This window comes from Zalophus californianus, chromosome 3 (genome assembly GCF_009762305.2).
Source record: "Zalophus californianus isolate mZalCal1 chromosome 3, mZalCal1.pri.v2, whole genome shotgun sequence".
In the NCBI taxonomy this organism is placed as follows: domain Eukaryota; kingdom Metazoa; phylum Chordata; class Mammalia; order Carnivora; family Otariidae; genus Zalophus; species Zalophus californianus.
Genome location: NC_045597.1, coordinates 44,038,302 through 44,110,390, shown reverse-complemented (window position 1 = coordinate 44,110,390; position 72,089 = coordinate 44,038,302). Strand labels below are relative to the sequence as shown.

Sequence of the window (72,089 nt, the reverse complement as noted above, 5' to 3'; positions counted from 1 at the left end):
TGACTCTTCTCCCTGTGGATATGTTTAGTGCAACTACAAGGAAAATATTACAAATGGATAAAATATTCTTCAGGAGGTCAACTTCATGTTGGAATAGCTATCACATGGGCACACAGTAATGTTTGTTAAATTGAATAGAATTGACAGTCATAAATATGAAATAAACTGGGTAAATTAGTTTGTAATTCCATCTGTGTCATAAAACCCAACATTAGAAAGGGGGTTATGGCTCCAGTGTTTTCATTGCTCATTTAATGTTTAGTAAATGAGTTCCCTATCCTTTTCAAATTTGTAAAATAGGCTTGAAAGCCAATTATGAAAATTGTGAATTTTCTGGTCTCTCACATGTGGATTTTTAATTTCTATTGGTGTCATAATTTTATAGCTTTAGTGTATAGCTTTATCAGCTATAAATCATTTACCTGCTGTATTCCATACTGTAATATATCTCATTCATATTCCCTGGTTTAAGGCCCAACTTTTCCCTTGAATTATCACTATTACCTTGTTGTGAGTCTCTAGAATCTTCTTCAACAGAAGCTTCATACATGGCCAAAATGATCTTTTTTTTTTTTTTTTTTGAAGATCTTATTTATTTATTTGACAGAGAGAGACATAGCGAGAAAGGGAACACAAGCAGGGGGAGTGGGAGAGGGAGAAGCAGGCTTCCCGCTGAGCAGGGAGCCTGATGTGGGGTTCGATCCCAGGACCCTGGGATCAGGACCTGAGCTGAAGGCAGATGCTAAATGACTGAGCCACCCAGGTGCTCCCAAAATGATCTTTTTAAAACACAAATTCTATGGGATAAAATGCCACCTCCAAGTAAGCCCCTTCATTATTTTCAGTACACCTACAGCTCCAAGCTCGTTATTCATTCTCTTCATTCCTTCAGCCACAAATATTATGAGTCTTCAATCATGACATGCTCACTTTGGCCTGTGTGCTTGTACGTTATTCCCTCTTCCTTGTGCCCTTCTCTCTCCTCTGCCAACTTCCCCTGGCTAAATTTTTCAATTAGACATCACCTCCTTTGAGAGGGCCCAAATTAGAAATTGGCCTCTTTGGGAAGCTTTCTCCAGCACTTTCTCAAATTGGGTTAGGTCCTGTTCACTTGACATCCTGGGAGTAGACATTTATCCCACACAATGTTTTGAAATTGATGGGTTTTCTTATTGGCCTTCCGCACCATAATCTAAAGTCATCGAGGGTCGAAGACTCTGTCTTGTTCTCAGTTAAATCCCTGGTAATTAAGAGTACTAAAATAAATATGAATGGAATGAATGAATGAATGGTTTTGTTTTGTTTTGTTTTTTTAGTCACCCCAGTACTCTTACTTCTTGACATTAGTGGGTTAAGGCTTAAATTTCATCCAATTTTGTTCTATACCCATAAAGGAATGCATTCCCAATTTAGGGGTTTATCAGAGGAAAAAAATGCTACCATTTTAAAAACAATTCTGTACAATGATTGACATTTAGAAAATTATTATAGACTGTATGCATGTATGCATATATTGATCCGAAAAATACGTATGATCTTTTCTTATCAGATGTAGAGACAACTAGAAAAGACATTACAGGAGGTCTTTTCTCTGAGAAATTACCAATTTAAAAAAAATTTTTTTCCTGCTTCAAGTCTATTTGCATGACTGTCATTTCTCTACCTTTTAATAAAGATTTATTTATAATTCACACTGTGAAGGCACATAGCTAGGCAGAGATTGCACAAGTCAGCAAAATGGTATTTTGTAGCAATTGACTGCTTTCTTGAAGTGAGAAAATCTAACTTAGAGGGAAGAAAATGCTCAGATATCTATGCCCTCTGGCGTCTGTGAGTTGAGATTGCCCAATGTTGAGTTGAAAAGCACCCTATGTTCAGTACTGTCTTCCCTTACATCCTCCATGGTCTATCGAAGATCAGGACCCCATAGAATCTTCACTTCACCAGAGACTGGAACCTGAGTCTCCATTGACACAGGAGAGGATTGCATAGTTCCTCCTTTTACAGTTGTTAACTGAGACATTTTCTGGGAGCACAAATTGGAATCCCTATGAGGTAACCTACTGGAATCAAGTCAACTTCATACCATCCCTAATACTGCTTCAGTGGTGTTTTTCATAGTAAGATTATGCCTGTTGTTTTCATAAAACACATGCAGAACACACAAAACACAAAGGATTTGGCTATTATTTTCATTACACTCGTACCACTAAAACTGTTTTAAAAGAAGGATCTATTTTTTTTCCTTTTTAACCACCACTGATCGAAGCGTAACTGCCGAGACAACTTTTTTTTTTTTTTTTAATAGGGTCAGGGAATCTACTCTGAAGACTCAACTAACAAATTGTTTTTTCCCCATAGCTGAAATTGCTATGTTGCTTTTAAATTTCCCAATCCAAATTAATGAACAATTTTCTCTGTAATATAAGAATGGCTCTGGCAGTGCAAAGATCAGAGCAGTCTCTTCTTCATTAAATTGGGCAAAGAGGATTCACTGGTTCTCAAACTGTTAAATGGATATTAGGGTTTTTAATGAATGGAACATTTATTTTTGTGCCAGCTCAACTAACAACATTGACATGATTAGCATACATTTTGGCAACTGTTCTAGCACAAGGTGTTAGTAAAAAGGGGCTTTTATCTTTGAGCTTAATTTACTTTAACTTTCCTTGTTATAAATGCTTTTAATGTGAATGAGATGTTTTTGTAAAGGAAATCCTGGCACAAGAAGTTATTCAGAAATATGTCTTTTTATTAATGTTATAGGCATTTCTTGTGCTAGAGACAAAGCCTATACCCCCAAACACATGAACTTTCTTCAAATTTAGAAATAAATAGAATATTTTGTTACTTATACTCATGGTGAAATCACTGCACTTAGGAGGATTTTTTTTTTTAATTAATGGTGCTACTTATTTCATAGGTAGTTCCTTCCTTTAAAAAAGGGAAAGAAGATATGAAAATGATTGGTAGAGGATGGTTTCCTCCATTGCTATACATCAATTATGAATGAAAGGTTTTGGGGGTTAAATGATCTTAGTTTCTAAGCTCAGGTGCCTCTCATACAGAAGGAATCTCCAATAAAAATATATTTCCTTTTTGTAACAAACAGTACTGCCTCCTACACTTATTTTATTTATTCAAATTGTCAGACCGAAGAAAACAAGAAAAATGAGTTAATACAAATTCAAAAGGTCCTGGGTGTTTGCATTCAATTTTTTTTTTTTGCAATGTATTTTTAAAATGTATTGAAAGCTATTGTAACACAGCTAACAAGGGATTTGTCAGAAGTATGTAGTAAAATGAATGTTTATAGTTGATACTAAGCCGAAAATTAATATGCATGTGCACATGCATGGGCATAAATTTTCATATGAACGCCTGTCAAACATCTAGGCATACTCTCTATCATACGTATGTGTCTCTATTTACACACATATTCAGTGATTTACCCAATGTTTAATTGAGTAATGAATTAGTTTAATATAAACTTTAGCAAACAGAATATTTACACTTTACCCACATTTACCTTTAAAAGCAAACAAATGCCAATAACAGGCACTTCAGTGAAAGAACAAGCCCACGTTCAAATATAAATGGTAAAAATGAGAAAGAAATTATGAAAATATATACCTTTAATTTGCAGACATATAAACACGTTTGGTACAGTAAGACACATGAGGCCAAAAAAGTAGAACGATGCAGCTTAAGCTAACATATTCCTTGTTTACACAGATATTTTGCTATAGCTCTCATATCAAATAAAATTCCCAGCTCAACACAATGAAGTGAAAGAGATCAATCACTAAGGAACCAGCTTGCTTCATGGCAAAGGATTCAGTAAAAGCTAAGTTATCAAAGAAATCTGCTGCTGGGCTTACAAATAAACTCTTGGACCTAATCCAAAGCCAAAGAAAGGAAGCCAGAAATGGTAGCCAACAAACCCAAACAACAACAAAAAGATAAGTATAACTTTTCTATAAAGGGCCCAACTAAAACAACTGGTAGTGTACACTAGCTTCTAGAATAATTCCGTTTTAATATGATTTTTATTTTCTCATGTGATAAATGAGTTCAAGCACATAAAAACCTAATATATAACCCAAGTATGAACTACTACTGACGAGTTGTCAAAGCACCAAACTGTTGTGAACGCCTACGAAGCAACTAAGGATTGAAACAGGTCTTTGCTCCTGGCTGTTTCCCTTGGACACAATTTCCAGTTACAATGTCTATAAGGGAGAATATACACATTTCCCCTGTAATACTGGCAAGTGCAGTGGTAAAGGGAACAAAAAGCAATCTGAGTACACAGAAAGTGAAATACTCTTCAGCAGGTCAACTCTTTAACATGTAGCCATGTTTTCACCCTTTTGCTAAAAACAAATTGCACTTCTTTGTGATGCCTTCTCTTTCCAACTATACCTGATGTACTTGTGAGGTAATAAACATTCTGTTTACAAATGCATTTCTTTTCTTTCTTATCATACATTGAAGTGCGGTGAAATTCAGTTTATTTCAATTTCATATCTCTTAAATGGTAAAAACAATATATTTAAAATATACTCTTTCATTAATTTCATGTACAACAACTGTCCTGTACAATACCTCAAAACAGTTCCCTGCAAAGGAGCAGCTGATGCCCTCTTGTGGTTAAAGGACTTTTTAGACAAAAAAATGCAATGTACCATTTTCTTACCTTATTCCCAGGTTCTTTCATTCTGCTTGGTGAATGAAAGCTGCAAATCATGTCCAAGCTTTTTTTTTTTTTTTTTAATAACAGTTGTATAGCTGTTAGTACTCATTTTCATTAAAAAATGCTGTACACATTTTATAACCTCTGATTTTGAATTTAAAAACCTGTAAACAGCTTACTTACAATATAGTACAACTTATAAATTAGTCGTCCTTCATTGGAACTGTCATCTACACACTCTTGTTTAAGGTGATGAAGACTACCCAAAGTCAGCTAAAACATCTTTGTCTTATTCCATGATGAAATATCAAATATTAGAAATAGCCATTGGTTTCCTCTCTCTCATATGCAAGTCAATTTTTCCTTTGAGTGGAATTTGTACTTCCAAATTTTCGTCTTCCCTGTGATGGTTTTTCCCTCTCCTTAAACAGATGTATATGCCCATCCCTGTTACAAGTGTGATAGAACCCAAGCTTATTACAGACAGAGCCACTAGGGTGGGCACACAGGACACAGCCTCAACTTTCCTATGAGTTGGTTCTATTGAGATCTGTGGTTCTTTCTCCTCTATATTAATCTCTGGTTCCTTTCTTAAAAGACTCTCAATGTAGCTCTCGTTACTGACAGTGTCATTGACAAACAGGTTCACCATGACTGTGGAATGGAGAGGTTCGGGATAACCATGGTCACTCACTTTCACCAGTAAACGATGGAGTCCATAGTCTGTCTGCAGCAATGCCTCTTCCAAAGTAATGTTGCCGGTTTTAGGGTCAATCCTAAAGGACTCAGGCCTAGGACCCCTTCTTCCTATGATGCTATAAGCTATGACAGCATTCATGCCTGTGTCTTTGTCAACGGCGTAGACCTCTGTAACTGGGGAGCCGGGGAGAGTAGAAGGCAGTACCAACAGGTAGGACATGTTGGACTGAGGAAATAGAACCAGAGGAGGGTTGTCATTGATATCTAGAAGGAGAATTGTGATTTTTGCAGTCGAAGAGAGGGCCGGCTCACCCCCATCAACAGCTTCGACCCACAACGTATAGGAGCTTTGCTGCTCTCTGTCCAAAGAGACTTTAGCTCTCAACATGCCCTTCCCTGTGTCTATGACAAAAATATCACTTTGGTTCACCACCGAGAGGGCAACCCATCCATTTCGTCCAGCATCGGCATCTGTGACACTAATTACCCCAATTTCACCATATCCTGGAAAGTTTTCTGGCACAAAAAAGCTGAAGTCCTTGTTGATAAACCTAGGGCTGTTGTCATTTTTATCCAGCACAGTGAGAACCACAGTGGCAACTGATTCTCTGGGTGGCTTTCCAGAGTCAACAGCTCTGACTGTGTACCTGTACTTTTCTTTCTCTTCTCGGTCCAGCTGAGTGGAAACTGTCAGAATTCCTGTGACACTGTCTAAGGAAAAATATGAGGGGGCATCAGGTCCCAGGAAATAGGAAACTTGGCCTCTCTCTTCACTGTCAGCATCCGTCGCGTACAGCTTAGTCAAAAAGGCATGGGGCGCGTTGTTTTCTTCAATAGTTAGTTCCAGCAAGGGCTGCAGGAAAATAGGAGCATTGTCATTGTCATCTAAAAGTTGCACTTTAATAATTTTTTTGACATGAAATCCCTCAGAGTTCCAGGCTACCACAGCTATTTCATAGAACTGCTGTAGCTCATAGTCCATCGGTTTTGTGGTTTCCAGCAAATATTCATTATTGTACGGTTTGTAGGGTGATAACCTAAATGGTCCTTCACCGTCCAGGTAGCAGTTCACCTTGTATTTACCTTCTGGATCTCTTATGGTGAAGAATGCAATCGGAGTGTTAATAGGCTCCAGTTCTTTCAGGTAAACAACACCATCTACCTCATTTGCTATATAACGAGGAACAATTTCAGGTGGCCTGAAGATGACTTTGATAATGGTCACCAGGGCTGTGGTCACAGCAGGGATGCAGCCTGGCCCGTTAGCAAGGATGGTGAGCTTGTGCGTTTGCAGAACACTTCCCCCAATCTTACTGAAAAGTTGAATGACTCCCGTGGTTTCGTCCAGATGGAATAAATCCTTGGATGCTTGTGGAACTTTCTGGCTGTAAGCATAAGTGATCTGAGCATTGGTTCCCAAGTCTTTATCCACGGCCTGGACCGCTGCAACCGGGGTGCCCACTGTAGCATTCCCAAACACAGTGACATTGATTTGTGAGTCCGTGAAGAGAGGGCAATTGTCATTAATGTCAGTTATGCCGATGGTGAGGGTGGCGCTGCCCAACAGGGGTGGAGACCCGCCATCCTCCGCTATGATGATGCTCACGTACTGGTCCTGGGTCTCCCTATCCAACAGACCCATGACAATTAGGTAGGGAGTGCGCTCCCCATTCTCATTCTCCTCCACATCCAAGGTGAACATGCGATGGTAGTCCAGTAAGCGGTAGGTCTGCACCCCGTTCGTGCCTATATCTGGGTCCATGGCAGGATGCTCTATGGCCAGCCGGGTGTTTATAGGTGCATTTTCTGGGACCCAAACCGAGATTTGGGAAACGGGGAACTGCGGGGCATTGTCATTGATGTCCCGGATAGCGATTTTCACCTTCACAAACCTAAAGTATTCCTGAGGCAGGACCAGTACATCCAAAAGCAAAAGACAAGAGTCAGAGGAAGGGGAGGAGGAGATGGAAATGCTGCCGCCCCAGGCTCCTCCACCTCCTTCAAGACACAGGGCCTCCCGGTCGATCTCCTGGGCAGAAGTGTGCAGCTCCCCGGAGCGGTTGTCCAGGGTCACGTACTGGCCACTCAGTCCCCGGGAGGCCAGGCTGAAGGAGAGAGGGGGGTTCCGCTCCGCGACGGGGCGCTCCGGTACCTGCGACAACTGGTCCTGCCTCCCGGCGGCGCGGGGTACGAGCCGCAGGTCCTCGGCCAGGCTGCCGATGAGCACCCCCGCGGGCAGTCCCTCGTTCAGGCTGTACAGAAGCTCCGTGGCCCGGCTGTAACTCGCGAGGCAGTTGAAGGGTCCCACGAAGAGGACAAACAGAAACAGAGGCTGAAAGTGGAGGGGAGGGGAGAAGGCTCATTACACACACGCGGGACCACGGAGATTGGAGTCAGAAACCAGGGCCACATTTAAAGTGGAAAAAAAAAAAAAAGAAACCAGGGCCACAAGGTCATATTTGCCCGCATCCCCATTACCAAAGGCAAACCCTCTAGTCAGAAGAGGGATGAAGTGGAAACTTGCTGCAAAGAGATCTAGGGGGCAACACTGTCGCCAAAACTTATTTTTTTCTGTTCACTTTCTACCCTCCCCCTCCTTTCCCTCGCTCCTCATCAGCACTCTTATTCAGTTAATAATCGGAATCCCAAACCATAAAGCATCCCCGGAAACACACGCCAGAGTGGAGAGCACTCAACTCAGGGACTGCGCGACGCCGCAGGGAAACCACCCGGGTAGGTCATGGAGAGGGAGGAGGTGGGTAGAGGAGAGGACTGAGCGATGATGGGCAATTCATCAATTTATTTCCCATTGAAATGTTTCTACCACTAAGGTCTCTGGAGCGCGAAATGTGTCACATCCCTTATTATGAGAACACTGCCACCACCAACAATATCAATAATAATAATATGGAAAACAGTGACACTTTCCCTTTGGAAGCACCCCCGCCCCATTAAATAAACACTTTAGGTCAGAGAAGTGATTTTCATTTTAGCTCTCATCTAGTGTCAAATCGAAAGAATCTGGATCTCAACCGCCTATGAAGCCCTTCCTAATCCCCCTCCCCTAAGGAAAAAGAAGTAAACGCGGAAAATGCTTACGCAAAAAAGCAATTTGTCAATTACAGTGGACCGTCCTAGCAGGTGCGGACAGCAGGAAACCTCCTCACCCTAGTATGTCAAGCGGATCGAGCCCCCCCACCTCATCTGCCTACATTTCTATTTCAGAAACTTCCTCTCCCGACCCAAGGACTTGCCTATTCCTTGCTAAAATGGAGACACCTTATCCCAAACTCCCTTTCCCTCCCCCCCAACCTTCGCGTAAAGTTTGGATTAAGGGAAAAGGTTTGAAAAACCATCGGAAGTAGGGACTGCTTCACAGCACAGCAACTTGTCGGGGCTGCAGGGCTCCCGGACCCCAACCCTTACCGGCAGGTTTCTGTGGCTGATGCTGCTCCTGGGACGACTTAGACGCCCCATATCCAGGCGCGGGAGCCAGGTCGCCGGGCACCAGCTCACTGCCAGGGCCCGCGAGCTGCGCGCATTCCCTCGGCCGCGCATTCCCAGGGAGGCTGCAGTCAGCTCGCTCCTGGCGGGAGGGCGGCGGAAGACACTCCCTCTCTGTTCATGCAAATCACTGGGGAACTTCAGCCAATAGTCACTGGCTCGTCAATTAAGGATGGGAGCTAAAGGGGGACAGAAAGGCGCGGGGCAGAAGGGCACCGTCATGGTTTCCTTCCCCGGGCGCAGTTAAGTCCCGACCCCGCCGGAGGAGCCGGAACGGGGGACTTGCCTCCGAAGACTGCGACCAGGCGCCCCCCGGTCGGGCGCCGGAGTGCGTGCCCACCAGCCTCCCTCCTCGCCGCACCAGTCAGAACCCAAGTCCACAGGTTGCGAGCGCGAGAGGGAGAGTTAGAATAAATAAATAAGCCCGCATGTATATCTGAACATATAGAGAGAGGAAGTCGGCGCTACAGAGCAGCCACAGGAGCGATCCCCAAAACGCTTGCTTTGCCACCAGTTCTTCGGAGAGACTTGCATCCAGCCCTGTGTGCACAGAGAAAGAAAAGCCGCGCTTCTCTGCGGAGGGAAGGAATTTCAAATTCTTTTTAAGGTGGTTTGAGCCGGAAAAGCAAATAGATGAATTCGGGGAGGGTTTTGACATGCTCTAATTTTGAATCTTCGCTGTTGGTGGTGGCAGAGCTTCTGCTAGTTTCCTAGTTGGAGGCGCAAGGGTCTCTGGGTGTCTGCCTTGTGGTCTTACTTTAGAGGCAGTTGTGGCTTCTGGCCAAGGGAGGAAAAGAGCCCAGAGGGAAAGTGGAAACAATTGTGTGGTAACTAACACAAGTAGTTCGGTCTGCTGGCAATTTTAACATACTTCTCGAAGGGAGGCATTTCCTTTTTTCACTCACTGACGCTTAGGTAAAAAATTGGTTACTTTTCGTTTCAAATTATTGCTTTTTTCTTTCCCTTGGAATGCTTACTGGGAAAGTGGCCCTTTAGAAAGGAATCCTGGAGGGGTGTGGTGCAAAAATGCTTGGATATTTCCTCTGATTCTCACACTAAAGAGCCATATGACCTGTTTCTTCCTTTATAAAATCAGGGCTGGTGAGAGACTCCAGTGAATTAAGTCTGCGAAACACTTTTTGATCTGCAGGGTGCCGTATAAATAATGGAAAAGACCATTGGCATTTCCCTGAGTAGACATTTCTCTTCATCACTGGGTTTCCAGATAGCCTCTGCACTGCCCTGAACATAAAATCCTCCCCACCGAATATTTAGTGACTGAGCCCAGAATAGAAAAATCTTTCTCTTGGGTCAGAGATAGATCTGACATCCTGAGCTTTACATAGGAACCACTTTAATTTTCCTATTCTACCTTATACTAACTAGAATCTAAATTGGTTGGCTGAACTAATTGTTTTCCTCCTTCTTATTTTCTCTCCATCTCTGCTAATTCTAGAGACATGGAGTCCTAAATATTGACAACACACTACATCAAAACATCTGGTGTGTTTAACAGTTGCTTATTGCACAAATGGGACCATACATGGAGTCCACAAACAAAATTCCCTGTAATACATATCTGGCATGGATCATATGGATCTGATTTATAAAATTAGCCCCTTTAAGCTCTTTAGAATGAAACTGGAGTGCTGGTGAAGAGGTGAACACACAGAGGAACATGTACACGTGGGTGTGAAGCCGTTTTACAACTGATAAAGCACAGTCAGGGAAGGAGGATATGTCTCTTCTTCAGCTGCTAATTCTGCCCTCCAGATGAACTTTTACCATAACTGGTAAATATTTACTGAGGGATCTCTAGTTGAAACATGTCCAACTCCAAAAATCAGTACCAAGCTGCTTCAGAAATGTGTTTATGTCTTCGCGGCGCTCAATATCCACATCTTCTGGAAGTTTGGGGCACACGGCCAGAAGCAGGCCATACGTCCCCAGTGAGAGTACACGCAGGCTGGACCCACAGTCTGAATTAATTTTACACCTATACAGACAGCAACTGTGATAGACTGTATATCCCCCTTACAGTTCATGCCCTCTCCTATAGGTTAAAATCACTCACCTTATACTTTGGTGAAAACATAGGAATCTCTTTCCTTAATTTGTCCTTTGTTTACAATGACACTACAAAGGAGCTGTCGTTTATGAAGACAATCCAGTTGAAGTGAAATTGCCTCTTTGTAATTATTTTGTCGACTGTCTTTAATTTTCCGTGGACTCTTAAGCTTTCTCTTTCTCTACTTTGCAGTGGGTAATTTGGCAGAGATGCACCATTTTCAAGTGTCCCCATACCACATCCCAGCAGAGTTTTGGTCTTCTGACCATATCATCCAGCTGATCTCTATGGAAAAGGTTAGTGCTTCTCCTCCCCTTCATAAAGTAGGCAAGAAATTAAATCTATGTATTCTATAATACATAGGTTTAGCAATAACTTTTCTACAGTGTTTCTAAAAAGCATGACCATATGAAATATAATGGAAGTTGAAACACAGAAGTTAAACCTTCTGGAGATAATGTTTAGAATGACAATAATAAGTCCCATTGCTTTGTGATTGCAAAGTCCCTGGATGGAAGTTTGTCATCAAAACTGGAAGACCTTGGCACAATTTGAGGTAAAACCTTCATGTCACAATCCAAACTGTTAACTGAGCTACTTGTTATTATCTTTCCTTTTTGAAGATCTAAGCAGAGGTTTCCTGCAGGGTTATACTGTAATTGGGCCTCAGGAAGAAAAAAAAAATAAAAGGGCCAAATACCCTTCTTTCTTCTCCTGTACCTTCATCCTGGGTACGGTGAAAACATTCCCAAACTCCTGTCCCTTATGATGCCAGCCCTATGACCTACCATCTGGTGTCACATATTTCTTCTAAAGATGATCTGGAGAATTCTGTGCTATTCCTCCCTTGAAAATAATATTTACGAACTTCTCAGATGTCTCAATTGCTCTGGTCTGCTTCCCAGGTGTTTTGTAAAAATTGATCTGGAAGAATAGTTAGATTATATGCCTCCCAAGCCTATTTTTTCTTTAGACAAGGAAAACAATTTTATACAATAGATGGTACACTGAGCAGAGCCAGGAAATTTGGATTCCATTCTCTGAGTTGCTGCTAGGTTACTGTGTGACTTTAGGTAAGTAATCACACCTCTCTGTTTCATATTTCCTATAAATACACTCCTACATACTACATGGACTTATATGCATTAAATGACTTACCTAATATCTGTCATTAACAGACATTGAATAATGATACACAGGTGACTCTGATAACTATTTACTGCATGATCTCACTGAAGGTTAGTAATAATTTTCATTTACTGCAAGGCTTCTCCCCTTGTAGTCTTATCTCTTTATAAAGTGTGAGCATGATTGTAAGTGTCTGTCAGGATACCATCTTCAAACTGTCCATTTATCAAACATACCCTAAAACTTTAAAAATATTTGAAGTACTGTGTTTTCCAGGTAACTTTTATAATTGAGCCATTTGAAGTATTTTAGTAACAGTATGGTATCCACAAGTTTCATGTAATTAATATGTACAGAGATATTTAAACCTATTTTGAATCATAGTTCTATAAATGTTTTAATTGATGATTATAAATATGTATAAATTTAGAATATGACCTTATTTTAAGATTACTCCATTTTTGCTTATTCATATATGAAATTAGCGATCCTTTTAGATGACTTAGATGTATGTGTGTATATTTATGATGTATATATTATATATATGTAAGTGTAAATCCTATAAAATATAGGAATATAATATACAGTATAACAAAATAATTATAAGTATGTAATATGTTTTTATATATAACATTTTTACAAATACATTCTTTTGTAAATATAAATTATATATTTATACACATTACATTATATATATATATGGGATGTATGTGTGTATACACACACACACACACACACACACACACACATTCTTTGATCCAACAATCAAGACTGAGAGATGATCACATTTATAAAACCAGTACAATATTTGAAAAATAATAAAATCGACCATCTATTGCGTGTCAGTTATGTTTTGAACATGCTACTGGGTGCTTTACATGTGTATTTGCTTACTCTTCATAACAGTTTTATAATGTAGGTATTATTATTTCAATTTTACAGCCATAAGTTACATGCTTATCAGTATCTCTGGCCCCTATCCATGGCCTCCAAAGCACATGTTCTTTCTACTCTGGTACACCCTTCTCGCCTGAATGGATGAATCTAGGGCCTATATACATTTAAATGTATTTCAAGCCAACAAACGTTTATCACTCATCTACAGTAGGAAAAACATTGGAGGCATAGATTTGCTATATGATAACTTTTTGAAGTAAAACCTTCTTTAGTCAATTACTGTGTTCTAAACAGATATACATACAGAAACACAAACTCCCCTGTGTTTGGCCAGCTTCACTCTTCTTACGACTTATAGACTTAGAATATATTACGTGTGTAGATGTATTGTGTGTACTTGAAAGTCCTGAAAAGTTCTAAGTAATTTTATGGATCGCCTAGTTAACCCTCATTTTATGTATCAGTTGAGAGCAGGAGAAGTGGTGCATAACTAATTCAAATCTTAAAAATACTCCTATTTCTTGGAATAGCAGATTTTGGCCTCAGGATCGGCTCTGATGTTAGAGGATAACTTGGAAAAAGAGCAGTTATTTTCTTATCACCTATGACTTCCAAAATCCTTGATCTTAAACATTGCCGTAAGTACCAGTTAGTTACTTTATATTATTTTATTTTTCCAATTTACAAATATATTTAAGAAACAGTACTGCAGGGGCTCCCCCTTATTTGCAGGGCAGACATTCCAAGACGTCCAGGGGATGCCTGAAAGCCCACATGGTACCGAATGCTGTTTCTCCTATACATACAGACCTGTGATGAAGCTTAATTTGTAAGTGAGGTTCAGTACGAGATGAACAATCACCAACAGGAAAGTAGAACAATTTTAACAATATACTGTAATAAAAGTTATGTGAATGTGGCCTTTCTCTCTCTCCAAACCTCTTACTGTACTATATACTCACCCTTCTTGTGATGATATGAGATGATAAAATGGCCATATGATGAGATGAGGTGAGAGAATAACGTGGGCACTGTGACTAGTGTTAAGCTATTACTGGCCTTCCGATCACACGTCAGAAGGAGGATCATCTGCTTCTAAACCACAGTTACCAGTGGGTAACTAAAACCCCTGGAAGCAAAACTGAAGGAAAGGTGGGGGGTGGGGTGTGACTGTAATTTAGATAAATTGTTGTTCAAGTATATCAAACTTAAAAAAAAAAAGAGCCTACATTGCATTTTCCCTACACAACTCAGAGATTAATCGCGAGGCCAATAGAAAATTAGCATATTGGTTCTTTTGCTAAAAAAGCTGTATAATCGCTTTAGTAAATAAATATACTATTGAAACTACTTGTACAAAAGGACGCAATTAAGATAATTTACTATAATACAGACTTGTATTCTAAAACAGTTAACAGTGAACTGTGCAATTTATGTGACTTCAGTCGATACTAACTAGTACGTTCTCTTTGTTTTAGAAAACAGTGTGTAAATAAATGGATCTTACATTTCTCTTCCCCTACATATTCCAATAGGAAGGGTAGAGTAAGGTAGAACAGTTCTCTTAGTTTCAGAACTTAATTAGCCTCACTTTAACAGGGATAAGTGTAGCTGGGCAAAGTCATCAGAAAACCCCAGGCCTAATTTTAGCTCACATTTTCAACTTTCTCGCCCCTGATCCTGAAAATAAACTTTAGAAGTCATTTCCAACTCATTTAAATTTCACATTCTTTCTTCTCACTTCTGGTAGAGGTGATAATGAGCAGTGAAATCATCAAAAGAAAGGTAGTAGGATTGAGGAGGAGACAAAATGAAAGGTGTGGAAAATCCATAAAGTGGATCAGCAGTCGCTGAATAATGAACAGTTAACTGAATGCCGTTTATTGATGACATGTGTGCCTTACTTCCTGGAATCAGACCCTGGGAGACTTGAAAGAAGGGAGAGGTATGGGCTGTGAGAGGATAATCACAAGCCCTGTAAATTAGCATAGAAATTAGGTCAGGGGCAAAACAACTCCACTGAAGGAGAGAAATCATTTTACGTTTTATTGTAGGGCACCGATCCCATGCCCTGTGTTCTTCAGATACCAATTCTTCACTCACAAGCTGAAGTGTTACATTTGGAAAAGCTTCATGAAAATTTGTGCACAGGTCATGTTTTTACACAAATCAACAGATCTTTGCCTGGCTTTATAACATCTCTTTTTATCTGATTCTTTGAATCTAAGGATTGTTGAAGCCTGCATGACTGTTCTGATCTCGGTGTGTGAGGTATATAAAAGCCCTGAGCTAGTATTGCAGGGTCAACAAAAGACTCTTTCAGTGACGTAAAAAGTCAACATTTTCACGGGGTGGAACTCTGATCACTAGCTTCTTCTTTCTGGATATCTTTTTAGGAAGAGAGACGAGAGAGAGTGCTGACCTCAATTTCATTTACTGCTAACATCTACCAATTACTGAGCATGTAACTTTTGCCAGGTGCACGGTGAGCATTAGTTCTGATCTTCACAAGGATCCTGCAAGTTAATGACGACCCCATTTTAAAGATAAAGAATCTGAGAATTTCAGAGGGTAAGTAGGTTGCCTGAGGTTACACAGCTGGGAAGTAGCCAAGCTAGAATTGAACAAGAAAAATTTGAGGCAGTTTATAGTAAAGTTGGTGAATCTTTCTCCTATATATTCACTGAAATAAGCACACATATTGAATATTGAATATGTGCGCATTATAAACAATGCACAGAATGTGATAGCAACAGAATCATTAAAAAAAACCAAACTTGTAGAAAAATTGAACAATTACTGACAAAATGTAAATGTCATATTTATGAAATGACATATATTTTCTTCTTTATTTAGATTATCAAGAAAAGGAAGTCAATTTTATAAATGAATTTTCATTAATGGTTTGGAGTTATATGCCAATAAGACATTTATTTGGTGAAGGTAATATGCTTCTTGATAATGAAATCATAAATATCCTAAAGGCTATCTAATTCTTAATTATAGATATTTAAATCTGATCAAGTTGGTATCAACTTCATTTAAAATACAATATTAATAAGTCTATTTTTTTCTCCCCTTTATGGATAAATAAATTCATTAACTAGATTTTAGTGAGACATCACTAATAATAATTAGCTTTTAATGACAAAATTGTATTACTAACTTTATTTTAAATATTTGTATGTGCCTTTTGGATTTAAAATAAGACGAATGTAGATAAGGTGATTATTACTAGATTAATATTTGACCTTACCCAGAATTTAGATTTTGTGCTATTTAACACTCACAAAGGAAAAAAGAAAGCTAGAAAGAAAAAAAAGCATAAAAAGAAAAAAAAAAGATCGATTTGGTGGGAAACAAACGTTTTCCATCGTATTTTTCTCTAAATGAAAAGGATTAAAAATGCCTCGAATGTGCCATAAGCATGACATATATTCTCTATAGAAGCAATTTTTTTATTCTAAATGAGGAAATGTATGACGTGTTTTCTTAAAACAAAAAAAATATTGCCACTTCCATATTCCAATACATTAAAAAAAAACACCCAAATCTATTAGAGTCGGGTCAGAGCTTGTTAAATGATTAAGTAATGACCGTAAGAGGCATTTGACACACAACCTATACTGGTCATAAAGCCAAGAAACCTAAGATAGCCTTGCTAGCTGCAAGTGTGAATATTTTAGCATTTTTGTATTTCTGGATCAAGATTGATTCCAGGTGCCATCTCCACGTATCCGTATATATGTAAGAGAAGCTCTTCTAGGCTAGATATGGACAGATCCTTGGAATCTGGATCACTGCCAGTCTGGCTCTCTGAGGTGACACTGCAGCCTATAGTTAACCTCTTAATAGTAGTCAAAGCAGCAGTGACTTTTTTTTCTTTTTCTTTTCTTTTTTTTTTTTTTTTGGTAAAAGGACAGATTTTCACTTCCACTTACTGTTAATCAAAAAATGTTAGCTATCTTGAGTCACCTTTATATTTTTCCCTCCAATAGATTTTGGCGAGTAGACAATCTATTCCTTAGACGTCATCAGATGCTGAAGGACGGCAGAAACAACACAGAAGATGCTAGACTCTTTTTATTGTCGTTGCTTTTGCTTATTTAGAGCCCACTTTCCTTGACTTTACATGTTCATAGTCCACTTTTCCCAGCTCTGTGACACTACACTTAAGCATGTTTTGTATCTAATACCTCTGACCTGCATTGACTTTGTTGGATTTCCTCTTCTCACCGTTTAACTATATGTTTCTCCAAAGATTCTGTTTCCTTCTAGTCACTCACTGGGGAGCCCTTCCATTATAATTGTGGCCATCTCTTTCTATATTTAGGCTTCCCAATGCCCCTAAATTCTACACATCCAAAACTTTTCCTGTCACCAGAAGTCATCTATAGTTGAAAATGCCTTTCTCCCAGGTGACACGTAAGTTCCTCCCTAACGATACTTCCTCCTTCTTATTCAAAGTGGCCTGTTTCTAGGTCAAATAATGTAACATGTGACAGTGCTTTTAACACAGAACAGAAATATCCATGCTTATAAACCCTAATTACTGAAGGGTAGTTTGTAAATATTATGAAACCAATAACTACTCTTGCCGTTTGTTGAGGGAAGGCAGAACTGAAGTGCCCAGTTTTGCTTTCACCCTATCAATACATACAGAACTGACTGTTGCTGAAACAGCAGATACAGAAGTTTGAAGAAATCACACAGCAGTACAGAGCATTGTTGCCTGAGAAAAGTCAGCAGCCTACCTCACAAGAGGCCCCAGAGAGTCGAATTAGAGTAGGAAGGATATAATAACAGCCACTGCTTTTTGAGCATTCACTGGACTAAGACAGTTGACCCTGGATCAACACAGGGGTTCAGGGGCTGACCCTCCATGCAGTCGAAAATCCACATATAACTTAACTACTAATGACCTTACCAATAAGCATAAAAAATCAATTAACACATATTTTGTATATGTATTATATACTGTATTATTACAATAAAGTAAGCTAGAGAAAATAAAATGTCATTAAGAAAATCATAAGGAAGAGAAAATTATTGAAATTGTTGAAAACATCTGCATATAAGTGGACCTATGCAGTTCAATCCCATGTTGTTCAAGGGTCAACTGTATATATATATATATATATATATATATATGTGTGTGTGTGTGTGTGTGTGTGTGTGTGTGTGTGTATGTATATATATATGCATATTCACATATATAGACACACACATATTTATATGTGTGTGTCTGTGTGTGTTGTACATAAATTCTCACAATAACCCTATCAATAGGAATTATTGTTTCCAATTTAAAAATGGGGACATTACAGCTTAAAGCTTTATGTACATTATCCAAGATCACACAGCCATGTTTAAAGAGTTTTTCTTTTATTTTTAAGTCATCTCTACACCCAACATGGCACTTGAGCTTACAACCCCGAGATCAAGAGTTACGCACTCTACTGACTGAGCCAGCAAGGCACCCCCACACAGCCATATTAAAAACCTTCCAAACATTATCTTAATTCAGGCACTATATATTACTAGGCTGTGTAGTTGCATAGGCTAAAAAATCTAATTTGGGGAAGGAGGAGAGACAGAGTATTTTAAAATCTCAGGCTTAACTCATATTGACCCAGCCTGACTGTATATCCCAATTTCCTAAGTCTGTTTTAGCCTATTGTCTCAGGGCATCAATAATACCCTCTTTCACTCTAAAATACTGTGGTTTAGATAATGAAATAGGCCAACTTAAGTGAGCCATATTTACAAGATTGGTATAGGAACCCGATGTGCGATGAACATGTAACTGTTACAAAGACTTTCATACTTCTGTGGCATGGTCAGTGCACTTTTCTGAAGCCAGATCTAAGTGGGAAGCAAAAAAATAGGAGAATCAAACCATAACGTGAATCAAATGTTTATTCATGGCAGGCTGAGTCTAGGACTAAGCAGCCAGTGGAAATGGGATACCACAGCCATTTGGCTTCAGTTCCGGGTCATGGCTTAGTGGTTTGATGCATACTTCCTCTGGGATGCTTCTTTTATTGTTTCCAAAGCTGGATGGTCTCTCTGCTGATGAACACATGCTTTAAAGAACAAAACAAAACAAAACATAGGTACCTTACTCAGGTTATGATGAGAGGCCTGATGTCTGGGAACCATTCTGCTTTCATTAGTGAGCAGTTTCATGCTTCTGCTCTGATTGTGTGATCGGCGAGAGGGCATTTTACCTTATGGCCAAGGTCTAGAAGGGCATTTCACTGTAGCCTGTAGGTAGGGACAAGGGGACCACCTTGTGCCTGTGAGCCTAGGCTTTGCGGTCAGACGGACCTGGCTTCAATTCCCCATCCTCCCAGTTACCGGTGGAGTACCCTTGAGTTTTACTTAGAATTGCGAAGACTCAGTTTTTCCATTTGATAAAAATGGTTGAAAATTTTCCACACTTGCCATTTGCCAGGCACTGTCACGGGAACATTACCTGTATTAAAGCATCTAATCTTCATGCCAATCCTATAAGCTAGGGACTGTTAAAGGTCACCATTTCAATAGGAGGTATAAAGAGGGTCGGTAACTTGTGCCAGATCACACCGCCGGTAGTGGAGGAGCTGAGATTGGAAATGAGGCAGTGGGCCTCCAGAACCTACATTCCCCGACCCCCCTGTGCTTTGTCCGATAACACAGGATTGAGAGCACTTACTTACTAGTGGTACAAATTTAAATGAGGATGCATTTAGAGCATGTCACGGTCCCTTGGCACAGAGTAAGGTTCAATCAGTGCTAGCTGTAAAAATTGTCGTTCCATTAACTCCTTTCCTTCTCCTTCCCATCCTTCATTTTCCCTCAAATTAGATCATGGTTCTTTTTATTTCCCACACCACACAATTATAACTGTTTTCTATACCTTTTTCTTCAATTAGAAAGTTCTATATTGTCTGCTTCGCTTTTTCAAAGTATGCTTATTCTTCACAGTCCAGTGCATGGGACCTTTTTCATTCCACTTTGTTGGTGCTTTCATCCACGTCAGTTTTGATTCCCATGAGTTTTATTGTAATTAGGTTGTGGAATAAGTTATGACCATTTTGCATGTCTCCACACATTCTTCTATATCATTTTTGGACAGAATAGAATTTACTCATGTAGGTTTGCCATGTGGATATACACATTTTACTTATTTCAATATTTCATATAAATATCTTTTCAATGAAGCATCCTTTATCCACAACTTTGCCAACATTTATGATTATTTAGTACATTACTAAATATTGGATATGTGTTTTATTTTATTTTTTAAAAAGATTTTATTTATTTGTCAGAGAGAGAGAGAACACAAGCAGGGGGAGCTGCGGGCAGAGGGAGAAGCAGGTTCCTGGAGCCTGAAGTGGGACTCAATCCTGGGACCCTGAGCCGAAGGCAGATGCTTAACTGACTGAGCCACTCAGGCATCCCTGGATATGTGTTTTAAATGGGATGCAAAATTTAAGGTTTTCTGGTATGTTTCAGTAAATATGTCTTAAGAATTTTTTGGTAGTTTATGATAGCACTAGTAGGGTATGAGGGTATTCATTTGTCTACAGTGCTATCACTACTAGATAACATATATATTTTTATTTATTTCTAATATGATAGTTCCAAATAGCATTTATTATTGTTTTTATTGGAATGGTAATAATTTGAGAAAAATAGAAAATTTCTTTTTTTTTTTTTAAAGATTTTATTTATTTATTTGAGAGAGAGAGAATGAGAGATAGAGAGCACGAGAGGGAAGAGGGTCAGAGGGAGAAGCAGACTCCCCGCTGAGTAGGGAGCCCGATGTGGGACTCGATCCCGGGACTCCAGGATCATGACCTGAGCCGAAGGCAGTCGCTTAACCAACTGAGCCACCCAGGCGCCCCAAAATAGAAAATTTCTTTTATGTTTTTCATTTTGGGGGGAATTGGTAGATTTTCTTATTGCTTTATAGATTTTATTATACAATAGGGGTCATGGTGCCATTTTTTTCTTTCAAAGGTTTGGTAAATTTCTTAATTATTTGCTCTGTCTTGACTTGTATTTCCCCAATTATATAACAAGCTCCGTGTATATCATGGTTCACACAGACCGGGCAAATAGTTAATGTTCAACTAATAATTTTTAAATGGCTGAAAGCACTAATCTCTTAGATTTTAATTATTTATTTGATATTTTAAAATGTCTTTAAGTTTCACTAGCAGCACAGATAATAAATTTCTAAACACAGGAGACGCTGCCTGTTTATGCAGTACTTGCAAGCACTATTTATTTAATTTTAATGAATATAATAATGTGTATTAACATTAATGTACTTTGGCTATAATATGTATTATGTAGTACTCTAATGTGAGCATACATGGTGTAATTAATATTCCTTTACCAGAGTTAATGTGTAATGTGGCTAACTCTGTTTATTGAAGGAATATGAAATTCTTTCCTTCAAAATTCAATATAGGAAGTGTCATATTCTCACTTTTATCTCTGCTGGATGGGACCTCCTAGCATCCAGAGACGGTTGGTCCCATGAGATCTGCTAATCCATTTGTTCCTTTCCTTGGTCAATAAATTCTTCCCTAGAGTTCAGCAAAATGACAGTAATGTAAAGATACTTTGCTCCTCCAGGGAAAATGGTTCCTTTTTTCTTTGCTTTGATACACTGTTCTTTTCATTTTTGGCTCTAGTTTAAAACATGAGGGAGAGCAGTAAATGACCAACTGAATGAAAATGAAAACTTAAGAGTTGCTGCCCCAGTAGAGTAAATGCCTTTGGGTAAGGAGTGACTCTCTTTTATTCCTCCTGTGGTCTATGGTATATTTTTCTTATCTGCAAAGTACAGAAAATAACACTTTTCTCTGATGTCGTGCAGATTAACTAAAAATGTGTCTATAAAGAGCTTAAATTTCTGAAGCAAAAAAAAAAAAAGTTCTTTTTTCACTCTTAGGGTTCAAGTAGTCTTCAATCCCAAATCTTGATAGATAAAGCTATCGTCAGAGCATTACAGAAGATTCCTGCAGTAGTCTTTTGCCGTGTTGATTAGTCTTCACTTTCGTCTCTTTCTACCCTCCCCTACTTCTCCCTTTTATCTGGCTTATATTTCCACTGCATAAGAGACAAAATATCTTGTTTCTAAAAACCAAACGTATCATTAGTAAGTCAGTAACTGGGCTATTTCAGTCAACATACAGATATTTCACATGACAAAAGTATTATATATTCTAGTAGAGCTATTTTCTATTACAGCAGAATTTGAGACTTTGATTTTTTTTAAGATTTTATTCATTTATTTATTTGAGAGAGAGAGAGAGAGTATATGAGAGGGGGGAGCATATGAGAGGGGGGAGGGTCAGAGGGAGAAGCAGGCTCCCTGCTGAGCAGGGAGCCCGATGTGGGACTTGATCCCAGGACTCCAGGATCTTGACCTGAGCCGAAGGCAGTCACTTAAGCAACTGAGCCACCCAGGCGCCCCGAGACTTTGATTTTTAATTTGAGATGGTAAGCATTGCAGAAATGTGAACACACTGCTGGCTAAATCTGGACTTTATGACAGGTCATATGTTCTATAATTTAAAATCTATTGAGGGTGTATATAAACTACTACTATTGATAGGAATTAAAAACTGTATTGATCGGGTTGCCTGGGTGGCTTAGTTAGTTAAGTGTCTCCCTTTAGCTCAGGTCATGATCTCAGGGTCCTGGGAATGAGCCTCACATTGGGCTCTGTGCTCAATGGGGAGTCTGCTTCTCCTTCTTCCTCTCCCCCTTCTTACCCCCCAACTTGTGCTCTCTTTCAGTCTCTCTCAAATAAATGAATAAATAAAATATTGTAAAAAAAAAAAAAACCTGTATTGATCTTATGCTTCAATAAAGTCTTGTTGACAATCATAGAAATAATTAGATGCTGTTATTATTCCAGTTACAGATAAGGAATGAATATATTAGCCAAATTAGGCAAGGTCATGCTGCAGTAACAAATTAATCCCAAGCTCTCAGCAGCTTCACACAACCAAAGTTTATTTCTTGCTTATATTACATGTCCACTGTTGGTCTCCATGTATTATCACTCAGGACCAAGTTGATGGAATTTCCATTGCTTGTGACCCCTCCATCCCATTTCTTAACTTTGAGGGACACTATACTGGGAAGGAGAATACATGAAGAACTCATTCTGATCTCTGCCCTACTATGCATGTATCTTTTCCACTCATAGGCCGTTGGCCAGAACTCATCACATCTCTTGCTCATTTGTAAGAGATAGAGGAAATATAGCCCTTCCTTGTGCTTAGGAAGGAGAAGAGAATCAGATTTAAAACCTTAGAATGATTTCAACAAAATGTTTAAGTAGCTTGTCCACGGTCCAGTAACTCGTAAATAATGGAACTGGAATTTAAATCCAGACAAACTGGCTCCAGACCCTGTACTCTTAACAGCCTCACTATTGTTAATATCTGATAACACCTGATGTCATTTTATGACCTCCATTCTTGCTCCAAATTATATAGTTATTGACTTATTTTTGAATCATTTATTCCAAACATCCATTGCTTTAAAAAACAATAAAGAAATGGCTTCTTAAAAAATCATAGATTTACTCTTACCTAACACACCTCCATTGGTGACTATAGCTATTGAGTGTATTCTCAATAAATATTATATATATTTAAATTTTGTATATAAGTATCAGATATAATTAACATATAGATATATATGATATTTACCACAAACAGCAATCACTGAGACTGTTCCAATGTCTGTCTGATTTACCTGATATTTTAAAGAGGTGTACCTTAATTGCTCATTCTATTCAGATCCTTAAATGTCAATCTATATCTGTTACTTTGTAAGGTTACTAGTCAAGAAGGAGGACAAAGCATTCAGGACAGTCTACCCATATCCTGGGGCTATTGAAATTCTTTTTTTCTCAGTCCACAAAGAAAACAATATTTTAGTAACTCTAAGCCTGTGCCAACTCTGCCTCGTGTGCTAAGTAAACAGCAGATGAATTTCAGTTTTTCTTTATTATAATTTACATGGACTCTGCAAAAGCTATAAATGCTGAGATTTGATTTTCCTATCCATACCTTTAGTCTAGTCAAGGAAAACAAAAAACTAAACACACATTAGATTTCAGAATATCTTCTTGTTATTGCCTGCTCAACAGCAAATAATATGAGGATCATAAAGTCTTGAAGAAGATGCTGAATTTCTTGTGGTAATGGATAAAAGTACTCCCTGGTGTGTTAAACTCATTCTAAAGTGTGCTTACTGGGGAAAGAAAGACATTTTATTGTCAAAGGAATTTAGGTGTAGATAAGGTTACAAATTTGTATGGGCCTGATAGAAAAAGTATGTGCAACAATGAAATAAAGTATTAGAATATTGAAGGTCCTGATTTTTTGTGCTTAGAGATTGGTGTCTTTCTTTTGATTTGGATTAAATTGTAACTCATTCTAATTAATTATTTTATTACCCTGTCAGAAAAATATTGAAATCATTGACAATGATATAATACCCCCCCCCCCAAAAAAAAGCCCAGCCAGGAAAACAAACAAATAAAAAAAAAACCCAAAAAAACAAACAAAAAAAGAATTTAATAAAACCCTTTAACAATACAAATAGAATAAATGTAGGTAAGCTCAGACATAGTTGTCTTGTGCATTTTGTAAAGTTAGAATTATCTATTGGATTTATACACATTTAGATGCTTTAGGGCCCAATTCATGTTATAAACCTCTCACTTTATATATATAGGGAAAACTAGGCTCAGAAAGGTGAAGGTCATGCCTCTAAATGTCTCACTAATGGCAAGGTAGAAGAAGTGAATTCTATTTACAGTTATTTTACATTGTTACATATTTCTCTTTTATCTTTCATTGAATTACAGTTCTGATAAATTTTCAGTTGTGGATATTATGATGTTATAGACGAAGATGCCTACTACAAATTTCTTAAGTTTCATGGAATAAGCAACAACAGCATTGAGGCAATGCAGAAGTAACCTTGTATCAGCATGTAGTGAATTAGGCCCTGATTAACAACATTATAATGAATTTAGTTGTGACTTTAGAAGGCTCAATTGGCTTTTCAACCTCTTATTCCACATAAGGATATTGCATATTACATATTCCTTTTATTCCACATACTCCTTCAATACCATTTTTGTCAACTCAAAGAAGAAATCCTTTTTTCTTATAGGGTCTATGAGATTATGACATGAACAATTACATAAAATGGCTTTTTATTGCAAAAATATAGTGTAATTACAAGCTTTTACTTTTTTGTATCAAAGCATTTTTAATGGTAGTTCAAAGTTTTGTTTTTGTAATTTTTTATTTCAATATCTCTTAGTACTACATTCCTTCAGAGAAATTATTTGCATTGTTCCAAAACAACACAGGACAAGAGGAAGTCTTTCTATTCTTATCAGTCAGGAATTGATATATAACAATAGCTAAAACAGATCTAAAATATTAATAATATATTGAAATTTATCTCTACCTGCTCCTAGATTTCTAATCTTCTTTCTCTGAGTCTGCTATAAACTAGTCCCACTTTTGGCTGGCGTAGAATCCTGTAGGATGGCATTGAATCCTAAATTAAAAGGAACAAGTTGTAGACTTTAATTCTCTCTAACCATTTCTATGATCTTACCCAGATTATTGACGTTCTTCTGTCTCAATTTTATAATTTATTTAAAAATGTGTTGGATTAGAATCTCTAAATTTCATTACTTAAAAATTCTGACTCAGAGAGTTTCTATAACACCATTTATAACTTAAATATTGGGTAACAGTGAAATATAGAATAGCTTTGTTTTATGAATTGACTACTTTTTCCTTCTATTTCACTAGTTAAAAGACAATTGATCCTTAAATTCACATAGACTTTGGAGTTATTTGGCCAGACTAACCCCATCATACTGTACTAAGTTCATAGTCCTGTATTGAAAACTCACACTGGGTAGCAAGAAGCAACAGGTAGAAAATATAAGTTCCTATATTAATCAAGGGGCCAATAAAGAAATAGAATTAGCTTTATTAGTAATCAGAGAAATTAAAATTAAGACTTCATTGAGATGGTATGTTTATACTTGCTAACTTGGTCAAAATTAAGAAGTCTGACCAAACCAAGTATGGGTGAACATGAGAATCAGTAGGAATATTCATATACTGCTGGTCTGTTGGTGGTAGATCAATTGATCCCTCCCACCTTAGGAAACAATTTAGCACTGTTTAAGGATACTTACATATGTAAAAGAACTGTACTTTTTTTTTAAAGAAGGGAATTATGAATATACAATCCAGACTAGTCGTTATATCTGAGAGCAAGGCAGGGGATGGCCTAGAAAAGGAACAAAGACTGAAAAATCTTGGGGGTTGATCTAGTTAAGTTGGGTGGTGGGCTAATTTATCATTTTTATTCAGAATTAATTTATATGTGACATATTCTTTTGTTTGTATCAAGTATTATGCAGTGTGAACATTATGTAGTAAGTATAACACATGTGCACTTTTATAAACTGAATCTCAACTTTTTGCTAAAATTTTTTCTGGAAACTATAAGAAATTTTATGTAAGAATGAGTTAGTTTTTTCCCAAAGGGAAAAAATTATTACTAGGTGATAAACTAACATTCAATGAATTGGTATCAAAGAGCTTCAAGATCTAGTTGTATATAAAAGTGAATAATATTCAGACTGCTGGAAGCAGAGGGATCAAATGATTATAATATCACATGAAGAGCACTTGTAAAGTTTTAATGGAAGCACATAAAAAAAATCCCCATTAAGTCTTAGGCAATCAATGGCATTTAAAAATTAAAAATAAAACAAAAGGTATTTACTATACAGGAAAAGAAGTAGAGCAAACAGCATGGTCAAAGATGCTCGGGAATACTAAAGCAAAACATTTTGGGGAGAGCAAGTTGCCGAGTGAGTGTGACATTTGGAGGCCATGAAGTAGAGTGGTGGGGGTATGTTAATATAGAGGAAAATCAAGATATGAGAAGTGTGCCTTCCATATTAATACATTTGGATAATAATTGGTAAAGAATTGAGAAAATTTCTGGATGACTATGATTTCTTTCTTTGATAAGTGGGAGAATATTTTATGGGAAAAGGTGACAAATAATCTATTAAACTTGTTAGGTTTCATATTCCTTATTTGGGAAAGAATGACAAGCAAGAGTACTTAGACATGCAGGCCAATTTCTGGGGAGAGGTGAGACTTAGAGATGTAATTATATTTTTAAAAAATTAGCTTAGAAGTGGCAGGTGAACCATGGACTGGATAAAAACATCTTGGGATAATGGTGAGGGAAATGAGAGAGTCAAAAGCAGAAATCTGGATTATAATAATCAAGAGGCTGCCATGAGAGGCTGAGAAAGAGAAATCAGATTGGTAGGGCTAACAAAAGAAGTAATCATTTCAGTAGGGAATAACGGGTACTCTTACTAGAGTCCTTAGGTGTTAGACTGTACTGAGCCCTTTACACACTTTATTTCATGCCACCCCTCCATAGTCTTTGAAATAATATGTTCCTAATTTTAAAAATGAGTTGAATGAAGCAGAAAACAGTTAAATATGCTTAATGCCACACATATCTAGTAAGTGTTAGTGATGAAGTTGAAACTCTGTTCTGACTGCAGCTCACACTCTTAGATGCCCCTGTGTACCAGAATAGATTGAGAGCTGATAATGCCCAAAGCCAGAAATTAATCAAATGGAAATTAATTAGAAAATGAAATCAAGATTGAAAAAGAAGCCATTAGGTTTAGTAGTTAGTAAGAGCAAGTTTGATGTATTAAAATGAGGAATCAATTAAGTCTTGGGGAATTTATGGAAAAATATTTTTTTAAATGTAACTTGGAGGTAAGGTTACAAAGAAATTATAAGACAAAGACGACAGGCAGCAATGATCTGTATAGTTAGACAAACTGAACAAGAATGGACAAGTTACTTAATATTTCAGTATCAGTTTTCTCCTCTCTGAAATGTAAATAATCCTCAATTTGTTTTGGATGGGTAAATTGAGCAACATACATAAAATCTGTCACTATGAGCATTTGGATAATAGAAGTTTAAATAACATTTGCAATCCCCTCATGTGTGATTTTTCTCAGTTCTACTTTTGAAGAATCAGAAGGCTAGAAACCAGACCACAGTATGCCTATGCCGAGGAGCGGTAGAGAATACAGTAGTGGAGATATGAATGTAGAATATTTTGTAGCATTTGACCGTGAAAAGAATTGCACTAGGGATGTAGTTGAGTAGGATCATGGGAATTAAAGGAAGAAAGGTTTATAGAATAGAGGGACAGATAAACTGCAGATGGAAAGTGGATGGCTCAGTGCCTTCAAAGAGGTGGACAGGATGGAGTTGAATCATATGCCTGCAAAAAATGAGATTTGAGTGAATCTCCTGATAACTTGTTTCTTTCCCTTCTTTTTAACCCCTTTGAATAACACGTATTGGGTCATCTTGCAGTGGAAATTATATTAGACCAATTTGCAGAATATCTGAGGCAGGGTCCTCAGGCAAGTGTCAGTGTCTGCTACAGACTAAATGTGTGTGTCTCCCCCAAATTCATATGTTGATATTATTTGGAAGTGTGGGGGGAGAGATTTGGGAGGTAAATAGGGTTGGATTAGGACTTGAGAGTGGGGCCCTCATAATGGAATCAGTGCCCTTATAAAAAGAGGAAGAGACACGGGCTCTCCCTCGGTGTGTGACACGAAGGAAAGTCTGTGTGAAGGGAACTGACCATGCTGGTACCTTAATCTCTGACTTCCAGCCTCCAGAACCATAAGAAATAAGTTTTTGTTGTTTAATCCATCTAGTCTATATGGTATTTCTTTTTTTTAAAGATTTTATTTATTTATTTGAGAGAGCGAGAGCATGCTCACGTGCAGGAGCAGGGGAGGAGGGGCAGAGAGAGAGAGAGGGAAAAGCAGACTCCTGGATGAGCAGGGCTGCTATCCCAGGACCCCAGGACCCTGGGATCATGACCTGAGCCGAAGGCAGACACTTAACTGACTGAGCCACCCAGACACCCCTATATGATATTTCATCATAGCAGCTTCAACTGACTGAAACCGTGTCCCAGGGCTTACTTGGTTTACCCATTTGTATAATGAGGCCATTGGACTGAGAATTCTTGAAATGCTTTCCTGTTATTCTGACTTCAGTTCTGACAGTGTCTAAAACAGGTTCTTCTTGAATTTGGTGCTTGGCATCTTTTTCTTTGTTCTTAACCCAACACTAATCCCTAAACTTTTGGGGAAAAAAAAATCACAGAAGGCAGCCTCAGGTTGTGTGAGAGTGGTCAGGGAGGGGAACTTTCAGTAGTTAGCCTAGGGAAGCCCAGATGTTTATGGGCTAATTTTGTACATATCAGGATCAGAACTTTCACTCTGTTTTCTTTCTTTCTCTTTCTCCCACCTTGTTTCTTTCTTCCCTTTTGTTAAAATAAAAAACAAATGGAGACCAGCCTTGAAAATTCCCTGAGCAGACAAAACCAGTTTAATCATACAAACAAAGCTTAGGTTAGCTTCTTTTCCAAGACTTAACGTGACCTGGGTCATTTCTTGCTTGTGCCTCTGGAAATCATCAGGAAACGAACTCTTTTCCAAAATTGATATGAGGGGACCACTAATCAATTCCCTATCATCTAAGAGAATTCTAATACTATAACCGGTCACTGTTAAGAGTAAACTGCCACTGCTTTCTTACTGTATAAGCTGCTTTGTAACAATAAGCCCCTGAGCTTCATTCCATGTTTTGGTCTGAGGGCTCTGGGTTCACAAACTGTCTTTTTGGTGTATGCACAAGGAACGTTTACCAATTACTACTTCAGTAATTCATTGGTTTTACTTCAGCAATTTCTAACTTTTGACACTTTCTTTTCATTCCTTCCTTTCTTTCTTCCTTTTTCCCACCCCTCCCACTTTTCAAAATGAAATTAGTAAATAGAAAAAAATAGCTCTTTTTATTCTCTATTCAAAGAAGATAGCTGAACCATTTTATGGATGAAACATTTTAGATAATTTTGCTTACAGATATTGAATGTTGATTTACTTATGAATTTTTATATTAAAATTTGTCCATTTTTCTAAAGAACAGAATAGGAATTCTATAGTACATATCTGATGTGTATTTCTTCACAGGTCATTTGGAAAATTTGAAGGTCAACATCTCACATGATTTCATGGACCCTTTCCAGCTCTAATTTTATGGTTACTGCCTATTCCTGTAAGAGCACATTCACATACCTTATACTCACATCCCACACAAGCCTTAACACATATGCAGTCACACACACACACACACACACACAGACACACACACACACACACACACCCCACACACCACACACACACACACACACCACACCACACACACACACACACACACACACACACACACCACACCACACACACAGACATACACACCACACACACCACACACACCACACACACAGACACACACCACACACACACACACACACACACACACACACTCCGCAAACACATGCACGAGCACATATACCCACATTTCTGCCAATAGATAAAATAAGAATAAGTAGTAATACAAATTTTCTAACAAAATTAGTTTATGACATTTCTGGAAGACACTGTAAACCAACTGTTTTCAAATATATCTTGATTTAGGGAAGAGTTTTAAAGATTCCCCCCCTTTTTTTTTTTAAAGAAAAATGTTGAAATCTCAATGTATTTTAGATTTCCTATCCCATTAGCTTTTTTCCCAATTATTTCTTAGGAAGAAAGTCTTAACATAATAATGATTTCTATATTGTGCTGGAGAAAAGCAAGGTCTATGATACAGTACTAATATGATACAGCTGAAATGCTTAATACCATAAGTCTTTTGTACCATTTCTTTTCACATTAACACAGGGACAGCATTCCTCTCCTGGCCAGCTTAGTCTCCCCATTGCCTCCAACTCCTGGAGATTCATGAATATTTAAAAGTTGTGACAAAGCTCTTGTTGACTCTGTGCTATGGCTCTACAGCTGAAGTTGGCTTTCTTTTTTCTTCCAGAAGTTGGATACTCTCAAGGAAGATTCTGTCACCTGCAGTGGAGCACAACACCTGCAAGAAAGGGTTAGGCCTTGCCAGATACTTCTCAGAACACAGGAACGAGGATTCTCTGATAGCATTCTGTGTCATCCAATTGGCTACATAGGACCAATGGGCTACAGGCAACACGTCTACCATGTCGGCAGCAAAAGGAGAGGTATATATGTCCATAGTTTTCTGTTTCTTCATTGCCAAGCTTCTTGCCAACTTGCTTGCGTTACCAATGTAGCAATTTGACAGTTTACTATTGATCTCCTTTAAGCTGATAGTTTTGCATAAGTACTTTGCATAGACACTAAGCCATTTCGTGTATTTGACTGTGTAATTCTGTATTATACCTGATTCCTTTTCACTGAAAGACGAAAAATAACAGCAGTGAATGAATCTGTATTCCCTTGTGACTTCTAATTTGTAAGATTTTCTTTTTGCAAAGTAGACAGAGAAGACATTCATTCAGTACATATAAAATGTGCTGATACTCATCTAAAAGTGGATATATAATTTCTTATGAAAATATATTTTCTTTTTGAATAATCTCTTTTGGTTTTAATAGGACTTAGATAAAATTACTATGTATTAGGTATAGGGGAATGGTCATTCAGTCAATTCACATTTATTCATTGTTCAGAGGCTTTGGATGCTGTCCTAAGAACTGATCACAATAAAATGTATTTATTTAAACTTGATTAATTTATATTCCTTTTTTTTTAAAGATTTTATTTATTTATTTGACAGAGAGAGACAGAGCGAGAGCAGGAACACAAGCAGGGGGAGTGGGAGAGGGAGAAGCAGGCTTCCCATGGAGCAAGGAGCCTGATGTGGGGCTTGATCCCAGGACCCTGGGATCATGACCTGAGCCGAAGGCAGACGCTCAATGACTGAGCCACCCAGGTGCCCCACTTCTTTTTAGAAACAAATTCTATCCTTACTGGAAGAAAATTTTTCAACTTTGATATAATGTTTCCCTATAATTTTCACAGCTTTAATCTTTAGTCAGTCTAAACTTAGCAGTGAAGACAAGAATTATTTCACCTTCTGACTTTAGTTACTATTTGTTATCAGTCAACAGTAATTTAATATTTATTATCTGATATTAAAATATAAGATTGTGAATGACTGTAAATGTCCACAAGATTCTCAGTCAAGTTGACTTAAACATTTTTGACACTTAGTATCTCCCATGACAGAAGGCCTAAAGATAAGGTGAATTCTAGACAGGCATCACTGGGGCTGTGGTTCTATTCCTCCTTGATTTTCTTGTCTGTACTCTGTTCCTTACATCAGTGTTTTTGTCCCCACGCTGACAAACTTCATGATTATGTCAAAGCAAAATTTGCACTAGACAAAGTCAAACAGACATTGAAGATCTTATTCAAAGCTATTGGGTGGACCTAGAAGGTGTAATGCTAAGTGAAATAAGTCAGAGAAAGGTAAATGCCATATGATTTCACTCATATATGGAATTTAAGAAACAAAACAAACAAAGAAAAAAGAGACAAACAAATGAACAAAACCCCAGACTCTTATATACAGAGAACACAGTGGTAGTTTCTAGAGGGGAAGTGAAAGGTGGGGATGGGTGAAATAGGAAAAGGAGATTAAGAGTACATTTATCATGATGAACACTGAGTAATGTATAGAATTGTTGAATCATTATATTGTACACCTGAAACTGATATAACACTGTATGTTAATTATACTTCAAGAAATAATAACAAAGCTATTGCAATAGGAGAGAGTGGTCAGAACTGAGTCTAAACTCAACTATGGTGAAAAGCGGGAGGATTTTTAAGAGCTAGGGTGGGGTGTATCATAGGCCATCTGTGTGGCCTATCCTAATTGGCTAATGTCTAATTGGCTATACCTAAAAGAAAATTAAGCTATCTCATACCTTTTGAAACTACTTAGAGCAAAGGGACTTGCAGAAGGTAGGCTCCTACTCACCTATGGAATTGGGGAGGGAGGGGCTCCATCTTCCTTGAGGATTAAATTTCAAGGAGATGGCTTTAAATCCTTGAAAAAGACAGTCCTGGTTTGTAAAACTGGCAAGAGTCTTTTTTAAAGATCTATATCTCAAAAGAGCAAAAAAGGATTTACAATTACAAATTTTCTAAAGTAAATGTCATAGGAAAGGGAAATCATGGCCTGCTGAGTCAGGCAGAAACCTGTCTAAAGTTTAGTTAAGCTGAAGGGACTATTAAGGCTGTCTTGATCAGTTATAATGTGGTTTTTAGTAACAATTAAAACAGCCTGTTTCTTTAAGGGAGCACAAGGCAGGGGAGTGTCAGAGGGAGAGGGAGAAACAGGCTCCCCGCTGAGCAGGAAGCCCGATATGGGACTCCATCCCAGGACCCTGGCTCATGACTGGAGCTGAAGGCAGCCACTCAACAGACTGAGCCACCCAGGTGCTCCAGAAATAGGGATTTTATTATTGGTTTACACTCACCCTGGAATTGGCAATGGAGAGACTACTTGAGTTAAATTTGGGTTCTATTGGAAAAAAGAAAGGAGAAATGGATCCTGTGTACACAAAAACCATTGCCACTATGTCCTATTTTAAAGATTTTCTTCATTTATTTGTGTGTTTTATTTGGGAGAGGAGTATAGGTAGTTGTTTAATGGGTATAGGTTTCAGTTTTACAAAATGAAAAAGTTTTAACGATTGGTTGTGTGATGTGATTATACTTAACACTATTGAACTGTATACTTAGAAATGATTAAGATGGTTCTAGAGGGGAGGGGGCTGGGGGGATGAGTTAGCCTGGTGATGGGTATTAAAGAGGGCACGTTCTGCGTGGAGCAGTGGGTTTTATGCACAAACAATGAGTCATGGAACACTACATCAAAAACTAATGATGTAATGTAGGTGATTAACATAACAATAAAAAAATTAAAAAAAGAAATGATTAAGATGGTAAATTTTATGGTCATGCATTTTTAATACAATAAAAAATTTAAAATATATATCTATTCATAAAAATATTGGAATAATTGAGGATAATTTAAATTAGTCAACCATTTTTCTATTGTCTAATCATTCTGTTTGTGAAATTTTGATTTTAATTCTTATGAATAGATTTTGCTATTAAGGATATTTTAATTTTAATTTTTGTCTCATAATAATATGAAACAGTGTAAACACTGCTGCACTGAACATAATTTACTCTCCTCTGGAAATATTTATTATATTAGCCTGTTAAACACATTGGAGTTAATTAGCTTATCTTCAGGACAAAAGGCAGAAAAATAAATGCAGGTATATAAGACACTAAGGTGACACACTTTAAACCCACAAATTGTTTAGAAAACTGTAAACTTACTCCTTATACACATCTAGAACTACCATTGTCTCCCTCACAAGGATATATACAACTCTTAGCTCTACTATACGGAAGTGACTAGCTTTTACTTCTGAAAATAGGACATGGAAAAAGCTTTGATTCTATTAAGGAAGTAATTTTAAAAGTTGGGGATGGATATAAAGAAAGATACATAAGAAATAAAAATATCTTTTTTTTTTATAAGATTTTATTTATTTGAGAGAAAGAATGAGAGAGAGAGCACATGAGAGGGGAGAAGGTCAGAGGGAGAAGCAGACTCCCTGCCGAGCAGGGAGCCCGATGCGGGACTCGATTCAGGGACTCCAGGATCATGACCTGAGCCGAAGGCAGTGGCTTAACCAACTGAGCCACCCAGGCGCCCAAGAAATAAAAATATCTTATGGACATATAATATTGTAGGACAAAGTTTCAGAAGTTAGTGTCCCATGAGAAAGTTATTTTGGAACAATGTAAAGCATGCAACTTCCCTAATCATGACAAATCTTCTAAAATAAATGTGAAATACTTCTCCATTAAGATAAGATTTATGGGTTCTGTTTTATGAGTCATTAGTACATGAATATACTTCTTGCATTAAGAAGGACATATGCCAGCTTGTTAAGAATTAATAAAATTGGGTAATGACTGTAGTTGTTTACTTAAATTTTGTTTTTCTAGAATATAAACTTACAAGTTTATTAAATTTTTAGATATAAACTTTATAAGTTTATTCCAAGATTATTCAGAATATTTAGACCTCTCCGATGTAACTCCATTCAAATAAGGGAAGCGTAATTTTACCAATAAGAAGTTGGTTCTTGGCAATTTAACTGGATGGTTTATTTCACAAACTCAACATTTGCCTAACCAGTAAATTAGAATGTTAAAAAGTGGAAGTAGAGTTATATATTATGAAACCCCCTTAACTGTCAGCCTCAGCCAACCATGTACTTTTGACTGTCTGAAACTCAAGGGTTAAGAGGGGTGTTGGGGAGGAGAGGAGAAAGAGAACTCAAAGCCACCTGGATAAGCTCTTGTAAATCCACTTGATAAAATGGTGAAGTTACCTCATTCTCAATCCTTCATATTACATTTTGTTTTCAAGAAAAACAACTACTTATTTTAAGGAAGGGATTATATACCTGTGGTTATTAATAACTTTTTTTTTTACAAATATGAAGTTTGCTATATAAAAAAGTTCAGGAATAATTTTCTATTTAGTTTGATATACATTTATTAGTATTCAAATTATGAATTTGTTTACTTTGATAATTTTTAGTACTGAATTAATAGTGATTATTTGGGATCACTTGGCTTTTCTATGTGTAAATGACTTATAAATGGGGAATTTTGTCACCATTTCTTGACATTAGCATATTATTTTTTTTTTAAGGATTTATGTATTTAAGAGAGAGAGAGAGGGAAGGAGGGGCAGAGGGGGAGGGAGAGAGAGATTCTCAAGCAGACTCCCTGCTGAGCACCAAGCTTCTTGATACCAGGCTCCATCTCAAGACCCTGAGATCATGACCTGAGCTGAAATCAAGAGTCACATGCTTAACCAATCTGCCATCCAGGCACCCCTGCCATTAGCATATTCTTATATTTTACTTTAAATAAAACAGCAGCAATATAGTGTCATCAGAAAAGAACTATCAAGAGAAATGATAGAAAAAAACAAAAGTTACATCACATCAATGTTTTCCATTTCTCTTTAAATGAAAATTCTATAAGCTATGTAGCCATTATAAAAAGAAAAATCTTCAGAAAAGCAACTGAAATGCTAACAATATCACTTTTAATTCATCCAAATTTTTAGGAAAGGATAAAAATCCAGATATTTAAACCTAGCACTACAGGTTACCTTTACTCTGTGGACATTTGTTTATGTAGACCAAACAGCTATGAAACTGAGCTGTGTTTTTGGCACTTTAAGGGACAAAGAGATAAGAGCCAAAAACCAGGTTTAGGCACAAGATAGAGTCTGATACCCTTCCCCATCTTAAGCTGAGACCTGATTGGCTATAATTTCATGGCAAAACTAACTGGAATTATTAGGACTTCATCAATAATTCAGTTTAGTGTTCTGGCTCCTGAATGGTCCAGTGAACTTCACATGTATAATTGGACTAAATATTTCCTGGAAATATAGTGCCTTTAGGATTCCAGATGAAGCTAATGAAATTCTTTTCTGGGAAAAAGATCTGCTAACCCAGACCTCAAATTACCACATAAATTAATATTCACACAGTGTTCAAGTTATAGCCTAAAATACCTAGACACACAATAAGACACAATAAATAAAAATCAATGAAAAACAAAACAAAACAAAAAAACAGCACAAAAACTTGAGATATTGAAATTATCAGACACAGGTTATAAAATAACCAACTTTAAAAGAAATGGGGGAAAATCTTGAAAATAATTACAGAGAGCAAGAAACTATAAAAAGTAAAATACTGATTTGGAAAAGAATCAAATAGAAACCCTAAAAGTGAAAAACACAAAAATTAAAATTAAAAACTATAGATTAAACACAACTAAATGAAGCTTATTAATCGGAATTATTAAAGAATATAGAGAAGATACGGGAAATACAAAATAGAAAATAGGAGACCTTGAGGAGACTCTAAAAATTATAGTAATCTATTACTTATATCTTCTGTAATATATATTTACAATAGAATGAGAAAACTTCGATTTTTTTTATAAAGATTTTTTATTTATTTGAGAGAGAGGGGTGGGGAGGAGCAGAGGTTGAGGGAGAGGGTCAAGCAGACTCTGCACTGAGCATGGAGCCCGACATGGGGCTCAATCCTAGGACCCTGAGATGATGACCTGAGCTGAAACCAAGAGTCAGACGCTTAACTGACTGAGCCACCCAGGTGCCCCAGAAGACTTTGATTAAAAAAAAAAAAAAAATCTAACCTGAAATATTATACCCAATGAACATATATTTCAAAATACACATTTTCAGGCACATGGGTGGCTCAGCTGGTTAAGCATCTGCCTTCAGCTCAGATCATGATCCCAGGGTCCTGGGATTGAGCCCTGAGTCGGGCTCCCTGCTCAATGGGGAGCCTGCTTCTCCCTCTGCCTCTGCCCTTCCCCCTGCTTGTGCTTTTTCTTTCAAATAAATAGATAAAATGTTCAAAATACACATTTTCAGAGAAATATACACATACAATTCACCACCCAGAGAAGTACACTAAAATAAATTATAAAGGATATATGTTAGTGTAAAGCAAAGTGATCCAAAATGGAAGATTTGAGGATAGGAAAGAATGAAGAGCCAAACAGTGGGGTAAATATTTGCAGAAGGGAGCACAAATGAGCATTGTCTAAAACCAGCAAACAAATAAAAAAGACCCAAAACAAGAGAATGTTTTGGATTATAAAATAGAGAATTAAAACAAATACAGAAATGGTACATAAACTGACAGAGAATAAACTCTTCCAGTAATTTAAAGTAATTACTTTATCAAGTAAGAGAGCAAAAGTTTTGATTCAAGTTAGATTTGGTAAGTAGAGAACGCACGCTGCAATCCAGATGAACCAATACATTGAAGACCTAATTTTCAAATCAAACTCCTAACCCTTATCAAGCTTTACTATTAATTTCAAGAATAGACTCTGAGAAACAAAGTGAGAGTTCTAGAAGGGAGGAGGGTGGGGGGAATGGGTGAGCCTGGTGATGGGTACCGCATGGAGCACTGGGTGTTATACGCAAACAATGAATCATGGAACACTGCATCAAAAAATAATGATGTAATGTATGGTGATTAACATAACAATAAAAAAAAGAATGGAGGTGATAAAGAGGATCTGCAGAGCAGGGAGAGGTATGGGCATTGAGGTAGCTACTCAAGTCTTTTCTTCTCTTAAGGGATATCCAGTCTCTGGTCCAGACTGGAAGTCATTTCTAAGTGAGGTACATAAATTATCACCTCACACAACTGGAAGGGTTCATTCATGTCCATTTCATACTTCCAGTTTACATGATGTATTCTTAGAGAAAAATGCTTCATAAATTTATGGATTCTAAAAGCCTTATTACTATAAGTAATCCTTTAGCCTGAGATTCCTCTTTAAAACATTCCATAAAGATTTACCTCCTAGAAAATAACATTAATCTGTTTATCTAGAATACCAGTAGTCATGTTGATCAGGAAATTAGGCCAGGTCACCTGCCTTGTTTTCTTTCCCCTGGGTACATCCTTCCTGTAATCTGGAAAGGAATGAATTAGAGGTTAGCTGTTTAACTCCTTCCTTTCCACTATGGTAACCAACGAAAGAAGCAAAATATGAAACTCTCATATTGGTACAAAAGACAAAGTGGAATGGTAATAGAATAATCATTTAATTCTACAGAAGGCAAAAACAGAGGACAAATAGCATAAAATAAGATGATAGAATTAAATGTAAATATGGTAGTAATCATATGTTAATATACAAGTATGTTTGAATTCAAAGATGATAATTATTTGGTAAAAAATACAATCCAATCATAAGTTGTTTGGATAAATCTAAAATAGAGTAATATAAAAAGGGTTAATGTAACATTTACATTCAGATAGGCATGTAAATACCAACCAAAAGAAAGCAATTTTAAGTACATTGATGACATTCAAAATATACTTTGTTGCAAAAAGCATTATTAGAAATGAGTTACTTGAAAATGATAAAAAGATTCAATTCACCAGGAAAGTGTGCTATTTTAATTTGTCTCAATAATGTTCTTAAATTATGTCAGGCAATTGAAATAAATCCATAATCATAGTGGTTGATTTTATTTATTTGTTTATTTATTTATTGTCCTCTATATCAAGTTAGGGATTCATTTATTCAACAAATAATTGTTCAGTGCCTGCTGTGTACCAAGAGCTATTTTTTCCAGCTTTACTGAGGTATAATTGACAAATACAATTGTAATATTTTATAAAGTGTACAGTGTGATTTCATATACTTTATACTTTATGAAATGATTACCCCAATCAAGCTAATTAATATATTCATCACATTACATAGTTATCATTTTGTGTGTGTGTGGTGAGAACACTTAAGATTTACTCTCTTAGCAAATTTCAAATGTACGTTATTATTAATTATAGTTACCACATTGTGCATTAGGTCTCCAGAACTTATTATTTTTAAAACTTAAAAAAGTTTGTACCTTTTGGCCAACATCTCCCCTTTTCTCCCAGCCGCCAACCCCCAGTTACCAAATGTTCTATATTCTGTTTCTTTGAGTTCAACTTTTTAAAAAAAATAGATTTCCCCCTGTAAGGGATGCCATACAGTATTTGCCTTTCTCCTTCAGCTTTATTTTACTTACATAATGCCCTCCAGATTAATCCATGTCATTGCATATGGTAAGATCTCCTTTTTATTGGCTGAATAATATTTATTTATCCATTGATCAACACTTAGGTTATTTCAGTGTCTTGGCTGTTGTAAATAATGCTGCGGTGAACATGGAGGTGCAGTTATCTTTTCAATATAGTGACTTCATTTCCTTTATTTTTTATTTTTTTTTTTAAAGATTTTATTTATTTGAGAGAGAGAGAATGAGAGATAGAGAGCACGAGAAGGAAGAGGGTCAGAGGGAGAAGCAGACTCCCCGCTGAGCAGGGAGCCTGATGCGGGACTCGATCCCGGGACTCCAGGATCATGACCTGAGCTGAAGGCAGTCGCTTAACCAACTGAGCCACCCAGGCGCCCCTTCATTTCCTTTAAAAAAAAATACCCAGTAGTGGAATTGGGGAACATATGGTAATCAATTTTTAATTGGTAGTCAATTTTTTTTTTTTGAGAAATCTCCTTACTGTTTTCCATAGTGGCTGTACTTATTTATTTATTAAACAATGGTTTTTTAATTTGACACAGAAAGCACAAGCGGGGGGAGCAGCAGGCAGAGGGAGAGGGAGAAGCAGATTCCTGCTGAGCAGAGAGCCCAACACAGGGCTCAATCCCAGGACCCTGGGATCATGACCTGAGCTGAAGGCAGACACTTAATCGACTGAGCCACCCAGGCGCCCCATGGCTGTACCAATTTACATTCCCTTTCACACCAACAGTAGACAAGAGTTCCCCTTTCTCTACATTCTCACTAACAATTATTATCTCTTGTCTTTTTGATAATAGCCATTCTAACAGATAAGAGGTGATATCTCATTGTGGTTTTGACTCGCATTTCCCAATGATCAGTGATGTTGACATCTTTTCATATACCTATAAGCCATTTGCATGTCTTTTTTAGAAAATTGTCTACTTTGATCATTTTTTAATTGAGTTACTTAGGATTTTTTTTTTGCCATTGAGTTATGAGTTTCTTATGTATTTTGGATATTAACTCCTTATGAGATATATGATTTACAAATATTTTTCCCATTCTGTAGGTTGCCTTTTCATTTTGTTGATGGTTTCCATAGCTGTGCAAAAGATTTTTAGTTTGATGTAGTCTAACTGGTTTATTTTTACTTTTTTTTTTTTTTTTTTGCCAGTCCTCTTGGTGTCAGATCCAAAAAAATTATTGCCAAGACCAATGTCAGGGAATTTATTCCCTATGTTTTCTCCTAAGACTTATGGTTTTTCATCTTATGTTTAAGTATTTTATTCATTTTAAGTTGATTTTTTCATGTAATATAAGGTAGAGGTTCAGTTTCATTAATTTGCATATGGATATCCCATTTTCCCAGCACCATTTATTAGAGAGACTATCCTTTCTTCATTGTGTATTCTTGGTGCCTTTGTTGGAAATTAGTTCATGTATTTGAGTGGGTTTATTTCTGGGCTCTCTATTCTGTTCCATTGTTCTGTATGTCTGTTTTTAGGCTAACACCATAATATTTTGATTACTATAGATTTGTAGTATAGTTTGAAATAAGGAGGTGTGATGCCTCCACTCTTGCTCTTCTTATTCAACATTCCTTAAACTATTCGGGGACTACTGTGGTTCCGTAGGAATTTTAGGACTGTTTTACCTCTTTTTAAACTCATCTCTCTTAGTAATTAGTGAAATAGGCCAAAAAATTTGTTAAGTATGTAGAAGATCTAAGAAACATTTTAACAATTTTAACCTAATGGCACATATGAAATATTTCACCCAACAACTATAAAATATTCATTTAGCATACATGACATAATTATAAATATTAATCATGTGTTAGTCCATAAATCATGTCTCAATAAACTTCGAATGATTCAAATCATACAGAGTATACTCTTTGACAATAGTGTCTTAGTCTAGATATCAATTACAAAAGATAATTTAAAGTTCTCCTGTATGTGGGGATTAAAACATGTAAATCTGCATGACCTATTTAAAAGCTACATGCTAAACTCTAAGAGCTCCTGGGTTGGGGTTGATAGGGGTAGATGTAGGGAAGAAAAAATAAATAAATAAAATTCAATTATATTATAAAAGGAAAAAAAATGAGAGGCAAAAGAGCACAGACTAATTTTCAATTCCTAAATTTATATTTAGCAAGACTATGAAATGAGTATAAAGGCAGAGTAAGGCATTTATTTATAAGCATGAAAAGACTTATAAAACTTATCTCCAGTGTACACTTTATTGTTAGGATACTGAAGAATATACTTCATAAAAAGAAGTTAGTAAACAGGTTGAGGTAAAAAGCTAAGATACAAGAAACTGTGTAACTGACTAAAGAGAGTAGCAACGAGTTTCGAGTTTCGGGAGGTGCTATAAACCTGCAGATGAAAACAGACTGGAGGTGGAAGATTCCAGGAGGAAAAGTCCAGGAAAACAAACAAACAGAAAAACACAGAGAGTAAGTAAATTAATTAATTAATTAAAATTTAGAAGAGAACCTCATGATGCCAGATTAATAGCGATCAACCATTATTGCCTATCATATTACCATTGCCTGGGGAGCTCTAAAATAATAGCAATGGCTGGGCACCACTAACAAAGTTTTGATTTAATGAATCTGAGTAAGGTAAGTGGTGTGTGTGTGTGTGTGGTAGATTTTGTGGGGGGAGAGGGTATCTCAGAGGCAGAGGGCTGAGCTCATCACACTCCTCATTTTATGGCCATTGTCATCATTGGTCTTTGCAAGATCCCACTCCTAATTTTCTTATTTCTTTTTATCCCTATGCCACACTTCATTTCTTCACCGTAAGAATGTCTTCATTCTTGTCACATGGAAGATGTCCTCACCGTAAGACACCATTTTGATATGTTTGCTATGTATTGTCTGTATCTATAGTAACTGTGCAAAATGGGTATCATTTCGAATGCATGTATTTAAGTAATGTAGGTACTAAAGACTGATACCTCTCAATGTATTTTTTTTTTTACTTTCTTTTGAACATTATGTTATAAGGTTGTTCTTTGTATTTATTCCATTTTTTTCTGTGGGATACACAATTTACATGAAACAACAAGAGATTATTGACTCTCAGGATTCTAGGGCAGTTCTTCTGCTGGTTGTGCAGGGTCTTACGCATTTGCATTTGTATGTAAAGTCTTTAAGAGTTAGGCGGCCTTGGCCTCTCTCTCCTTGTGGTTTTCCACCTGGGCTTCTTTACATCATGCTGTCTCATGGTTCCCAGAGAGCAAAAGCAGAAACTCCAGGGAGGTCCTTTGAGATCTAATCTAGGAACTAGAACAATATCATTTCATTCTCATTTCATTGGTCAAAACAAGTCAAATTCCAGCCCAGGATGGGTGGGAAACAGACCCTTTGTTAATGGGATGAACAATGAATAGCAAAGTTACATAGCAAAGGGCATGGACAAAGAGAGGCATGCTTCACTGAGGCTCTCAACTGTAACTGTCAGCCATGTAAGTAAAAGACCCCCAAAAATTGTAAATGAAGGAAAAATAAGAAAACGTAAAAAAAAAAAAGAATAATTGTAGACTACTACTTGGCTCTGAATAATATTTGTATCACCATTATAATAATGTAAATATTATTTTTTAATTTGAGTACAGAGTGTGATAATTTGGGGAAGGCTAAATGGTCATCCAGCATCACAAAATACGAACAAATAATTTATGAAATGAATAAATTAAGGGAAAGCAGCATGGTATATTATTTTTAAATTTCAGAATAAATACTTGAAGAAATAACGTGAAGAATTGAAAGTTGTTGCCAGTAGGGAGTGGTTTGTGGACTGGAAAAACCAGGAATTCCTGCTTTCCATCTGGACCTTTTAACAATTTTGTAATGTGTGTACAAGAGTTATTATGATTGAATTTTAAGGAAAATCAAAACTAAATGAAACCCAAATGCATACACAAATAAAAATAATTAAGTTGCTAATTTTTTTCTTAAAATATCTCTTGATTAGCCTCCCTACAACAAATTCTTTTCTTTTTTAAAGATTTTATTTGTTTATTTGACAGAGAGACACAGCGAGAGCTGGAGCACAAGCAGGGGGAGTGGGAGAGGGAGAAGCAGGCTTCCCGCGGAGCAGGGAACCTGATGCGGGGCTGGATCCCAGGACCCTGGGACCATGACCTGAGCCGAAGGCAGACGCTTAACGGCTGAGCCACCCTGGTACCCCACAACAAATTCTTTCAACAACTAACTAGCATATGTAAGTCACTGGTTAAGGCAAAATCTCTCTAACACACTGTAGACTAGGATTTGAAATCAGCATGTTTATATTGACATGCTTATATTAACAGACTCCGGGAGGAAGTTTTTCTCACTGCAAGCCTGAGGAGAGTGCTCTTTTAGAAAGGCACAGACTGTGCTTGATCACCCAAAAAAATCTTTGAGTGGACTCTGAAATTCCACCTGAAAGCTAGGCAGACGTACCTTCTGACATAATAATCATGGACCATTCCAGAACAGTCTGAATAAGGGTCCTTGGACTAACAAGGCTTGAATCCATTCTTGATTGTAACAACAAACGTTTGGCAGGAAATCTTTGTGGTTGTGGCTGAAGTGTGGGCTGGGGGAACTGAGGATCATCACTGGTGCATTACATTTTGCAAAAGAGTCCCGACATTCTAAATGCTTTAGGCAGGTCAAAGCCAGGAAAGAAGCCCTGGTAACAATCAAAAGGGTTTTGCATTTTTGTATTATGTTTTGCATTTAGTTTGTATACAAGTCTATATTACAGTTTTGTTTTTTATGAGCCCCTTCCCTTTTAAGAACCTAGCATACAGGAAAAGCATATCCTATTTCAATTCAGGAAAACAGCAGTAAAAGAAAGCCTGTTTGATACAAGGATTTGAAATGGAAGCTATGCAGATGAATATGCTTGCAATCTGTAAAATGAAGATATAATTTATGTAGAAACTATTTTTGCGTACTATTTTTATTACATCCATGGAAAACACACATAGGAAAATGAGTGTAAAAAGATGCTGTATCATGTTTAGGCTGACAGTATCTGGGCTATAGGATTCTGGATTTCTTTTTTTTAACCTCTAATTATTTGTATTTTCTGTAGTAACTACAAACTACTTTTATGATAGGAAATAGCTATATTAATTTTTTAAAAAACTTAATAGGACAGTGACTGTTCTATTGGAAAAATAGGAGAAGAAGCACCAAAAAACTCAGGATGCAATCAACTTTGCAGAAAGATTGTATTTGATAGTAAAAATAGCAAAAGAAAAGTCATTTGTTGCACAGGGTGGGTGACTGTCGATTGGTTCTTCTGTTAGCCCTCTCCTCTTTAAATGCTCCTGGAATTCTTGATCACCATGATTATAACTCCATCCACACTTTCTCTTGCTTCTAGCTGGGTCTCTCCTTCTAAGATGGTTGGTAAATTCATAATATTCTTATTTGCCCTTTACTTCCTGATAGCACTCTGACAATGTAAACAAAATCTTGAAGGCTGGGTGGGTTGACCTCATTAGATAGTATGAAGTTATTTATTTAAGAGAACTTTAAACCTCACATCTAAATGAGGTATACCTGAATACCTAAATATAGTGTAACTTATAGTAAAAATTAATGCTTAAATGTAATATAATCTGTTTGCTACTCTTCCACACCTTCCCTCCCATTAATGGTGCAGTGTATTTTCCTGCTTGTTGACCTTGGGCTTGGCCACTTGATTTATTTTGGCCAATGAAGTATTAGCAGATAACAAGAAATCAGAAGTTTGCACTGTGCTTGTATGGTTGGGCTTGTTCTTATGTCTCAGCCATTGCCATAAAAGGAATTTAGTAAGATTTTCTCACTGGTCTGAAGAGGATAAGACACATGTGGAACTGAGCTGCCCCCAAATGAGCCCTGTTCCAATCAGTCAACCACCCAGGCATGGGAACAATAATAAATTATTGTTATTTTAAGTTGCTGAGTTTAGAGATGTATTGTTATACTGATATAGAAATTGTTACACTGATATAGAAATTGTTACTGATAAGTGGGGTCCTGTCATTATATACATATTTAGAATTGGGAAGTGGTAGGTGAGCAACCTATTGAAAGATATAAGGACATTGTTATAGGATGCTTTAAAATTTGCAAGCCTGCGTTATGTGTCACATAATAGTACAGTAACTAACTATCACAGTTTGTCTGGAACTGAGAGGTTTCTTGGAATGTGAGACATTCAGTGCTAAAACTGGGAAAGTCATGGGCAAATCAAGATGAGTTGATGACCACTGAAATGTTGAAATATTTGGCGGGGTTGTTGCTTGCAGTAACATGTAATATAGTAAATAGACCTTAAGAACTTGTCCACTGGAGAAAGATGGTAGCCAGATATCAAAATCATCATAGCTACCTGTAATACTATTCTGCAACACATAGTTTAAGGAAAGAATTGTTCAGTTTGCAAGCAGAACTGTTGGCTTGGAAGCTAGAACTTTTTCTCAACTCTAGACTCTTCTGCTAGCAAATTTTAAAACAAGAATGCAGACAGTAAGATATACACTCAGGGTAAAAACCAAGTCAAAGATATGACCTCAAAACCCTTTTGTTAAATTCTCTAGAAGTGATTAAGTGGTCTCTAGTGGACACTTTTAGCCAGACAATAGGTCTCCTAGAAAATGTATGGGCCAGATATGCCCAAAAACCCAATAATTAAGTCTGGAGAGAAAGACATTTACCCCCAAGACTTGTGGAATCAGATACATAGAACGCCCACAAGGTATTTGGAAGAACTATCTTACAAAATGCCGTAAATCTGAACTAAAAGATACTAATCCTGCTTTAAATATAAATAAAACAAAAATATTTTTGGGCCCCCAACTTTCTGCACGCAGAAAGCAGTCTGGGAAAGGAAAAGCTGTTTCATTGCTAAAAAAATTTCAGGGATGCCTGGGTGGCTCAGTTGTTAAGTGTCTGCCTCCGGCTCAGGTTATGATCCCAGGGTACTGGGATCGAGCCCTGCACCGGGCTCCCTGCTCCGTAGGGGGCCTGCTTCTCCCTCTCCCACTCCCCCTGCTTGTGTTCCCTCTCTCACTGTCTCTCTCTCTCTGTCAAATAAATGAATTGTTTTTAAAGAATTTCATTTTATAATGCCATCTTCAGATATGATTGAGGAAGATGAAAACCATGTGGAGCAGCCCTGGACCCACTGAGCTCTGGCCAGGAGCAAGGCTCCCCTTTGCCTATTCACAGACCCATGCAAGTAAATGCTCATTCTAAGCCACTTAGAATTGGGATGTTTTGTTACAGTCACAGGTAGCTGGCTGACACAAAGCCCTTTGTATATGCTCACAAACCAATGTGAGGCTCCATACCTACTATAAAGGAAATTTAAAGTTGGTAAAAGTAACAGATGTCTGCCCCCAAGAACTGCATATCTTCTTTTTCTAATTGCAAAATGAATACTTAATACATATTCATTGACTTGGTATATGGCCTAAGATTGCCAGAATTTTGGAATGTGAGATAGATATGCCCTGCATCTTAGTATTATTGGAATATCTGGGGAATGTGGTCCATTCCTTGTATGATCTGTGCTAAAAAGTAAAGAGGAAATTGGAAGCAGTAAAGCATGTGTGATGTAAATCAAAATATTCTGCTGAAATCAATCACATGGCAAATAGCTTACCATCTTGATATGATATTTGGTTATGTTTTCACTGTAGAAAGAATGCCTCAATAGGGTTTAAACCTCCCAATATTATGAAAAATGTCAATGTTACAAATGGACTCAAAATAATTATAAATTATAGAAAAATTAAAGTTTACTAAGTGGAAAGCAAAATAAATACATAATTAGATGACTGAGCAAAATGATTTTGGTATGTTTTGGAAAATCAGTTATACATGTGAGTCTTCACTGATAAAAAATACTAATTATTTTATTATTTTAATGAATGTTTGTGGTTTATTTTATTCTAGCTACTTTAAAATAATACTTTCTATTTTACATTTCTAGAAATTGCATATCTGCCATTTTCAAAGCAGAACTATTTCATAGCAGAATTAAGGATAAGAGGCAACCTTAGTTTATATGCAAAAAAGGAATGAAATAGGTTAATTTTTCTCTTTAGCAAAAAAGAACTTCCCACTATTATAATACACATTGGATAGTCAGTCAAAACCATTTATTGAGTGCTTACCTGGGGCAAAGCACTGGGGGAATATATAAATATTTCCTTATCTCTTTAAATGTCATTTAAATAAAAGAAGCAGAGAGAAAAAGAAGTAAAAAATTGAAACCCCAAATATTAGAAAGGTATTGTACAAATATAAATTTCATTTGTAAAAACTCACTAAAAGATCCAAAGAGTAATTGGAGTGAATAGACTTCAAGGAAACTTCCTGAGGTTCTCAGAAAATAACTTTGGTTTATAAAAGTAAATGCATTACTGATTAATGCTGTTCACTCTTTTCTTAGATGCCTAACATACAATCACCTCCATTCCGAGGAAGTAAATTTTAACTAAGGTCTCTAAAAACAGAACTCAGTGCTAACTGTATAATTATGTGATTCAATCAGGAAATAACTTTCTTATCAATTCACTTTTGTTTTGCAATCTGGGATGCCATCAACCTTCCTATGAGGGTAGCTCTGTCTCAGAATAGTGAGAACTTGACCGTGAGAGACGAGACCTGGGCTACACTGGTCTAGAGTTATTGTCAAGAGAAACTCGCATCATTGCCACTCACGTACCTGTTCATTGCACAACCCTTCACTTTGGCAATGAAGAAGCTAAAAATAGCCAAACATCCACAAAAATGCTGTTCTGACTTCATAACTCCATTAGTCATCGAGTAAAAATGATCTTGCCATCACCCTATTGAAAATAAAAAGGGAAACACTGTTTAGATTTAACATGCCCAATCTCCACTTTGCCTCCTCTTCTCTCACCTCCTACTGACTCTTCCTCTGATTTTCTTTTTCCTCTTGGGAAATGGCATCACGATCTAGCCCACTGCCGAAGCTGAGTACTTCACGATCATCTTTGCTCTTCTGTCGTAGATCCAGGTTCAGATAACTTCAAAATTACCTTTCTAGTTTTAACTTTTAATTCCACTGTCCCTGGCAAGTGATATACATTCAATAAATGAGAATTGTCAGTGTACACTCTTCAGCAAGGCCCTTTGCTGTAGCCCACTGTCCTAATCTCACCTGTAGCTCTATCTTCCCTTGCTCACTGCACTGTACCATGTTTCCTAAACACTTTCAAATAGTGATTTTGCACAAGCTAGGAGCTCTTTTTGGGCTGTCTTCTCCCAATTTTTCTCCCAGGTGAACCACTACTCAATATCAAATTCCCAGGCTTCATAACTTTCCCTGATATTTAACAACTCCCTGATTATGTTCCTATCAAGTTTTCTATCCACTTTTAATATATCACTTGTCACCTTGCATTTTAGATGTTTGTCCTTGTTTCCTCTGGTGGCATCCTGAGAGTAGGAATTGTGTCTTATTTATTTTTGAATTTCCAGAGTATGGCAGAGTGCTTGAAATATTGAAGGTGCTCAATAAGTTGTTTCTGATTTTCTCTCCTCTATACAAGCATTATGAAAATCTTATGATTTATGAAAGACTTGAATGTCATAATGGTCTCTGTGCCATGCCAGGTGCAGAAGTAGTCATCATTTGGAACCACAGTTGATGGAAATGTTCATTAGGCCATTAAGAGTGCTATAGATGCAGAGAAGTCTTTCCAAATTCAGCAAAAATACAGAACCTCCAGCTAAATTTGAAGGTCAGAGAGATAATAAGTTTTAGTACAAGTGGATCTCAAATGTTGCATGAGACATACTTATACTGAAAATTTATTTATTCTCTGTCTGACCTTCAAATTTAACTGGGCATCCTGTTTTTATCAGGCAATCCTCCAGGTCAAAGGGAAGTAGACTGTGTACAATGGAAGAGAAGCAATAATTCGGGTAACTGTAAACCCTGGTTTGCCCTTAAGAGGACTGGTTTACATTTACTGTCTTCGTGTAACTTTCCCACTTCATGATAGTTCCCACTTTGACCTTCAAATACGACCTGATTTGGACATGGATCATATGATCACAGCAAATATCAATAGTAGCTCAGCTCATTATTTAACAAAGATGACAAGTATAATATTGTGATTAGTTTTAACAATACATTGTTAAACTTATAACAAGCCCAAATGTATAGCTTTGATAGCAGAGGAAGCCAGTTGGAAGAGTGACATTTCTGGACAGTGTGAGAAATGGCGGATGGAATTGGAAACACTCGTTCAGCTGAGATGTGGGAAACAGAGTTAGCTACTATCACGTATATTGTAATTTGAAAATGTATTGGGTGTCACTTTAGGGTGGAGATAGTAGCAAATTTACAAGGACCCTTAGCGCCCTAACTGCCTGACCTCTTCTACCTCTCCAGTTTTCCCGTGCAGCATTTTCCCTCTCATGCAGTTTGCGTCACATACTTTGTCCCTCTTTTGGTTTCTTGAATGCAGTTGTCTGCCTCAGAACCCACACATCCATTTGTCCTTACTCTGATCTCTGTAGTGAAACAGTCTTTCCTCTCCTCTTCTCCTCTGAGCACCCTCCACTCCAGTCCCCCCAACCTCCATTTAAATCCCCTCTTCTTAGTTCATGCAATAGTACTTTTTTAAGCCTGTTTTTTGTGTGAGTCCCAGCTAAACATTAACAGTAAATTTTTTTCCCCTTCTTTGCATTTATCTCAATTTATAACAATATGTTTGTGCTATTATTTGGTGATTCTTTGTCTTTTCCATTGGACTGTTAGTTCTGTGATTTTAATGTATTTGACATATCTGGCATTAAATAAATACTTGTAGCAAGTATGTGTGACTATAGGGAAACAGATTAATAGAAGTAAAATTTAATAAAGACTCCAGCTGTCCAGATGCAAAATGGGCTGCCTTTAAATTCCTAAGCTTGTGATCACTTGACATTTTTAACCAAAGATGAATGACCATCTGTCAGTGATAAGGATGTTCCAGAAGAGTTTATACAAAAAAATGGAGTGGGAAGTTGATGGCCTCTAAAGTCTTTTCTGACCTTTATATTCTGTGATTTACAAATGAACTCTACAGTATAACTTGCTTATAAATTAGAACTGCCAGTATTTTATAAATAATCCTAATTATTCTGAAATATTAATAGAATGAGACCCACTGATGATTGAACATTAAATTTCTGATCAATATTGATTAAAACAATGAGAACAAAGAGATGATTTTCTTTGTTTTTCTTTCTTTTCCAGATGAAGATTTGAAGACATAAATTAATTCAAGGAGGTGTCAAGTTGAAGTTTGGGATAGATTTAGAACTCAAGATTCAGGAAGTCTCCTTTGCATGTTGGATAGTGAGTTTCTGAATTCTTTAACTTTTTAAAACATAAGGAAAATAACCATATTATTTGGCATACTGAATGATTAGAACTAAAATAATGTAAAAGCTTTTTCAATTTCCCAATGTAATTACAGCTAAATTCAGAAAATTCTGCAATTTTCGTTTCCTTGGTTTCTGATATCAAAAACTATATATGATGCCAAATATTATAATATGTCACATTTCCTTTCCATAAAATAAGTGCTTCAAAACATACATCTAATTGCTTCTAAGAACTTGTCATGTTATAAAAAAATCTTTATAAAATTAGACATTTGTAATATATCAGATACCATCATAAAAATACTATTTTCACTAACTCATAGCAATGTTTTCAGTAATAACTGATGTTATTTTAAAATTTAAATTATGTGTTATTATGAAATGCATTCACCATTATCCATATGCATGACGTTTATTTTCTTTTTGTTTTATTTAATTCTTTTCTAGTGCTTACCTAATGCTACACACTTTTCATTTATTTATTTATTTTTTTTAAAGACTTTATTTTTAAGTAATCTCAGTACCCAATATGGGGCTTGAACTTACAACCTGTGATCAAAAGTCACATGCTCTACCAACTGAGCCAGCCAGGTACCCCGGCAAATGCTTTTTAAATATTAGCTCATTAAGCCCTGATAAGAACCCTCCAATAGAACCACATTTTTAAATTTACAGAAGAGGACACTAAGATAAATAGGTATTTAAGATGCATAAATAGATGTTGTAAGCAGTGAAACCAAGATTTGAACCAAAGCAGTCTGGTTGTAGATTGATACCCTTAATCATTATGTGATAGCAACTAAATATTAACAGTGCAGTCAGATAAATAATAGGCAATAGTATTTTGCTCCATTCCTCCCTCATATCTCTGACCATGTCTTAGAGGTAAGCATACTTAGCCTTTAGTGTTCATAACTGTTTCTGGTAGATAGCACCATAACTATAAGCACCTTTAAATACCTTTATTTACTAATTTTTTTAATGTGTAAATTTGAACATAGTACTTCTCATTCTTTTTCAACTTCCATCCCCATATTTTTGTAAGTTGTGTTTTGGTTATTTTAGTTCCTGACAAGTTATGCTTATGTAATCATTGTTTAACTTAGAACCAAGTATTGTGAAAGATGTATAATCCAATGCCATTAAAATTTGGGATCATTTTACCTTCTCTCCTTATAATTGTTCAGAATTATGCTATACTTTTCTTTGCTTAAATGAAGAACATGTCTTTTATCGTACAATTTTATGATAAAATCCACAGATTTTCTGTATTTTTATTTGCTTTATTAAAGAGGTATTATGATGGTCTCCTGATTCATTGGTCATATATGTCAAATACCAGATTCCATTTTATACATAATCATTGCAACAGATTTTACAATATGGCTATTTCCTATAATAATATCAGTATGTATGTATGTAAATATACCTAAGTGAATCACTCATTATGCTTAAAGATTTTTATAGATAAGCATAGTAAGTATGTATTAGTATAATGGGAAAATTATATATATTTGTAATCAATTTATGAATTTTTCCAGCTTGAAATTTATTAATATTACATAGGATGTATTTTTAGCTCTTTAGTTAATAGAGCCATTTATATTGCTATGATAATCCTCTGGTCTCCAAGGAATATAAAGTAATTATACCAAGTTTCCTATTGAAAAATTTTAATACTGAGTTATGCTTTCCTCACTGGGTCAGCTACACATATCCTTTTCTGTCCTCTCAACAAAATCAGTAGTTCTGAGACTTAAAAACAAACCCATTTCAGTTTTCCCAGTACATTAAGATATTATGGTTGCTCACTGTGATTGTCACTTAAATTTTCAAGGAAACTTTTTAGTGTATTCTCATTACTAGATGCTCTTTCTTTATCTGCTTCTTATAATGGTATTGAATGAAGTGCTAAATATTCTGAGTGGCCTAGTTGTCGAGATTTCTTTGTTAAGAGAACATAGACATTGCTCACTCACAAGATTATACCTTTCCTACCCCACTTAACGGGAGGGTCCAGGAGAAAAAGGGAAGGGGAGAGACATATCATTAGTAGGATGACAATAATCTAAAGAAAAACAGTGGGAAATGATGTCTAGGAACAACATGCATATTTTATTCATATGAAGAATTTTATTTTCTCTGAATAATTCTGAACAATTATAAGGATATTTGCCTGGGGCACCTGGGTGGCTCAGTCAGTTAAGTGGCTGCCTTTGGCTCAGATCATGATCCCAGGGTCCTGGGATCAAGTCCCGCATCAGGCTCCCTGCTCCGTGGGGAGCCTGCTTCTCCCTCTGCCTGCCTCTCTGCCTACTAGTGCTTCTGTCTCTCTGTCAAATAAAAAAAAAAACCTTTAAATATGTATACATAATACATGTTATATAACATTTATACATGTTATATGTACATAAATATTATGTATATTTAATATATACACATATCAGACACATAGAGTATACATACATCATATCACACAAAAACATATGTGTATGTATAATATATGTATATAAATGATTAGTATATTTACATATACTTGTCTTTCCAATGAATTTATGAGGACTAGATATATTCAAATTAATAAGCTATAAAAATATTCAGGATATAATAAATAGCATGGACCATAAATGTGGAAATTGATAAGCTAATCGAACCATAACAGAGGCAGTGCTTAAAAGATTGTGAAAATAGAAACATAGATAGATAGATAGATAGATATAGTTTGTCATAAATATACCTAATACTTTTTCATTATTTTCACTTGTTAAAATTCACCATGTTGTTAAAATGTTACTAAGGTCTTAAAGATATTTATATCAGAGTTTGTAGCTATTGTCAGGTATGATGCTGTCTCTTTCTCTTTGTTTTAATCCAAACATTCCTCTTCAATATCTAGATATTTTTCTTAGGTTCACATTTTGAAAGTCAATGTAAATAACTTCTATTTTGACCAATAGCATAAAGTTGCTTTGAGTTAATTATGCAAAACATTTTCAATATTATTTAAACCAGTAGTTCCTAAATGAAGGTGGTTTTACGCTCAAGCAGACCTATAACAATGTCTATTTTGATGTCACAATTTGGAGAGTGGGTACTGCTGACATCTGGTGGGCTAAGGCCCAGGGTGCTGTAAAACATTCCACAACACACAGAACATCCCACATTTGACCCAAAATGTTGATATTGCCAAGGCTGAGAAACCATGCTTTAAGCAAGTTGTGTTTAGTCACTACATTTAAAGAATCATTGAAGATCATTAAAAGAAGTAGCCCAAATTCCTGTGTGACCTAAGTAGCATTAAGTAGAATCAAGTTCTTATTTTGTGTTTCAAACTCATTTAAAAAAAAACAATTTCAAAACCTCCACTCAAGTAATGATTTTTTTGTTTCTTTCTAAATTTGTTGATTTGGGGCATATAATCATATCTTAATAATTCTTTACATTGGGTTCAAGTCCTTTTGTTTAGGACCATGGCAGAGGCATAGCAAAATAAATTAGGCATGTCTGTGTTCATCGGGACAGGTTTCCACAGAGGATCCAGAGATTGTATATTGTAATCCACTTTTTCCTGAAAAGCATTTTGTGAAACCAGAAGAATAGAACGTGGGAGGTAATCTAGACCCTCTGACCTCTCTAGGCAACATTCAAACTAAATAATGCTATGTTGGGGCACCTGGGTGGCTCAGTCGTTAAGCATCTGCCTTTGGCTCAGGTCATGATGCCAGGGTCCTGGGATCGAGCCCCGCATCAGGCTCCCTGCTCAGCGGGGAGTCTGCTTCTCCCTTTCCCACTCCCCCTGCTTGTGTTCCCTCTCTCGCTGTGTCTCTCTCTGTCAAATAAATAAAATCTTAATAAATAAATAAATAAATAATAAAGTTTTGTAGACCCCCTCAAAAAAATTAAGTTATGCTTAGAAAAAATACTTCCAACCTTCTTTAGCATCCAGTTCAACTCAATTGAAATGATTGAGGTAGTGTATAGTGCAAAGTAAACCAGGATCACTGACATCCTTAATTTGTTCTCAAAATATGATGTGGGATGAAAGGTATTAAACTAAATGATTTGTTGCCATGATACCAAAGTATTGTGAGTGAACTCCAGAAAAGTTGCTCTGTTAAAGTCCATTGCAAATTATGTTCTATCTGGAGTAAAAAATATGTTCTGCATCTCACTCTCAGTGTATTTATAATTAGCTTCCTAATCAGTTTATTAAATGTGGCTCTAGTAACATTTTAAATTCCCTTTTAGATCTATTTCTGTGAAGAATGTCTCATAAAGTGTCATTTATATATGTCAGTGTGTGCATCTTGGACCATGCATATATATGTCTGATATATATTTGATGTGTATGTATATATATCTATATCTATATATACACATATATATATACTTAAAATGGCTATAAATATAAATATTTATAAATATAAGCTTTAATCTACCTAAAGAATAAGTATACAATGAGGGATGCTGAACATTTGTGTCACAGTTATTTATTCCTTTATGGGAAACCATACTCTGAATTATCAGGGAGGTAGCTTTGTGGTATATACTGAGTTACATTTTTGTTTGTTGATTCAAACATTTTAACTAAAAGAAGAAAACATAGTAATTATTTTAAGATACTATTATAAAAACCCAGATCTTCATTGAATGAGGGATGGTTTTACTTCAGTGAAAACAAACATGTTTAATCCATATTACCTGCCTTCAAGGAAGATATAATTTGTTGCAGTATATTGTCAACAAACTATTTTAACACAAGTCAGAGTTGGAAGTAAAATATAGTAAGATGGAGTAATTATATCTGATTGGGTTGAAAACAATCATCATTAAGAAGACGACTTTTGGGCTAGGTTTTGAGGAATTAGGAAGATTTCCATAAATAAAGGATAAAGGTATCAAGATGCAGTTTCAGGCAACATATTCTTTCTTACAGTCAATTAAATTTAATTTCTGATAATGCATTTTGTTTTCTACAAACTTTCAATAAAAATGTGAGATCATAGTTTATCATAATCTGATCATAATACATGAGAGTAAATTCAGACAAATTGTCATAGCCTCTGTAATTTTTAGAATACATGCCATTTCTTTACTTAAGTTAGCTCATAGTAAAATCATAATAATTATAATAATTTCTAAAAGTACACACTTTTGAGTTTAGTGTTCCATCACATCAGCATGTACTTTGTGTTGTAGTGTGGTTAGTAAATTTATTTCTCTTTGCTTTCTCATGGTCTCCAAGCACACGAAAAAGTCTCTACTTTTTGAAATGAAAAGTTTCATTTCAGTTTATGTATGACAAAGCAGTGCAAAGTAAAGTTGGCGTGGGCAAGAGAGATCAGACATGCAGGGTTGTATAATTCAGTTAAAAAAATCTAAAGTTAATGCTGAGCGAGTGGATGACATTTAGAGCAGGGAGACCAAATAGGATAATGCCGTCAGGTAAGAGATGGGGTAGGAACGACAGAGAAAACGGGACGGAATGTACATAGGAAGTACAGGCAATATGAGTTATGAGTGTATGAGGATAAACAAGCAGGAAAGCAGAGGTCATAGGTAACTTTTGGGCTTGAGTTTGAGAAGCTGGGTTGAAGCTGGTGCCCTCTGGAAGTAGTGAAAGAAGCAGGACAGAGGCAGGGAAATGTGGAGTCTGCTCTCTGACATGCTGAAAGCGAGAGATCTCTGGATAGTCAGTAAACAGAAATAGTCAAGGTTAGGAAAAAAAGTTGGGCTTGAAATATAGGGGCACACATCCTTAGCATACAGATGACATTTGAAGTGGCAAGAATAGATGTGAATGCAAAGGAAAAATGGCTGATAGGAGAAGGCAGGAGACCCTGGTTGGGATGCCCCCAAACTAAACACAATCAGGACCTTTTCTTTCTTCCTTTTCTTTCCATTCTCTCTCTCTGTCGTTTGTTATTTCTTCCCAGGTACACCTTCTCCTCCAGGATGCACACCTTCTCCCCCAGGATACACAGTGTCAGTATAATATTGCTTTATCGGCAATAAGTGATTCACCTCCTGTCTTTCACTTACAAGCACAAACTTCTCATGTTCCCCCAAAGACCAACAGATGACATGGGGCTGCTTCTACTAGTCTTTACTAAGCTGTCTACTAATTTATGTGACTCTTCCCAAGTAACAAAAATGTTTCAGTCCAATTAATTATGCACTAACAAATGTCTACTGTTGGGCATTCCATTCCCTGGAGGATGGGCAAAGAGAAGAACTCTGTTTATAATTCCTGTTAACACCTCTCAAATTATGTATGATAGAATCTGGCTCCTCTGCCAGGCAACATAACCTGTTCTGCTAAGTGTCGGAAAATATTCCAGGCTTAACCACCTGCAAAAGTGTAATGAAGGCAGAGAATAGTACTATAATTGAATATGGTTGGTACTTTATTCTCCTTTGTTGCTCTTTTTCCTTCACTCAGATCACTCACCCCTTCTTTCAGATTCCCTCCCACCTCACTGGCCACACCATCTCAGTAACTGTGGCTGGTTCCCTTTCCTCTTCCCGAATGGTATTCCTCTCACTACATGATATTCTGTATCCCCATGACTTTAAATAAACTCTATGGTGATGACTTTCAAATGAATAGCCCACGCTTCTGCCACCTCTCTTTACCAAAACTATTCCTCAAGTTTGGACCCCTGTAGCCTATCTCTTTCTTAATGTCACTGTGATATTGATAATGAATATCTGGTAGGCATCTTGGTTGAATATATCCGATAACTAACTCTTCATTTTACTGCCCCCACCCAATTTTCCCAATACCAGTAAGAGCCCCATCATTTACCTGTATCTCAAGCCAACATACTGAGAGAATCCTTGATTTGTCTCTTTTCCTGTTAACCCACAGCAAACTGCTTAACCTTTGCTGTTGCCTCAACATTCAAATTATAGCCTCAATCTAATACCATTGCTGCTGCCACAGCCTTAATGCTTCATCTCTTTCAAAGAATTGGGAACAGTCTTCTAACAGGTGTCACCTCATCTGCCTTCTGCCTACCTCCTGGGTAGGGATATGGGGTCAACATAACCCAGCTCATTTCCTCTTCAGGGCCTTTGAGCTTATAGGTCTATCTGCATAATATTTTTCTCCATTATATCTTTGCATGGCTCGTTCCCTTATTTAATTCAAGTCCTTGCTCAAATGAGACCACTTCTGAAAGAGGTAGAATGATTGTCCTTTGTAAATTATCCCCCACCTCATCACTTTTTATCTGATGTCTCTGTTTTATTTTTCATCAGAGTGACATTTTATTATATATTTATATTTATATTTGTTTGCCATCTGCCTCCTTCACTATTAAGTGCTATGAAGGCAGGGACTTTTCCTTCTCCACTTCTGTATCCCAAGAACTTAAAATACTACCTGACTATTAATATTCAGAATTATTTGTTTAGCAAATGAATGGAATATTCAAGGTATTTAAAAATTCAAGTCTTTTATGTTTGACATGACTCTGCCTTAAACCTTTACAATTCCATTGGAAGGAATATAGGCAAAATATTTAAGGATAAAGGAAGGCAAAACATAACAGCATTCTCTGATTAGTTCCACTAATGGTCTTACACATTTGCCTCTGAAAAGCCTGCTTCTCCTAAGTGAGCATTCACGTTTTATCTGTTGCCCTTATGTTTGTATTAAGAGTCTTTAAAGAGTGCAACCAGACTGTCTTTTTCCTAAGAGTTTTATTTCCTCATGCTGAATGTAGGACTTTTATATTTAGAAGCACAAACTCTTTCCTAATTATATACAACCTACTGTTCTAAATTTTGCATGCCACTTTGCAGTTTAGTGCTATGTGATTTACTTGCTACCAATTTTGGTGTCAGAAATTTGACATTTAGATTGCTTTTGAAAAGTAACGGTAAAGTGGAGTTAGTACTGAATGAAACTTAGCATCTGCTTTCTTGGTTCCTTTTTAATTGTTTTTTTCTTTCACTTATGTCTAATGATCCACCCACAAAGTCATAATAATAGGTCAAATACTCATCATGATTTATAAATTAAGAGAAAATATTTTTAGCCCTTGGTAAGTTAATTTTCCTGAGAACTTTTCTCAGAAAACAAAGAAATAAAATACAACTTTTATAGTTTGTTAAATAAACACCTACATATTAATTCACATTTCTTAAAGACATTGTAATTTATAGAAAGAACCTAGAAGAAATGTTGGTTTATTATGCATTTCTGCCATTAGCTAGACTTATATCGTGGTTTGGAATTTTAACTAACAAATGAATTATCCCTAACTATTGAAGAGCATCACTTGTATTTGTGGTCATATGTTAGGTCTTTCTCTCTCTCCACCCATCTATCTATCTATAAATCTACGTATACATATAGGTATAGACATACATATGCATTATGTGTGATATATGTAATTATGTGTGAATATAAACATGTATAAATATTCAGTCAACAAAGCATTAATTAAAATTCATAGCAGTTAAAATGAATAAAAATTCAAATCTTTCTTGTTTTGCTTAATGCCTGTTCTTCTATTCACTAATTCATAAAATTGAGTTTGTGGGCATTATGTTAAAATACTGCAAAGCCTCTGTGGTAAAATATGGTAATACCTTTTAATAGGACATAAATAACAGTATTATTCAAAATTTCCCTTAGGAAATTTTAATACCCCTAATTTTAGTTATACTGTGAGGCAGCTTGAAAAAGGGCAAACTCATTAAAGGACTTCATTGTGAATATTTTCCAACCTGTAAAATAAGATTGAAATTACTTTATTTAAAGTTTTGCCTTTGAGCTATTTTTTTCCTTCATTGTAAAAGAGAGCAGCTGGTGGTATTCCCAACTGTTAGCCTAACTTGAAACATTCTCACACTCCTTTTTGCTTGTTTGGTATTATCCTTAGATATCACAGCTACATAATAAGAATCTCCTTTGGCACTTGAAAATTGAAGATGGGAAGGGCTCAAATACTTACACATTTTAGAGTATAAACAAGTGAATTTCTCTTGCAAAAAGTCATATCTGATATTATTCTTATTTTCCATTAAGTCCATGATTTCTAAGCTAAAACCTTTGTTTTCTGTTTACAGACTGCAATCCAGCTTTGCAGATCACCACAGTCAATTTTACGTTTGATTTAAATGGGCTATATATGTTACAAATGGCAAGATCTCATTCTTTTTTATGACTGAGTAATATTCCATTGTATATAGTGTGTGTATATATATATATATATATATACACACACTATATAGTATATGTAGTATATATAGTATATATATATGTGTATATATATATATGTGTGTGTATATATATATATATATATATATATATACACTATTTTTCTTTATCTATTCATCTATCAGTGGACACTTGGGTTGCTTCCATATCATGGCTATTGTAAATAATGCTGCAGTAAACATAGGGGTATGTATATCTATTTGAATTAGTGCTTTCATTTTCTTTGGGTAAACACCCAGTAGTGGAATTACTGGATCAAAAAAGAATGAGATCTTACAATTTGCACCAACATGGATGAACTTAGAGGGTATAATGCCAAGTAAAATAAGTCAGACAGGGAAAGGCAAATACCATATGATTTCACTCATATGTGGATTTTAAGAAACGAAACAAACAAAAAGAGACAAAAAACAGACTCTTAAATATAGAGAACAAACTAGTAGTTGCCAAAGGGAAGGTGAGTAGGGGCTGAGTGAAATAAGTGAAGGGGATAAGAGTACACTTATCATTATGAGCACTGAGTAATGTATAGAATTGTTGAATCACTATATTGTACACCTGAAGCTAATATAACACTGTATGTTAATATCCTTCGATTTTAAAAAATGTATGAATAAATAAATGGACTATGCAATATTTTTTCAAAGTTAATAAAAGATTTCAGGTTGTTTTGTTTCTGTTTTTACAGAAAAGAATGTGATAACTTGATTATTTCTTCAATAATTTTGTTGTTTGATACATGTTCTTATAATTTTCAAGTATCTCAAATTTTGTATCTTTTTTGAGGAAAGAATCTCAGAGAGTAAATTACTTCAATTTTTTTATCATAAAAGTTTAGTGATATAATTAAGGATAATAGGCAGTTATCTTCTAAATGTTCAGGTAGACAAAACTTAGCCATTGAAATTCCATTAATTTTTATGTTATGTGAAATTTTTTAAGTGTGAGTAAATCCTGTGAAAGGTAAAACACACTTGTGCAGCATGCTTACTACATCTTTTTTTCATTGAAGTATAGTTGACATAGAATGTTACATTAGTTTTAGGTATGCAACGTAGTGATTGAACAATTCTATACTTTACTCAGTGCTCACCACCATAAGTGTAGTCACCATCTATAGGTTCACTTGTAAAGAGAACTATTTCTGGTGTTTGATATATGGCATACAAAATGATTATAAATGATGTTCTTCTTACTCTAAATCTTCTTTTACAGTATTTTTTCAAAACATATCAAGCAAACATTCAGTAAGTATAAATGCAAATAGATCCCCTTATGGGAAAAATATTCACTTGCTTGATTTAGTTTATTAGTTTCTTTAATGTTAAATTATACTGTCATTAATATTTGTTCATAATTTTTGACAATTTCCACTGCTCTCCTCTGCTGTGGAACATTTCTCTGTGTCTCATTTCTCTTTGGCCAGTTCTTACTCCACATAAACTACTAATCCTTATAATCAGTCTAAACAAGAAAGTAGAAAAAGGAAGGAAATTGAATGCATCATCAATCAATACATTCTGTTTTTGTTATTTTCTATCAAAGCCACCCTACTCAAATAATAATTATTCCTGAATTTCTGTACAAAATGGAAGCTATGCAGATGAAATACAACTTTTATCTTGCCTTAGTTGGGATCTTTTTTTGTTTTCTTGTTTTTGTCTTACAAATGCAAGAAATCCACTTGAAATAACGAACAATCAAGGTCTTATATAACAATAATGTCTCATGGTTTATTATGGCTTCAGGCAAGGCGTGGTCCATTGGATAAAACAATTTCATCAGGGCTTTGTTTGTCTTTCTCCATCTCCTAAATTTGCATTCATCTGTCATGCCATCCTTTGGAGGCACAATGTCTCTGAAGTGGGGAAACGGCTTACGTGGTCTTTATAGAGGCGCAATGTATATACCTCTGTACATGGTTCTTACTGCTTAAAGTTTAGAAATAGGAGGGCGGGAATTCCCAGAGAAATGATTGTAATTGAATAGGTCAGAAGTCTATTAAGAATTTGAGAAAATTGTGTGGCAAAAAAGCCATGTATTTGGGAGAAAAGCCTTTATGGTGCAAGCCTAGACTTATGGTGGGCCCCCAAACTTGCATAAGAAACTGTGAGAACTGTATAGTCCCAATGACATCACATTCAACAAAACCCACTTCAGATATTGCCACTTCAGATATTATTCAGAATAATGCATAAAGAAAACTTTCCCAGATAGTAGAACAAGGGGCCATATAGATGACCAAAACTTTCTCAAGAATATTTTCCAGAAAGAACCACAGTTTAATCAAGGAATTTCTTTCATGTCCATGATAGTGAATTCTTACACCACCTGCCCATCAGGATTCCAAACATGCTAAATGGTGTGTCTCCAATCTTCACTCTACCAAACAGAAGTGTCTGTTACAGTTATCTTGATCCTACTATACCATTAAAGAGTTAGATAATTTTTCTTTTACTTCATAGGTCTTGAGAACACGAATCGCTTTGAATCTGATGAGGAAGACTACCCATCTTCCAGAGAGTACAGATATTGAGTTGGATTCAGTGATGAGACTTTGGATTTTTTTTTTCCCTTGAGGGTAGAATTCATATGTTCTATATGTGAAGAGAGCAACGGGCTATCTGGTAACCACAAAACCAGACTGACAAGTATTGCTGGGATTCACCACCATTGATGTTCTTGCATTTTCCTGGACTCACAGCTAGATCACATTTCCCCACGTATTTCATTCTAAATGGGGCATATAACTAGCTCTTGCCATTGGAATGTGATATGTCTCATTGTCAGGACAATGTAATTGCAAGTAAGTATGCTTGCTTCCAACTCTTTCTAGTTTTTTTCTTCTTCCTTATCTGCTGTCTAGATGTGACAGCCATTAAAGAGTGCTAGAAGACCTAGAATATGACAGAAGAGAAGAACCAGGTGCCTCAATTGTTCCAGAGAAGAATGCTGGTTACACATATCAAGCTGTAAGCTGTGATGTATGCAAGAAATACACTTGTATTTGTGTTAAACCTGAGGTTTGGTGTAGTTTGTTTGCTTGTTTATTTTACTGATGATCTAGAAACTCAAAGGAAATGGAAAGAAGAGATCTAGGTAAATATACGTAGACATGATAAACTTAAGAGAATAAGTGCATGAAATAGAAAAAAAAAGCAATAAAAAGGGATATATCACCTAAGTCACATTTGTTTCCTTGAAAAGACTGATAAGATAGAGTCCATTTGGCATTACAGATTATTAAAGAAAGGGAGAAAGGCAAAGAATAATATGGAGAATTAAAGATTAATGGATGATACATTCAAGAATCTTAAAATATGACCTAAAACTGTATGTCTGTGGCTTCTCTCATATCAGGACATTTCTTCATGAGAAACTTATTCCCAATATTAACCTCTGCTTCTTCTTTCCCTCTCACAAACAATTAAGAGTATTTAATCTTGTTTCCAATGAAGACAACCTAAAATCACATCCAGTTACTGAATAAGCCTCAAGACTAGAGTTTAAGTTGGTGTGTACTCTTTTTAGTTCTATAGCAATGTTACACTGGTATTTTCCATTACGTGAAGGAAATAGAAAATGCAACAACCACTGTATAGTGTACATACATAGTAGAGAAGTGAAGTAGAAAGGTAAAAATAAAAATAAGGTATGTGATACAGTAATCTGGAAATGCAAGAAGCTCCAGTTATATTTCATATAACAGTTATAAGTATAGAGCTGTTTATGGCTTCATTCCTCCACTATACGTATTATTACTATGTCTTTAATATTCAGTTATATTTTCAGTTGGTATGTTTCTTTTGCAAGCAGGGTAACCTCAGACTTTCATCTTTAATTCTTGTTGTGTCATTGAGGTTCACTGGACCCAATGTAATGTTGAAGTTTTTTTTATTGAACAAGTCTAACAACTTATAAAGATTGATCTTTTCCAACTTTTTTAATTTATTGGAAGTTTTCCAAAAACAAGTAAGAATTTTTAAACAAAGAGTTTTGAAATATTTTGTAATTTTTTATTCTAGAAATTATTTCAGCATCACTCATCAATTATTATCTCATGCTAAATAAATGACCAGAATAATAAGGAAATAGACACAGAATGGAATCATCCAGAAGGATCATGCAATAGTAAAATAAATCAGGAGCACCTGGGTGGCTCAGTCGTTAAGCGTCTGCCTTTGGCTCGGGTCATGATCCCAGGGTCCTGTGATCGAGCCCCGCATCAGGCTCCCTGCTTGGCGGGAAGCCTGCTTCTCCCTCTCCCACTCCCCCTGCTTGTGTTCCCTTTCTCGCTGTGTCTTTCTCTGTCAAATAAATAAATAAAATCTTTAAAAAAATAGTAAAAAAAATCAGTACTGTATATCATCTGTAAATTTTCTTATTGTTCTATCAAAGTATTGCATTATCTTTCACGAAGATACAAATGATATGTGGAGACACCATGTTTGTAAGTTTTAAAAACTTTTATTAAACTATTGAGAATTCATATTTTTAAAAATTTTCTGTTCATGATATAAATGAGAAAAAATTTTTAAAAATTACAAAAGAAGGTTCACAATCATGAGATAAATGCAGAGATCCATAGCAGCACTCAGATTCTAATAATGAGGATGATATTGATTGTATTTTACTAGTCTTCATATAATGCTATCCCAAATGAATTTTCTCAAATGAGTAGAAGTCTGAGGGATTTTTCTTTCTTTTATTTTCTCTGAGAAATAATACCGGGGGACAGGGGTTGGTAGGCTTTGAGGAAAGTGTAGAATATTTTAAATAGCAGTTGAGATGAAAAGGAGAGTAAGAGAAACCAAAAGCAACACAGGATTGTTTGGTCGTTGTCGCTGATCATCAAATTATTGGTATACCTCCCACCCTGTTCTATGCTTTTCTTTTTTTTTTAATAAGTTTTTTTTTTTTAAGATTTTTTACTTATTTATTTGAGAGACAGAATGAGATAGAGAGCATGAGATGGGAGAGGGTCAGAGGGAGAAGCAGACTCCCTGCTGAGCAGGGAGCCCGATGTGGGACTCGATCCCGGGACTCCAAGATCATGACCTGAGCCGAAGGCAGTCGCTTAAACAACTGAGCCACCCAGGCGCCCTCTATGCTTTTCTTTCCCCCCACAAAAAATACTATTACAATGATGCCTTTATGCTTATTTTATTAATGCTGAGCTCTCAGGTACAGAAAAATGGAGTCTGATATCCTCTCCTTACCAGTTCTTTACCTCCTCCTTAGAGGAAGCAGGAACATTTGTCTTGATATTCCCAGGAAAGAAAATTTGTTTAGTTCCAAGAGGAAAGTCTTACTGTAGGTTTAAAAGGCCCCTCAACCATGAAGAATAGAGAGTTGAGAAGTAGCTTTTGATAATTTCTTCCAAATTCTCAGGCACTTCAAAGCTCACACACCCAAAAACATTAGGTCTGTCAAACTTTGAGGATACAGTTTTCCTTGCCTCTGTGCTGATAAGGACATGAGGAGTTAAGATATTCCATTTCTTATGTTCTTAATTCCTTTCCATAAATCTTGTACTTTTTGATAACTAGGAATTTGAAAAGTGGGGGTTTTATCTATAGGATGTGCCTAATGTCTTCATGTAATTATTAATAAAGATCATTCTCATTATCAAAAGAGATATAGTTGGATCAATAAATTATATGGTCAGCCTAGAATCTTTATGGGATTATAGAATTCTATAAAATGCTCACATAAGTGTCAGTTCATCACTAAACAGACACCCTCATGATCACTTTAGGCAGAAGGAAATGCAAATTGAACAAACTATTATGCTTATAGAATCAGGATTAACTGATACCTTCTTGGGACAAGTAGTATAATTATCTTTAGTTCAGATATTTCTACACATGGTTGTAATGAAGAACTAATGATATTTATTGTGGAAGTTGAGAGCAGCTGAATGGATTAAATTAGATAATTACCAGCTGTTACTTCAAAAATTGGCCAGAACTCAGAAAAAAAGCCACTTACAGGGCCTAAGAGAGTTGTGAGACACAGTTACTCAGGTGTCACACAGAAATGCAATGGCTGTAGTCTTTCTCCATACTAAAAAAGAGAGAGAAAGATGTATCAAGTGAAGGAATTTGGCTAAGATAACAGTCAACTTTTATGAGGATTTACAAACCTCACTTCCAATCCCAGTACTTAGAATCATGGGATTTTTATAATAATCATTACTATTTTGGATTAACAGCTATATGTGAATTAGATAGCCAGCTTTCCGAATCCCTTTATGGGCTTAAAATACATATAAACCGTATCAACACTCTATTAAAGAGTTATATGATTGTTCTGAACTACTGGTGACAATGTTTTTATATTTTTGTCATTGATGATTACATTTCTGTATTTCTTTCTTTTTCTTACATTTCTGTATTTCTATCACTGCTGATTATATTTCTAGGAGTGTTGGTTATTTCTTAGCACCAATGATTACAGAGATGTGGCAATTTGAAGTTTCCCCCATTATAATTAGTTCTCCTTTGATGGCATATTTTTCCACTGTCATTGCCTGTATAGTGTGGCACTTGTTGATTTTTTTGAGATGTAAGTGAATAAATTGCTATTCATAAGGAAATGTTCAAGTGCTTCCATTTATGATGTAAATAAATAAGTTGTGATACAGGAGTTTTGGTTGATCATAGTAATTTATTAAATCAGTATACCACCCATATCTATACTGATATATTTCAAAAGAAAGTTTTAGAATCTATCAATTATGCCAGTGAGCTTTAAATAATGACTTCAGCTTTATTATATAATAAACACGTGTTGCAAGTGTAGGAGGCAGTACTATTTCACTCATTATCTTAGTAACAAGTTCTCTTGTTTAGTCTAGACCTGGATTTAATAGAGGCTTTAAATGTGGGAAATTTCAAAGTGTTCCCTCTAACTTTACAAATTGTGTTCTGTTTTCCAGAACCACAATTATTTGATTAAAATGACTTCAGCTGGAGTATACATCAGGGCCAAAAATTAAAATCTGAAAATTTGTCATTTACAAATGAAGACTCAACACAATGCAATTTTTGTTCATTGGGACTGTTTATAAGCTGCTGAACAATGGGGTCAATTCTTCTCTCTTTGAAGGGCGTGTAAGTTCAACTCTATGGGGTAATCAGCTTCACTGTTGTTCTGTATTTAGTGTTTCAATTTTCTTTTTCTTTTAGAAGATGAGGTGTTTTATTTTTTTATTTTATTTTATTATGTTATGTTGGTCACCATACATCAATGGTTTTTGATGTAGTGATCCATGATTCATTGTTTTCGTATAATACCCAGTGCTCCAATTTTCATTCAAAGAAGTCACATTATTTCTCAAATGACATCTCTTCATGTAGATGCATAACAGCCTATACCAGAACATCAATTAATGTAGGAAAGAATTTAGAATAAACTAGATAAAGCATTTGACTATGTCTGGAGAGATGAGTTAAGGAAAATTTTCTAAGGCTTTTTTTTAAAGTAATAAAAGCATTTTCATTTATATTGAGCTTTACTGGTTGTTTCTTTAGGATAGTATAGCACCTGAGCTTTGATATAAATTCCTACTAAGCCACATGTAGTAAAGCAGAAAGAAGCCCAATAATTTATGCTGAATTACTGCAGTGAAAAAATCCAAAATATAAACTAGGTAATTCTCCCATATTTGTTTTACAGAGCATGCTGTCTCTCCCAATTAAAGAAAACTAATGTCGTGACTCAGGACACATTAAGATTTGTCTAGAAGTCTCCAATTGTAGCTCCAGCTTTAGCTCTTTAAGGGGAGATAACACAATCTTCAATTTATAACAGTATAAATCAACAATTAATAGATCAAAAAATTTTAATTTAATATTATATAATCCAAAGTTTCCATAAGTCAATAAAATCTTCTCTATCCTACCTAATTATCTCAAGATATGCCCTCTTCCACTTAGGCTTGTACCTTGCACATACTAAGCATGTTGACTCAGGTGTTCATTCATGATATACTCTTATTTATATATTATTTTTATTCACAGTCCATCGAGCCTCCCACTTCTGCTGCAAGGCATCTCTGACCACGTATGTCTTTTAACCTCATTGTGTTTTTCAGCATGCTCATGGAGCCCTGATAGACATTAGTTTTCTTTCTCTCAACTCCATTGCCTTCAAGTAACTTGGAAGGTGTTCAATGATCTAAAAATGGCTGCTTGCTATAAAAATTGGACATGTAATCATAGAACAAAGAGATGATGTTTTTAATATGAAAATTCCTTCTCTTAATCTTCATTTTTCTCTACAACACTCAGAAACACCATATGTATTTGGTCACTGTCTTTCTTTTTCTATAGGATGTAAAGGCTACAAGTGTGGAGGAGACTGTCTATTTTATTCATTACTGATTCCCCTGAGCCTATCACGGTACCTGATGTTATTCCATAAATATTTGCTGATTTTTTAAATAAAAGTCAATAATAATTCCAAGATATTAGACTAAGGAAGGTTGGTTTAAAGATCAACAAAAATACATCACAAAGTACTTCATTTTTTGGTTTCTGTCATTAATGATATTTATTCCAACAATGATAAAATATTTAAATGATTTTAATTATGTGGGCAATTAGAAGCTTATGATCCCTCTTTATATATAGGTTCTACAGTATGTTACTTCAAATGTATTTGAATAATTCTTCAAAAATGATTTAGCTATTCTCATTCTATATTTTATTGATTGTTCAGTGAGGTTATGTGATAAGAGAAAATTAATTACTTAAATATTCATAATGTTTATGCTTACCTTTATTATTTAATAAAAGGGTTTTATCTTCTTTTTTTTAAATTTTATTGTTATGTTAATCACCATATATTACATCATTAGTTTTTGATGTAGTGTTCCATGATTCATTGTTTGATCATAACACCCAGTGCTCCATGCAGAACGTGCCCTCTTTAATACCCATCACCAGGCTAACCCATCCCCCTACCCTCCTCCCCTCTAGAACCCTCAGTTTGTTTTTCAGAGTTAAAAGGGTTTTTTTTTTAACAAGATCCTTTTGGAGGGACTAGGTCTACTATTCTTATTTTGTTTTGATACTTGAGCTTCTGATCCTATGTGAATTCATGCAACACTCCCTAGGGAAATCTGGCATAATTTTTATCATCACGATTGTCCTTAACTGTGCTTTATTTAGGAGCCAAAGTAAAATATTCCCAAGTAAGTTCATGTCAAAAATAGGATCTTGTAACCTTATGTCCAGTAACTTCCAAGTGACTTTATATATTAATTAAAATTCTAGTTTCTTCTTGGGATTATCTGGATAAATGAAACTTATTAAATAAGGAGAACACTTCAGTGTTAGTCATATAACCATTAAGGGGCGTTCCTTAAAACATTCTCGTATTGTGATCCTTCCTGATTTTAATCTGGGTGTTATGCAGTTAGAGAATAAGAACTATAGCTTTTCTTAAGGGATTCATTTAAGGGGAAATGAGTGTCATATAACACATACACATATACACACACAAACACACACACACGCAAGCATACACTTAAGAGAGTAAGATGCAGTTAGAAACAAAACTGTAAAGTGGAGATCATGGTAATCTTCACATTAAAGAATTATTTAAAGTTAAAGCAACAAGTTGAAGAACTTGTTTCTGACTGTCACACTCCCCAACAAAATGAGGAAGTGCCATCTTGATCCTGTACATGAATTTTGTGGTTTAAGTATGCATCCATCATGAGATAGGCAGTGAGTACTTCATTTTTATTTTTGACTCAAAAGGAAAAACTCAGGTAAGCAGATTTGTCTACTTTACCAACCACACCTAAGCAGCATATATGATCCAGGAGTCATCAGTATTAGACTCAAAGGAACCTCTTCGGGTCACATTTCAGGAGAAAGCAGCACATGATTCGAGAAAATAGACTACTGTGATGAAATTTTATATGCTCATTATCAGTGCTTATTCCCAACTTCTCAGTATTAAAATACAAAATTCTCAAATGCCTGAAAGGCAGAATGGAATAGTTGAAATATATGTGAAATTTGAGAGAAACTGTACAGTTTAATGATATATAATTGAATGCATGTCTACTTTTGAGCAAAAAGGAGAGAAAGTGAGAACAAGTCAGGAAACAAAAAGAGAAGAATGAGAAAGGCTGAGAAAGAGAACATTTAAATTCAAGGGACAATATCAGCATTTTGAAAACTATGAAGTATGAGGAAAAAGTCGTGGTTATTATGGAGATTATAATACTCTTGGGAAGACAAGAGGAAAATTGGAACTAACATAGTAAAAGATTTTCTGTCAACACATACTAGAAGGTAAGCTCCTTCAAGAAGAAATTTTTATCATTTTTGTTCATTGAAGTGTTCTGACTTCCTATGACAGAGTCTGGCACATAATAGCTGTTCAAGAAATATTTCTTGAATGAATTTAATGGATAAGTTCATATAATAAATAAGTGTTTTCCATTGATACATTAAATTAATTGCTTACTTAGTTACATAGATTCAGTGGTTTCCAAGGAAAGAGAGATTACCTTGCAGAAATGTGGTGGTATTTTAGACGAGTTGGTAGATTTTAGGCTAATAGACTTCCAGATAGCTAGATATGAAGGGTTAGGCATAACTCATTAATTTCTTGTGTTAGCACATTTATTGAATAATTGTCATGTGACCATCAATATAGTAGGTCCTATGGATACAGAGGTAAAAGGCACAGTATCTGGCTTCACACAGCCTATATCCTAAGAAAAACAAGAAAAAAAAACAGTCAATACACATAGGCAACTGTTTGCAATACAGGAAAATGATATGGTTGAGATATAAGCATACACAGGGCATAAGTGTCTATCTAGTGAGCCCTGAAGCTATAAAGAATGTTTGGAGGAAGTGGAAACTTGGGTGATCCTGAAAGACCAATGTGTAACAAAAGTAAGGAAAAGAGAGAAATACTTTCTAGTCATCAGAAATGGTGCCTTCAAATGCCTTGGGGTTTGAGAGAGCTAGTGTTTCTGGGAAAGTAAAAGTAAGGAAGATACCTGTGGAGGAATGGCAGGGCATTGCCTGCTGAGCTACAGAGCTAAGATTTTATGCCATTGGCAATAGGAATCATGGTAAGATTCCATGCCAGTGGTTATGTGAGCAGATTTTTCTGAGAAAGGTCACCGACAGAAGAAAGAACTAGATGAGACCTCTTAGAACATGAGAATGGGTTGAATATAGCTAAGAAAGGAGATGGGGAAGGTACAGTTCTGTATCCAGATGAGAAATGGTGAGTGAGGGCCTGAACTAAGTAGGAGCAGTTGGAGTGAAGTGAGGAGGATAACATCGAGAAGTAAATAAATTATCGTGGTTGATACTTACTGAGTACTTTTCCATACACTTTTGTACACTTATCAACCCTTTTAATTTAAATAACAACCCCATATGATATGTGTAATTACGTCTGTCCTCATTTTACGGATGAGAGACCTCAGAAAGTAAGTGATTCACTGAATGTCACAGTTAGTACATACTGAGGAAGTGGTCAAGATGGAATTTAAACCTGGTTAGTCTGACTCTAGAATCCCTGTTCTTAACCACTATGTGATCATGCCCCTAGAGAGATAAAATATACTAATGAGGTAGAATCAACATTATTTGCTGATTAAAAGTTTAAGTACTTGGGGAAAGAGAAATTTAAGATGATTCCTAAGTTTCTGACTTGGG

At 36.1% G+C, this 72,089-nt stretch overlaps 1 protein-coding gene and 2 long non-coding RNA genes across 3 annotated transcripts; 2 read left to right on the top strand and 1 right to left on the bottom strand.

Moving 5' to 3' along the window:
- Nucleotides 1-743: 743 nt before the first annotated feature.
- On the bottom strand, nt 744-9,465 carry PCDH20 (protocadherin 20). The gene is made up of 2 exons (XM_027590571.2): nt 8,822-9,465; nt 744-7,727 (listed from the first exon to the last, which is right to left on the bottom strand). Exons 1-2 carry the CDS (start codon nt 8,951-8,953, stop codon nt 5,004-5,006), a joined length of 2,856 nt encoding a protein of 951 aa, XP_027446372.2. The 5' UTR covers nt 8,954-9,465; the 3' UTR covers nt 744-5,003.
- Nucleotides 9,466-13,520: 4,055 nt separating this feature from the next.
- Nucleotides 13,521-15,935, top strand: LOC113920265. The gene is made up of 4 exons (XR_003519272.1): nt 13,521-13,630; nt 13,725-13,821; nt 15,389-15,563; nt 15,849-15,935. It is a non-coding gene; the product is annotated as an uncharacterized LOC113920265 (long non-coding RNA).
- Nucleotides 15,936-20,350: 4,415 nt separating this feature from the next.
- LOC113920262 lies at nt 20,351-63,644 on the top strand. Its single transcript, XR_003519268.1, has 5 exons — nt 20,351-20,481; nt 21,683-21,770; nt 31,058-31,253; nt 51,025-51,126; nt 62,853-63,644. It is a non-coding gene; the product is annotated as an uncharacterized LOC113920262 (long non-coding RNA).
- The last annotated feature ends 8,445 nt before the right edge of the window (nt 63,645-72,089 follow it).

What these genes read in the sequence shown, in the direction of transcription:
- PCDH20 (XM_027590571.2), bottom strand. Translation starts at nt 8,953, where the DNA reads ATGCGCGGCCGAGGGAATGCGCGCAGCTCGCGGGCCCTGGCAGTGAGC. An exon ending in TCAGCCACAGAAACCTGCCG is followed by an intron (nt 7,728 to 8,821) that starts GTAAGGGTTGGG and finishes CTCCACTTTCAG; the next exon opens with CCTCTGTTTCTGTTTGTCCT.